The sequence below is a fragment of the Spinacia oleracea genome, chromosome 4 (genome assembly GCF_020520425.1).
Source record: "Spinacia oleracea cultivar Varoflay chromosome 4, BTI_SOV_V1, whole genome shotgun sequence".
NCBI lineage: Eukaryota > Viridiplantae > Streptophyta > Magnoliopsida > Caryophyllales > Amaranthaceae > Spinacia > Spinacia oleracea.
The window spans coordinates 50,168,519-50,240,607 of record NC_079490.1 but is presented as its reverse complement, the minus strand read 5'-3'; the positions used below and the strand labels follow the sequence as shown (position 1 = coordinate 50,240,607).

At 37.9% G+C, this 72,089-nt stretch overlaps 5 protein-coding genes and 1 long non-coding RNA gene across 7 annotated transcripts in view; all 6 read right to left on the bottom strand.

Annotated features, from left to right (window-relative positions):
- The window catches only part of LOC110797280 (fructokinase-like 2, chloroplastic), a 5,349-nt gene extending 5,256 nt beyond the window's left edge, over positions 1 to 93 (bottom strand). Inside the window, exon 1 of one of the 2 annotated variants that reach the window (XM_022002376.2) lies at positions 1 to 93. This exon is cut by the window's left edge and continues 109 nt beyond it. The gene's annotated coding sequence lies outside the window, so the exon portion shown is untranslated. The other variant, XM_022002377.2, reaches the window with a different exon arrangement.
- Positions 94 to 12,416: 12,323 nt separating this feature from the next.
- Positions 12,417 to 15,003, bottom strand: LOC130471521 (replication protein A 70 kDa DNA-binding subunit E-like). The gene is made up of 8 exons (XM_056841704.1): positions 14,877 to 15,003; positions 14,704 to 14,761; positions 14,482 to 14,612; positions 14,317 to 14,404; positions 13,061 to 13,190; positions 12,822 to 12,979; positions 12,595 to 12,721; positions 12,417 to 12,497 (listed from the first exon to the last, which is right to left on the bottom strand). Exons 1-8 carry the CDS (start codon positions 15,001 to 15,003, stop codon positions 12,417 to 12,419), a joined length of 900 nt encoding a protein of 299 aa, XP_056697682.1.
- Positions 15,004 to 16,174: 1,171 nt separating this feature from the next.
- LOC110797277 (peroxidase 57-like) lies at positions 16,175 to 17,997 on the bottom strand. Its single transcript, XM_022002372.2, has 3 exons — positions 17,457 to 17,997; positions 17,079 to 17,258; positions 16,175 to 16,944 (listed from the first exon to the last, which is right to left on the bottom strand). Exons 1-3 carry the CDS (start codon positions 17,907 to 17,909, stop codon positions 16,375 to 16,377), a joined length of 1,203 nt encoding a protein of 400 aa, XP_021858064.1. The 5' UTR covers positions 17,910 to 17,997; the 3' UTR covers positions 16,175 to 16,374.
- Positions 17,998 to 37,598: 19,601 nt separating this feature from the next.
- LOC110797276 (peroxidase 44-like) lies at positions 37,599 to 39,198 on the bottom strand. The gene is made up of 3 exons (XM_022002371.2): positions 38,763 to 39,198; positions 38,456 to 38,644; positions 37,599 to 38,343 (listed from the first exon to the last, which is right to left on the bottom strand). Exons 2-3 carry the CDS (start codon positions 38,612 to 38,614, stop codon positions 37,774 to 37,776), a joined length of 729 nt encoding a protein of 242 aa, XP_021858063.1. The 5' UTR covers positions 38,615 to 38,644; positions 38,763 to 39,198; the 3' UTR covers positions 37,599 to 37,773.
- Positions 38,893 to 49,306, bottom strand: LOC130471520 (uncharacterized). The gene is made up of 3 exons (XM_056841703.1): positions 48,875 to 49,306; positions 48,654 to 48,785; positions 38,893 to 39,192 (listed from the first exon to the last, which is right to left on the bottom strand). The coding sequence occupies exons 1-3, from the start codon at positions 49,259 to 49,261 to the stop codon at positions 38,893 to 38,895; spliced, it is 819 nt and encodes a 272-aa protein (XP_056697681.1). The 5' UTR covers positions 49,262 to 49,306.
- Positions 49,307 to 60,782: 11,476 nt separating this feature from the next.
- On the bottom strand, positions 60,783 to 64,488 carry LOC130459643 (uncharacterized). The gene is made up of 6 exons (XR_008919170.1): positions 64,420 to 64,488; positions 63,238 to 63,320; positions 62,778 to 63,028; positions 62,389 to 62,688; positions 61,846 to 62,149; positions 60,783 to 60,874 (listed from the first exon to the last, which is right to left on the bottom strand). It is a non-coding gene; the product is annotated as an uncharacterized lncRNA (long non-coding RNA).
- Positions 64,489 to 72,089: the final 7,601 nt, after the last annotated feature.

Genomic DNA, 72,089 nt, shown 5'->3' with positions numbered 1-72,089 from the left:
AGTAGAGACTAGAGACAGAGAGAGAGAGAGAGAGAGAGAGAGAGGTGGAAGGGTTTTAGCACGAAAAACAGCGGTTAGCGCCTTAGCGGAAGTGGATGAGGTTTATACTTTTAAGGGCGTGTTTGGAACCATGACCACGGGGTGTTTGGAACGTGGAAATGGAAAATCATCGCTTACCTTTTTTTTTTTTTTTTTTTACGGTAAAAGAACAATTTCATTAAGGAAAAATTACTTTAAATAATCCAATTTTTCAACGATTTTTCGATAATAATCTAATTTTTTCATCCCGTTAACTTTCAATGAACCCAAATAACCGACAACTTATCAAGAAGGTCAACTTAAAAATAAAATAAAAATTATTTTTACTTCCTCCCGTTCTACCCCCTCCTCCTTCCTACTTCTCTCTCCCCCTTTCACCCTTCTCTGATCTCTCCTCTCAACCCCCCCTGAATGTGAAAAGCCACCACACCACCAGGGATGGCAATGGGTAGGGTCTGGGTAGGGTCTAGTAATACCCGGACCCGGACCCTAACTTTTTGACATATACCCATACCCTACCCGTACCCTATAGGGTCTAAAATTATAAGACCCTTACCTGGATCCTATGGGTCCGACAGGGTATGGGTAGGGTCTAGGGTCTTATGCGGGTCCGCGTAAAACTATAACTTTTATTTCCTTTTTTGTATGCAATTATATTATATGCAGTACAAAGGTTGTTTGGCTGCTGGTTATGGCTTGTTCTAGTTTAGGTGGAAGTTGGTTAGTTATCTTAATATCAGTTGCAACGCTGCCAGGATAAGTGTCTTTAAAGACAAGCTGACTTTCCTACAAGAACCTGATGTTATATCTGTTAATTTTTACGGGTGAATATTCCTTGTCACTAACTAAAATTCTTTACCTGTATGTGATATGATTTTATTTTTCTTCTTTTGGGAAGCCCTAGCTATAACATAACTATGACTCAGATTCTAATAGTATCATCCCTCATGGACATTGAATTTACTGCTCTCTTTTTTAATCTATGATATCTTTTAAATATCTGTGTGATGCTGGCTTATCTGATTTGTGGTTTTGTTATAGTTGATGAAAGTTTCAGAATTGGCACTCTAAAGAGGGAATGGTTTATGAAGAACAGGCCATGCCAACACATGAGGCACTTCGAAGGTCAACATATATATGAAATGGTATTGTCTTTAAAAGGGTGAGTAAGGGTCATGCTACGCACTAGTGGAAAAAACCCCTGTTGTAGCCCCCTTGTTGAGGGGGGCATATATAAGTGAGCCTCAATAACCCCTTAGTCAACGCGGGTCAAAACTTTAAGCATGTGGTTGGGGCGGGCTTTTGTTATGTTCGCTTCTACAGAACCTGTTGAAGGGGGCTTTAAGTTGCCCGCCTCAATAGGTAGTATTCTAAAGGGGCGGGCTTCCCGTTGTTCGCTTCAATAGATATTCACAAAATTTTAAATCAACTGAAACACACCGCCAAAGAGATAACACACAATCCCCAAATCTGTATTCGAAGCAAGAACCTTCCACCGCTCCTCACCGCGCGCTCCTCACCGCTCCTCACCTCCTCTTCACCGCGCGGCTCCACCACCACCACCACCTTCCTCGCCTCCTCTTCCATAACAGTCGCCGCCGACCGTCGTCTTGCCTATCTCGGTTGACTCTGTTTAACACAGTGACGCAATGTATCAAGGTTAGTTTATAATTGATTCTTGTTTTGCTTGGTCTTAAAATTCAGTTTCTCTTCAATTAGTTGAGCATAATGAGTTGATTATGCAGAGAATTTAGGCTAATGTTCTAATATTGGATGAATTTACAAATTAGGGTTTGATATTTATGGTTTGGATGTTTTGGATGTTTTCCCCCACCAGATGTGTGAGGATTTGATTTTTAAATTGGTTGGTGATGAGCTTGAAGATATATCTATACTCGATATTAAGCCTTGGGTAATGCATGCTGAAGTTGCTGAGAAGTTTTTGTCCTTTGAAAACCAAGTTTTTCTAGCTGGTGATGCCGCTCATCGTTTTCCTCCAGCCGGTGGATTTGGTATGAGCAAATCTACTAATTTACTAGTTTCTTGAGTTGAGATGTGAGGCACATTTATGTATCGCAACTGTGCCTTGTAGTAATGTACTACTTTTTCATGCTATGTGTAGGCATGAATACTGGGATTCAGGATGCTCAAAATCTTGCTTGGAAGCTGGCTGCAGTTGTTAACGGTATTGCTCCAACCACACTTCTCATCACATATGAAACATAACGGAGGCCGGTATTGGCATATTTTCTTTGGTTTGCTGTCTTATTTTTATTACTTCCTGAGTTTCTCGTACCTCAGTTTCCCATTGCTTAACCATTTTTCCGGTAATTGTCATATTGCTATGTTTAACACTGTCTCTTATTCCTCAGTTTTTCATTTCTTAACCATTTTCCGGTAATTGTCAGATTGCCATATTTAACACTGCACTCAGTGTTCAGAACTTCAGAGCAGCCATGGAAGTCCCTGCTGCCCTTGGACTTGACCCTACAGTTGCAAATTCAGGTGCTCAAACTTCAATTGACTCGACATTCCCAACCAACTACTTTTAACTTCCTTATTCGTCATTTTTCTATTGTTGTTAGTCACATCTCATCAGTTGTTCAATCTTTTTTCTACCTGATGGTCTTGTGTTCAGCTTGTTTTTTTTCCTTTTGTCTTGCTATGTACCTTGCAGTTGCCCAGATGTCGTTGTCTCATGTTTTCTGTACTCAGCTCTAGTTTTGCATTGTTATGATTAACATAGAGTAATTATATCACAGTTTGTTGTGTGAACTCCGTTAAGGTTAGTTTCAACAACAGCTGCCCTCGTTCTATTTTTCCTAAGATGCTTGCTTGTTGAATTTTTTTTAACATTTTCAGACACAAGTCCTGATTTCCAGTTCCCACCTTTTTATATATGAGTTTTGCATTTGGCTTGGGAGCTATTTGAATCAAAAGCACAAAGCAACCAAAGTGTAGGATCTTTAAGACAGATGGTTTTATTTTGCAGCTATATATCCAAGTCCTGCAGCATCTAAAGCTGAGTTATATAAAGTCATGATCAGTATGGTTTATTTCAGGATCACAACCATGCTCAATGTGGAATTACAGAGGTATTCTACTAATTGTTTAATTTCAGAAAATAGGTTGATGCATTTTTTTGCTTGTATATACATATACTGCTTTCCAATTTCCATCACGTGTCTTGTATTCCTGGCTGTCATCTCATGGCTTTCTGAATTAATGTTCTTTTATAATGTTATGTCTGTAAACAAATGGAATGACGACAGTGTAGTAAACTGAAGGCCTTATTGAGTTGTTGACCGGCAGGCTGGATCATGTCCTTGATGCTTGTTACCATGGATTTAAGGTTAATGATGTCCAGTCAACACCTTTTATACCCTAAATTTCTGTCAGATCTATTTTATACCAAGCCCACAGATATTGTTCAGCCTAAAATCTGATGTATATCTCAGCTGATTTGTTTTAAGTTGGGAAAATGTCGGTGGTATGCCACTACTTTGGAAGCAAATCATAGCTCCATGTAATCATATTCTCATAGGTTAAGGTCTTCACTGACATTTATAGATTTGAACTCATCAAGTCTAGAAAAATGATGAAAGATAAGTTAGGATTGGAGTCCAATCAGCCAATTTTCCTCTTTGACATGATGAATCTAGTGATTTTTCTTGTTTTCTTTGCTCACATTTAAGCTCGAACCGATCTCATGGAGTGATTGAGTACAAAGGGACATGTGCAGTAGCCTTGAAGGTTCTAGGAAATTCTGCCTTTTAATTTTCATATTAGCAACTCATTTGACTCTTATTACATGATTAATATGCATATTTTTAACTTTCTAAAACTCATTCCAATCTACGTATGCACATTTTAAGGCTCATTGAGTCGTTATAGGTCATATTTAGAGCTAAAATAACATTTCCGCTCCCAACTTTGAACTAAAGAACCTAAGGACTCATTTGATTCTTATTACATGATTAATATGCATAGTTTTAACTTTCTAAAACTCATTCCAATCTACGTATGCACATTTAAGGCTCATTGGGTCGTTATAGGTCATATTTAGAGCTAAAATGACATTTCTGCTCCCAACTTTGAACTAAAGAACCTAAGGACTCATTTGATTCTTATTACATGACTAATATACATATTTTAAACTTTCTAAAACTCATTCGAATCTATTTATGCACATTTAAGGATCATTAGGTCGTTATAGGTCATGTTTAGAGCTAAAATGACATTTCCACTCCCAACTTTGAACTAAAGAACCTAAGGACTCATTTGATTCTTATTACATGACTAATATACATAGTTTTAACTTTCTAAAACTCATTCGAATATATTTATGCACATTTAAGGCTCATTAGGTCGTTATAGGTCATGTTTAGAGCTAAAATGACATTTCCGCTCCCAACTTTGAACTAAAGAACCTAAGGACTCATTTGATTCTTATTACATGATTAATATGCATAGTTATAACTTTCTAAAACTCATTCCAATCTACGTGCACATTTAAGGCTCATTGAGTCGTAATAGGTCATATTTAAAGCTAAAATGACATTTCCGCTCCCAACTTTGAACTAAAGAACCTAAGGACTCATTTGATTCTTATTACAGACTAATATACATAGTTATAACTTAATTTCTAAAACTCATTCGAATCTATTTATGCACATTTAAGGCTCATTAGGTCGTTATAGGTCATGTTTAGAGCTAAAATGACATTTCCGCTCCCAACTTTGAACTAAAGAACCTAAGGATTCATTTGATTCTTATTACATGATTAATATGCATAGTTTTAACTTTCTAAAACTCATTCCAATCTACGTATGCACATTCAAGGCTCATTGGGTCGTTATAGGTCATATTTAGAGCTAAAATGACATTTCCGCTCCCAACTTTGAACTAAAGAACCTAAGGACTCATTTGATTCTTATTACAGACTAATATACATAGTTATAACTTTCTAAAACTCATTCGAATCTATTTATGCACATTTAAGGCTCATTAGGTCGTTATAGGTCATGTTTAGAGCTAAAATGACATTTCCACTCCCAACTTTGAACTAAAGAACCTAAGGACTCATTTGATTCTTATTACATGATTTATATGCATAGTTTTAACTTTCTAAAACTCATTCCATTCTACGTATGCACATTTAAGGCTCATTGGGTCGTTATAGGTCATATTTAGAGCTAAAATGACATTTCCGTTCCCAACTTTGAACTAAAGAACCTATGGACTCATTTGATTCTTATTACAGACTAATATACATAGTTATAACTTTCTAAAACTCATTCGAATCTATTTATGCACATTTAAGGGTCATTAGGTCGTTATAGGTCATGTTTAGAGCTAAAATGACATTTCTGCTCCCAACTTTGAACTAAAGAACCTAAGGACTCATTTCATTCTTATTACATGATTAATATGCATAGTTTTAACTTTCTAAAACTCATTCCAATCTACGTATGCACATTTAAGGCTCATTGGGTCGTTATAGGTCATATTTAGAGCTAAAATGACATTTCCGCTCCCAACTTTGAACTAAAGAACCTAAGGACTCATTTGATTCTTATTACATGACTAATATACATAGTTTTAACTTTCTAAAACTCATTCGAATCTATTTATGCACATTTAAGGCTCATTAGGTCGTTATAGGTCATGTTTAGAGCTAAAATGACATTTCCGCTCCCAACTTTGAACTAAAGAACCTAAGGACTCATTTGACATTTATTACATGATTAATATGCATAGTTTTAACTTTCTAAAACTCATTCGTGAGTGTATGACTATATCTTTTTATGCTTCAATGGAATGTAAAGATAATATCGTGAGTGTGAACTTTGGTACTCTATAGCTCATATATTTTCCTTCCATCTTGCAGGGATCGAGTCGATTGGAATTAGAAAGTCAACACGGCCTTAATTAAGGTTTGTAATGCATGATCTAAAGGGAGCTAAGTGGCCGGATTAGAGAAATTTGTTAGACTAGCTCTCTAGCCTTTTGTCTTTATTTGTTAATATTAGTTTTAATTTGTTAGAATAGCTAGCTACGTGTTTAAAAATTGTAAACGTACGTACTATACGCTTTTCTCTATTGGGTTAATATAAATTAAGTTAATTTAATAATTTATTAATAAAAAATAAGCAGATTCATACCTTTGCTATTCTGGTGTTGATTGGTGCGTGTACATGTTTCAATACTCAATGGTGTATATATATAGATTTGGTTATTGCCATCTATTTTATATTTTAAAAGAATTTGGGAAAAAAAAAATAATGTTGTTGAAGGGGGCTTTTAATGTACGCCTCGACAACATATGAATTTATGGCGCCAATGTACAGGTATTGGCGCAAAAATACAGGTCTATTGAGGGGGGCATTTAAGAAGTGAGCCTCAACAGAGGTGTCTGTTGAGGCGGGCATTTGTAAAGCCCCCCACAACAGGTCCTTATTTTTCGCTTTGGTTTTGGGCTGTTGAGGCGGGCTTTTGAAAGCCCCCCACAACAGACCCCCTGTTGAGGCGAACAAAGCCCGCCTCAACAGCTATGTGAGCTGTTGAAGCCACGTCTGTCGAAGCGGGCCTTGTTCGCCTCAATAAGCCCAAAATGCCCCCCTCAACAGGTATTTTTTCCACTAGTGTACAAACACGGGTGGCCAATATGGCTATGTGCCAGATTCAGATAATTCAGAAGCTATTAGTTCTCAGAACCCTTTTAGAACTTTACCTTCATTATCATATCAATATGACAAGGTAAAAAATTTCTGTTCTTTGATCTCTGTCTCTTTGAATTTATGTTTTTTTGTCAATTGGTGATTTGGTGTAGGCAGAAAATCCCTGATCAAGTTTCGAATTTGTTGCAGATTTCCAATGACCTACAGTTGATAAGCTTAATGATCTTAATGCATTTAAAGAAGTGTTTCTACAACGCTTTTCAAGAGATGGCACTCTAAGAGAGAACACTTCAACTGGTTATATTTTATTTTGTTCTTTTAGATTGAAGAATTACTTATATTTTAGTTTTTAAGAATTAAAGGACGAGGGGATGTGATTTTTTGTTTCACATAACTTGAAATTCTATTGTCAAACATATTTTGAGTAATGAAATTTTCATTTGTTTATGATTGATTTATAGTTATCAATATTGTTTCACAGGGAAAATATAGGTGCTTTTAAGGACGCAAATAATAATGTTATGAGTGCAATATTAATGACATAATAGTTGATCATTATTGCAAAAATTTCAAACTTTTTGACAGTTACGGAAGGACATTTTACAAAGGATTTGTTGGTCGTTATTGTTTAATTAATAATCGTGAATAAGTATCTAACGACGGATTACCGTTTCGTCGTTAATAATTAACGACGGATTATTGTTTTGTCGTTAACTTTTAACGATGAAATTGTAACTCCGTCGTTAATAAATAACGACGAATTATGATTTCGTCGTTAAAAGTTAACGACGAAACGATAATCTGTCGTTAATGCTTAACGACGAAACGGTAATTCGTCGTTAATAAACATTAATTATTAACGACGAATATCGTCGTTAAAGCCAATAACGACGGAACCTGTTACAACGAACATCATGACCGTCGTTAAAGGTTTTAACGACGAAAAGTAAGGCTTTTAACGACGAAATTGTTCGTCGTTAAATGTCATTTTTCTAGTAGTGTATGTAATATGCAAAAATAATACAAGAACAACGATTAATAAGGCATTTTAAAACAAATAAATAGCTAGTCTTCAAAAATTATCCTTGTCTTTCCTTAAACACAATACATTTTAAAGTACGAAGCTCATAAATTACAAAATCCCACATTCTTAACTACACAACATTAATGTTAATAAATAGGCATTCATTCAGTACTTTAGTAGTAGTTATCGTCCATATCATCATCTACTTCATCATCAAGATCCTACAAAAAAAGTGAAGTACATAAAAATAACAAAATTTAAGTGGGTCTAAATATAGGGTATGGGTAGGGTATGGGTCTTAAGGGTCCGCGGGTAGGGTATGGGTAGGGTACGGGTCTGAAAAATTAAGACCCTTACCCTACCCTAAAAAAACAGCATATGCCCATACCCTACCCTTACCCTATAGGGTCTAAAAAATAAAGATCCATATCCTAATTTTAGGGTAGGGTCTGACAGGGTCCGGGTAGGATCCTGGACCCGCTGCCATCCCTACACACCACCATCAAATTCAGCCCTAACAACTTCACCACTACTACAAAAATACCTTTATAAGTCGCCCTTTTAGTTTCGCCTCAAATTAATGTGTGACACGGCACCAAAACATTTAGAGTCTCATTTTATAAAGTAGGCGACGCATAAAGTTGCTAGCAGATAATTCAAAGAGACTAGCGTGTCGTCTTTGTTATAAAATGGGACACTAAAAGTTTTGGTGTCGCACATTAGTAACAGGCGACAACTATTTCTTCTATATATATTTTTTCAATATTTTTTTAAAAATCAAATAAATACTTCTAGTGTCGTCTTTGTTAAAAAATGAGAATTTAAAAGTTTTGGTGTGGCACATTGATAACAGGCGACACCTATTCTTTTTAAAAAAAATCAAATGAAATACTTTTATTGTCGGCTGTGATATAAAATGGAACTCTAAGCATTGGTGTGGGACATAAAAACCGACGACACCTATCCCTCCTTAATTTAATTTAATTTTTTTTCTTAAAAATCAAACGAAATAGTTTTACCGTCGCATATTAATTATTTTACGATAGAATAAGCGACACTATATTAGAATCACTAGCATACATTATATCGAAAAAAAGACAATTAAAAAATAAAATTACGGGACTAAAACCCGAAAAACTAATTAAAGGGTTGTTCGGTAACTTATGTTGTTTCGGATTTTTTGATTATTTAATAAAAAAAAAGTGGAAACATAGCGGTTCGGCTACAATGTTTAATTAAACAAATAACTGAGCTTTTTGGGTCAAACCTAAACACACAAAGTATTTTCGTAGTTTTCGTTTTAATTTTACATGCGCCTCTCTATCTCCATCTCCATCTCTACATCTCCATCTCCATCTCCGACTCGCTCGATCATCAACGGTATAGGAAAGGAAGTTTATTCATCTTTAGTATTTACCTTGAAATCACCCCTTTCTTCTGGGATTTTATGTAATATTTTTTATTGAACTGAAAATTTGGTTGATAAATTAGGTTAGTTATGTATTCAATTTACCTGTCGAAATTTTCAATTGCCTATCCGTCTCTGTTGATAAATTTGGGTTAGTTTTTTTTTCAATTGTCTATTCATCTCTGTTGTATGAAATTTTGTCATAAATTATGATTCTTCAAATTTGAGAAAATGTAAGTTTGGGTTTTATAATTTTCCCCCAATTATCTGTTCGTAGGGATAGGTGCATTATTTTTTCACTCCTGTTCTTAATTTCTTTTAATTTCTAATTAAATCAACTGACGAATAATGCTACACAAAATACAATGCTATAGAAAATACTGACATTGCTGAGATAGGTAGCAAAAATAGCAATAAGATTCTAGAGTACCCCAAAAGGGGAGCAAGGAGGGTGAAAAACATTACTGTGGAACCTGAATTTCTACTTTCGATTTTTATTTTACCTTGTACTCCAACTTGTGTGCATTGTTATTTGTTGGATATTGTGCCCAACCGTATGCAGGCTATCAAAAAAAAGACCATGAACATAGAATATGAGATGGCCATGAACATAGAACAGAATAGCAATTTTGAAGTTGATGAACATAATAGCAAGTAGTGAACTCGATAGAATCCTTAGAAAGGTTTATGATGCTACTTGTACTTCTAATGTAGAAGAAGAGTCTACTACAAATTCTGAAGATTCAGATGGTTTGCTAGAAAAAATGGTGAAGTTTCTAGTTTGCTGGAGGAATATATAGACATAAGCGGACCTGTGGAAATTAACAAAGAGGAATCTGACAAGACACTAATATTAGGTTATGACAAATATAAATCATATATTTCATGCAGAAAAACCATAAAGCCAGGAATTTTGGAAATGTGTTTGAGCTTGAATTGGAGTCCGAGGTTAGGATTTGGGCCCAAGGTTTGTATCTTTGAATTGGAAGTTCGGAGTAGAAATTAAACTTGGGATTTGAATTTGTATGGCTTTGAATTATGAATTGGAATTGGATTTTGGGAATTAGCATATGTTTAGATTGGAATTGTGTTTGCTTTGGGATTTGTACTTGAAACTTGAACGAAAGTTCGGAATTGAATTGAATTATGTCCTTTGCAACTGGTAGCTTACACTTAGAAATTAACTATCCAAATCTATTGGCGTTATCGTCATTGGACTCTAGGGGAAACACAAATTAGGTATCTACACTAAGAAACCTTAGCTCGCCAATGTGCACGGCTCAATAGGCGCAAGCCCCATGGGCGCTGGACTGGCCCCTACGCGCACGTGTGCGCTGGCCTGCTTGCCTGGGGGCTAGCGTTGCGTTGCTTGCGATGGGTGTTGCCTTGTGCACTAGCTTCGTGGCGTTGGCCCATGGGCTATGGCACTCACGCGCTGCACCATGGGCGTTGGCCTAGCGCTGGCGATGGGATGGCTTGTGCCGGCCCATGTGTTGGCTCTTGGCTGACCTTCCTGTTCCCGATCCGATTTTCGATTCCGGTAATATTTCTGATTTGGAAAATGTTTCTGTTGCTATATTTCCGATTCCGACAATATTTCCATTTTCGGCAATATATCCGATTCGAACAGTATTTCCGTTTCTGGCAATATTTTCGATTCCGAAAATATTTCCCTTTCTGATAATATTTCCATTTTTGAAAAATATTTCCGATTATGGTAATATTTCAAATTTCGATAATATTTTCGTTTCGAACCATATTTCGGCTTTCGGCAATATCTTCGTTTCAGACAAACATTCTCGTTTTTGCCTTTTGGTGGTTTGTTTAGCTCCCAATGAAACCAACATTCATCATTTTCGATTATCCATTATTTTAGTATTTACTTAATATTATATTCACCTAAATACTTGATCCGTTCACGCACTATTTGTGTGACTCTATGGGTTGAGTCAAGAGTAAGTTGTAACAATAATATTATTAATTCCACTTGTAATGAAGCGGCCTCTAGCTAGCATTCAGATCACTTGATCTCACTGAATAATAAACTTGTTTAATTAATACTGAACCGCATTTATTAGACTTCGCATTAAATGCATTAAATGCAAACTTGGACCAAGGGCATATTTCCTTCATCTACTACATTTTTTTTAATCATATATATGTTATTATTAAAACACTGACGCAACGGAAATTCTATCATTATCATCAATCATAATGCATGAAATTGTTAAAAAAAGAAAAAAAAAACATGTACTCCGTAGTACTAAATTGTTTATGACTTATTACTACATGAAAGACCTTTCAAAATATATTGACAGTCTTTTTTGATAGTGTCAATCTATCATCTATAAAACCAAAGAAATATATGACCAAAGAAATTACGCTTTTCATTAAAAAATTAATTAATTGTTTTTTAAACCAAAATCGTGATGAATTAACATGTATAACTTTTATTTGACAACAAAAATCGCGTACAAACTGGATTGTATAGATATTTTTATCAATTTTCTTAACTTCTCGACCATGCATTTGTGATGAAATCTTCCAATAGGTATTAAATCATTGGTTAAAATAATTTCTGAAGAAAAATAAAGAGGTAGTCATTCTATGATAATAAATATTGATTTATTAATGTCGGTTTACATGCATTCTAAAATCCACATAAAATACTAGTGATAACAAACAAAAGAGGGGGAACAAATTAGGTACTCAAATAGTCAAATGTGAGTAAGGGTAAAGTATGTATTTAATTAGTTAGTATGTGAACACACCAAAAGCATGTGAAAACATACCATAAAAAAAATAGTGTAATAATATGCAACTTGCATAAAAGGAAAATGATACAAGTAATAAAAAAAACAGAGGAAGTGTCAAATATTGGAATACTAGTTTTGAAGCCCGTGCGATGCACGGGTTTGTTTTATTTTTTCTTTTTAGTAAAGGTTTTGTATTTATGTTATGAGGTTGCGTTACGGTGAATGGATGGTGTCGTTTTGTGGTTTTTTCTTAAGACAATTAATAACTATTAACAACTACAGAGTAATAATTATGTTAATATGTAAATATTGCATTAGAGTTCGTGCAAATAGTAACTCTAAAGATCTTCTTGAAACGGAGGTAGTTTATAAATATAGCAGTTGATATATATGAGTTTTATTTTAACTCAATAATTTAATAGAATCCGTGAATCGCATGGGGCTAAAAATAGAAAACTTTGTCGCGCTGTTTTACGGTTAAAAGCAGTGATTTTAACTTTAAAAACGAATTATCTCCCTATGATATTTTCAATCAGTTTTGGTATTTGTGTATCATCCTCATTGTCGCTATCATCATTTTTTTCATTAGCCTGCAAAGATTAGTTGAAGATTAGTTGATAATAAGGGGAAAATTTTAAAATAATGTTTTAAAACAAAATTTTATCTAATTAAGAATAGGAGAATAACCTTTTCATAGATATGAGCCTCAAAAAGAGCACTTGCGTCTTGTCCAATTAAATTCTTAGCTACTTCATCAAATAAAACAAATATTGTTGATCCAGTGTGATCATCAACTCCAAGTTCTATACGGTACCTGGTATTTTTTGGGTTTTTTAAACAAAATTTATTGAATAAAAAATAACAGTTAAATAAAAAAAAAAGATAAAAAAATGTATAGAGTATAGAATATAAACCTTGGTATTGGCCTTTCAATAGATTTCTCGCAAGTGATGCAATAAAAGTCTTTTAATCTTGGAGTGATGCGTTTTTTACAACCCGGGTATGAGATATAATACCAGCTATTTTCACCCATGATTTTAGTAACTTTAGTCTTACAATAGAAGATTAAATCCTATAAATATTCACAAATAATAAAGTTAAGTTAGATCGGGTTTAACATAAAAACATGGTTAATGTACAAAATATTAAATACCTTTTCAACAGTTTTTTGGATATGATCGATGAGAGTAGAGATATCAATTGTTTTAGAGATAATTTCTTCTGGTGTCACACCAGTACGCTGTACTTCAAGTTGTCCAATAGTTGTAGTTTCTAATTTTTCACTATAACAACAATAATCTAATATATATATATAAAGGAGGCATATTTGCTGAAATATTAGAGCGCCACATAGGATTACTATTGGTTTCGACCAATGAAAAATAAGATTTCTAATTTATTTTTGAATTAAAAAAATCGATTGCCACATAATAATTAATTAGGTGCCACGTAGATATTTTAATTAAATAATTACTAATATATAAAACTCCATCTAAAATCAAACACTCTAATAATATAATTAAAAAATAAATCTAAAATAAAATTCATCCAAAATCAAATACTAATCTAAAATAAAATAAATAAAATTCAATTTAAAATCAAACATTAATCCAATATTAGAGCGCCACGTGGGAAATCTAATGGTTTCGGCCAATGAAAAATAAGATTTCACACTTAACTTTGAATTAAAAAAGTCGAGTGCCATATAGATAAATAATTAAGTGCCGCGTAGATATTTTTATTAATTAATTATTAATATTACACATATACAATTTCATCCAAAACAGAAACACTCTCATAATTATAAATAAAAAATATATAATGAAATTCAGTGCAAAATAAAAAAATAATCTAATCTAATATGTTAAAGTGGTATATAACTATATACATAGAATTTTTATTTAAACATAATAATTTAATAGAATCCGTGCATCGCACGGGCTAAAATCAAGTATATAATATAAGAAAACATATTATTAAGATATAAACATTAGATTATACGATTCCTTTCTAATATTCTACTAATTAGCATCTCTAATGTCGGTTTTTTGATTTTATTTGATGGTTTTGATTTGTGCTGCATACTCGTGCGTGATTGTGTCCTTGGAAAAACTAATGACCCTAATCTGAAAAATTAACGATGGCTGCTAGCTCAGTGGGTCAAATTCTGGAAAGTTGAGAAGGAGACTTAGGTAGGACAAAAACCTCATTGGTGGCAGGGTTGTATACATGATAAGTATGAGTATCGAGGACGCTAAGCATCAAGCCACGGTGCATGTTCCATAACTGGTACTTTTTGGCATTTGAGATCCAGCCGCCAAATTTTATGGTTAAGTTACCCCCGAATAAATACGTTTAATTTTGAAATTCATTATCTTATTAAGTGTATCAAATATATATGAACTATACCTCCATATGTCTTTCAATTTACGAACCTCCGGAACATCAAGATTTATATATATCTTGGTTGATGGTGAAGTGATTAGATTAATTTTACCTGTATAAAATAAAATAAAAAATATAAATAGTTCATAAAATAATTTTTAAGAAATAATGTGTGATACCAATACTTACCTAAAAATTCTTTTACCATGGTAGACGTAACAACTATAGCAAAAGGCTTAGTAGAATCACCAAGTTGGGTTTTTTGTTGGAAATATTCAGCAAAACAGTTGCTCCAAATTTTAAATTGGGCTCGTTGCCCCCTGCAATGATGTAGATAAGAAAACTAAATAAATAATAACATCATAAATAATATATTTAATTAACTCTACAGAAGAAGAAAAAAAAAAGTACCATTGGTCTTCTATTTCGATAGAATCTCCAACATCATTCACAACCATACCAACGACATCTAAAAAGAGAAAAAAAAAAAAAACAAAGGAAAAAAAGACAAAGTATTTAGCAAAATTGTTTCACAATAACTGAAATAAACTTTAGTACGGAATAAATAACAAAATCATACATACCAGGAAGTGAGTAGTTTTTAACAAACTTATTCAAGTGTTGTAACTGTACACAATCAAATCGATGCATTGGGATCTTATCTATATTCCCAACAGCCCTAACAACGGTATTTTGAAAAAATTGTATCATTATTTTATTGTCGCCAACAATACGATATTGTTCCTTATTAGGTTGGACCGAAAAATATTTGATTGTATAGATTTTTCCCTCAGTTAATTTTGGACGAAAGTGTTGGACAAAATTTGATTTGATTGAGGCATGCACATAAATGATAAATAATAAATAATACACCTTTTGTTCTTGGTTATTAGTCCTGCTTGAAAACTTGACACTATTCATAATTGAAAAGAATATTCTAATTTCTTTTCTATACATATTTCAAAACATATTCATGTTAGATCTTGTTTTATTCGTCTATTGTATAGATTTTTCCCTCAGTTAATTTTGGACGAAAGTGTTAGACAAAATTTGATTTGATTGAGGCATGCACATAATCACCCTGCAGTTAAATGATAACATTATAAGTTAATTTAGGAAGTTTATTTTAAAATCATAAAGTAAATATTAGAAGAATTATATACCTCTTCGTCGATGAGCACCATGTCCAAACTAATTAAACTATTTTGTTTGCGGTAATTTACCACATCAATCAAGCGCGAAACACGAACTTTTATTTTCCAGTCGTTCCTACTCGAATTTAAATCATGGATCAAAGAAGTAGCGGCCATTGATAACCAAACTTAAAAGTGAAAGATGTGATTGTGTATGAGTTATGAATTGAACAATACGACTAATTTATAGGATTTGAATATGATTAGAACTTCCAATTTATATCTTAAAGAATTGTAGTGTATTAGTGTTAATAGGTAACTTGGATTCGTGAATTGATACATAGAACCGTATGGATTCATCAATTGATACATAGAGCCGTATGGATTCATCTATATCATCTAGGACACCTATCATCTATAGGATAGTTTTTTTTTATTGGTAAGTATCATATAGGACAACACTCCGTATTATGATAACACATTACGTTACTAACAAAGGTTCACCAAATTAATTTCTTTTTTTTTAATTAAAACTTAGATATATATATCCACGTGGCATCTACTTAATTATCTACGTGGCAAACGATTTTTTTTATTCAAAAATAAATTAAGAATCTTATTTTTCATTGGCCGAAACCATTAGTAATCCTATGTGGCGCTCTAATAATTCAGCAAACATGCCTCCTTTATATATGTATATTAGATTTAATATCCTTATAATATAAAATTACAACATTTATATGGGCGAACCGTATGCACTTCAAATATGATTGTTTTAGTTTGAAGATATTAGCATACTTTGAGAGGGATTCAAACCTGAGACGTTTTCACTGTACACAAGTCTTCAATCTTAACAACTACGGGCATGACCTCGTACTCAATTTGTAAATATAATAACAGTTATACATAAAATAAAAGAAATGCATGCGTACAAAAAATGAAGATCAAATTAATTGATTCTACTACAAGTCTTTCTAATCTGTCCTTGGTTTCCAGTCAACACATCAAGTGCTTGTAACTTGACCATGGCACTAGCCAATTTATTGTTAAACAAGGTTGCGCTTCGGGCAAACTGTTGTACAAAAGCAATCGTTTGAGGATGACGAGCCAAAGCTTGATCGATTGGTAGAATACCTCTTTGGTTGAGAATTTGAACAAAGAAAGAATTATCAAGCTTATTCGAGCTCTGTGGATTTTGATCAAGAAAGGTGGAATTATTGTTTGATGTTGTTCCTTTTGGGCATGTTGGTTGAAGTTGTTTTCGTAGAATTGGATCCATTTTGGGGTCGAATTGGGTATTACCTTGATAAAGTCTATCTTGGAAGAATGTACATTGTGAAATTCCAACTGTATGACAACCTAACAGAATTACCATTTCCTCTGTTGTAAACCTTTTTGCATCAAATGCTGAGATGCTTTCACTAACTGTCAAGAATGGGCTTGGTAGATTCACATCTTGGGCTCTTGAAACCAATCCATCATTTCGGCCTGTTTGTACTGAATAATCCGGTCCACCTCCCTATATACAGAAATAAGTCATAACATACGATATTTAATTAATTTGTTAGATATGGAGAAATTAAATATATATACGTAGTACTTGATATTAATTTATGTTTTAAAAAATAGATAAAGTTTATATTTTGTGTTTACCATCTTGATAACTTGTTTAGTAGCAATAGCAATGATGTCTGCACAAGATACAACTCCTGGGCATTGTTCTTCTGCAATATCCTTTAATGCATCAATAAGTGCATATCCTCTTACACTAAGGTTAGGACCTGCTGTTTTCTCGGTAGAAGGTCCATTTATAAGGATTGACGCATCACATCCCTATGCAAAACAAAACATACATTACAATTAAGCATTAGATGAATGAGATAGGATGTTAGAATTGATACTCTATGTATTTGACAATGAACGTAACATAAATGTAAATTTATAATGTCATCTCAGGACTCAGGTATAATGCATGCTAATTTAATTAAGGGTAAAAAAAAGTAACATGAAAGTGTACGACGTAGTGCTTACATGAACAAAACAATCGTGAAATTGCATGCGAAGGAGGGCAGGAAGAATAGTTGGATCCTGTCGAAATTGTTGTTGGACTTTGGTTATGAGGGTTGACTCAATATCCACCAGTCTGTTAGGGCATAGACCTTTATAAAACCCAACTTGCAGACCAGAGGGTCTAGAAGGGCTGGAAGTATACTTATTTGGGGGAAGGTTAGGAGGACTTGAAGTATTTATTGGAGGGACAAAACTAGGGGGCTTGTTACTTCCATGGCCTACACGTCGACCTTTGAAATGACGGGATTTACCATGATAACCCTTTGGTGCATGACCAGATTCATGGGATTTACGATTGTGGCTAGCTTTGGATAGCCCTAGTCTTAAACCAAAACCAGCATTAGACTTACCCACACTACTTAGTACCAAGACGAGCCAAAGAGTTATCGCTTTCAGTAAAATACCAAACCCCATTTTGATGCTCTCTTTATAACTTAAAAGCCAAATTAATTAATTAGACCAATTGTTTCTTACAATTATAGATCGATGATATAGTTAATTAGTGTATGTTTGAAGATTTGAGTGATTTGTTTAGCAAGTACGATGCCTTTATATAGCAAGGAAAATGTCCAATGATAGAGTTGGTTAGTTAATAAATTATTAGTTAATTTGATAGTTACAAATTAATTATACAACATGATTAAGGTATAATACGGTGATGCATGGAATGCAGATCCTTAATTGATTTCGTGGACTCGCCATGCAGAGAATGTACGTAATAATTATTATTATTCCAGACAACTTTTTTTTTTTGGTAGGTGAATGTCGCCAAGGAAATCATATGGAAGTAACGCATAGTAAAAATGCGTTGACATATTGCCAAACCATTGTTCCAAGAATTTGTAGATACAACAATCAAACATAAGGAGGACTAAGTAACGATTTAAATCTTTTTTTTGGGCTAACACCTCCATTTTTTAAAAGATGTAACATGTTTACTTTTGATAATATTCATATATGGAGTGTAATTAACTTTAATCATTGAAGAAAAATGAAACAGAATGAAAAGTATTGATTGAGAGAAGAAGAAGAAAGCAGAATCTTATTTCTGTTTTCTGTATTAGATGATCAAATAATTATTACAGCAATGAAGTATATATAGTACAGCTTAGGGATCTAGATTGTTCTAAAGTTTGTTATAACAAACTTATAACTAACTTGCTGACTGTGTGCTGACAAAGCAGCATCAGCAGTAAAACAACAGCATTAGGAAAGCAGCAACACTAAACTATTAGTATGCATAGAATGATGATGCTATAATCAACATCCCCCCTCAAGATGGAGCATCACAAGCTCCAATCTTGGAAAGAAGTGTCTGAAATTGTGTAGAACACAATGGCTTAGTGAAGATATCTGCTAATTGTTGCTGAGTAGGCAAGTAATTTAGATGCAGTAGCCCTTCCAAAACCTTATCTCTGGTGAAGTGACAGTCAATCTCTATGTGTTTAGTGCGTTCATGAAACACCGGATTTTTAGCAATGTGGAGAGCTGACTGATTATCACAGTGTAATGTGATTGGCTTCAAATGATGAACTCCCAAATCCTCTAACAGGTTGACAATCCAAGTAACTTCTGAGGCAGCTGCTGCCATTGCTCTATATTCAGCTTCTGCAGAAGATTTGGAAACTGTCCCTTGCTTCTTAGACTTCCATGAGACTGGTGATCCACCAAGCAACAAAATGTACCCTGTGATTGATCTTCTAGTATCAGGACAAGATGCCCAATCTGAGTTAGAAAATGCTTGTAAACTAACAGCATCTGATGCTTTCAGCAATATCCCTTGACCTTCAGTGTGTGCTAGATATCTTAGAGTGTGGTGCAGAGCTGCCACATGGTGTTCTCTAGGATTCTGAAGAAATTGACTGAGAGTTTGGACAGCATAGGAAAGATCAGGTCTTGTGTGGGTTAGGAAATTGAGTTTTCCTACTAAAGACCTATATTTCTCAGTATCAGAATAGAACTCTCCTTCTTTGTTAGATAATTTAACAGTCATAGGCAAAGGAGTGATTGCTCTCTTAGTGGTATCAAAACCACAAGATTCAATAAGTTCTCTAGTGAACTTCTTCTGACTCAGAATAATCCCATCTGTAGTATAGCCCACCTCCATACCAAGGAAATAGTTTAACCTCCCTAGATCCTTAATACTGAATTCTTGATGAAGATATGCTTTTAATGCTTTCAGTGTATCAACATCTGTTCCTGTCAAAATGATGTCATCTACATAAACTGCTGCAATGTTGATGTGACCATTTTGTTTGTTGATGAACAAACTGTAGTCATACTTGGATTGTATGAAACCTTGTGTCTCTAAAGCAGTCAACAACTTCTCATGCCATTGTCTTGATGCTTGTTTTAAGCCATAAATGGATTTAACCAATTTGCAAACTTTGTTGGTTGGATTGTCTACCCCTTCAGGCATCTGCATATACACTTCTTCTTTGAGATCCCCATGTAGGAAAGCATTATTGACATCTAGCTGAAGAAGAGGCCATTTTCTACTAGCTGCAACTGCTAGCAAGCATCTTATAGTACTCATCTTCACAACAGGGCTAAAAGTTTCCTCATAATCAATACCATACTTCTGGTTGTACCCTTTAGCCACTAATCTTGCTTTGCACCTTTCTAGTGCACCTGTGGATCTCAATTTCACTTTGAACACCCACTTGCACCCTATAGCCTTTTTCCCTTTTGGTAATTCCACCAATTCCCAAGTGTAGTTTCTATCCAAGGCCTCCAGTTCTTTCTTCATGGCTTCAAGCCATAATGGATGTTTAGCAGTTTGACTATAGGACACTGGTTCTGTGATAGTACAAACTTGAGACAAAAAAGCTTGAAATTCATCTGGAAATGTGACATATGAAACTAAATTACACCAATGCTTGGTGACAACAGGGGTGTCTGTGTTGGTGGATGATACTGCAAAACACTCATAAGCATCTAAGTAACCTGGTGGTTTATGTATTCTTGCAGATTGTCTGATAATAGGATAAGGGAGAGGTGAATTGGAGGAATTGGAAGTGGAATCTGTGGAATGAGTGGTGTTTGTGTGGGGTTCAGAAGAAGAGTTAGAGTTATTAGGAGTTTGAGTGGTGTTTGAGGGAGTTGGTGTTGTTGGAGATGGAACAACTGTGTATGCACAGAATCTGTAGATGTGGCTGATTCTGTGGGTGGTGGTGAATGTATAGGTAAAGAGTGAGGTGGAAAAATTGTTAGGTTATGATACATATGACAATTCATAAATCATGCGGAAAAACCATAAAGCCAGGAAAGCATATTATTTACACATAATCATTTAGCATAGTTTAGATGCATACACTTTGTTGCGTGCCTTCCCTAGCTGCGCCCGAACCGAACAAGAACAAGTCTTTAGGACTCCAAGTGTCGTCCCTCCGTAGATAGTCCACAGCACGTCCGGATCCGCCTTAAGCTTGACCAACTAGGATCGCCCTTAAGGTACTTAGAATTTTCGGCTAGTATAGGCAATTGTATGACTGAATTTTTGCTCTCAAAAATCACTTTGAATACTTGAATACTCTATACAAAATAATGACCCTAGGCCTTTATTTATAAAGGTATGGAAAGGGAATCGTAATCCTATTAGGATACGAATTAATTAAACTAGAATCCTAATAGAATTCTTATTTAATTAATTCATCCTTTTAGGTTTAGGAATTTAATCATTAGTCGAAACCTGATAGCTTTAGGATTCGTATAGCACACCAATACACACACGCACGCACAGCAGCCCACGAGGGGCGCCATGCGCGCGCGCGCAGCCCGCGAGCTCGCAGCCCCATTGCCACGAGGCCCACACGCTGCCGCAGCGTTGGCGCGCGCTGGGCCTGCCTTGCGGTGGGCCTGGCGCAACCTTGGCTGGTGCGTTGTGGCGTGCTGGCTTGCTGGGCGATGGCCCGGCTTCGTGCTGGGCCTTCGTCTGGCAGGCCTCGTCCGACGCTAATTCGTACGATACGCTTCCGATTAATTTTCCGATTCCGGAATTCATTTCCGATACGAACAATATTTAATATTTCCGATTCCGGAATTAATTTCCGTTTCGAACAAATATTTAATATTTCCGTTTCCGGAATTATTTTCCGATTCCGATAATATTTCCGATTCTGACAATATTTCCGTTTCCGGCAATATTTCCGATTCCGGCAATATTTCCATTTCCGATAATATTTTCCGATACGTACCATGTTTCCGTTTCCGGCAACATCTACGACTTGGATAATATTTATATTTCCGATACGATCCATATTTCCGTTTCCGGCAATATCATCGTTTCCGGAGCATTCATTTCTTGCCCGTGACGATCTCAGCTCCCACTGAAACCAAGATCCGTCGATTCCGAATATCCATAGATGGAGTATTTAATGCCATTAAATACTTGATCCGTTTACGTACTATTTGTGTGACCCTACGGGTTCAGTCAAGAGTAAGCTGTGGATTAATATCATTAATTCCACTTGAACTGAAGCGGCCTCTAGGTAGGCATTCAACTCACTTGATCTCACTGAATTATTAACTTGTTAATTAATACTGAACCGCATTTATTAGACTTAACATAGAATGCATACTTGGACCAAGGGCATTATTTCCTTCAGTCTCCCACTTGTCCTTAGGGACAAGTGTGCATTTCCTAATTCCTTTGTCGCTCGATGCTTGCTCTTGAACATAAGGTAAGAGTTGTCATCCTTATTATGTCCAGAGGTGTTCCTCGGTTTCAGAGTTCAACTGATCAAATAAACAGATAATCATAGCCTATGATTCATCCGAGCACGGCCATGCATTTCACAGTTTCTAGCTCTCCGAGTGGCCTTTGTACAACTTTTAAGCATCTCATCCCGATTTATGGGAGGACAATCCCAATCTTGCGATCTTGAGATTAGACTTCGTTTGATAGGTGATTACCTGAGCGTTGCCTTTATAGCCTCCTTTTACGGTGCGACGGTTGGTTAACGTCAAAGCAACCAGTTCTCAAACAAGTAATCTCAAATCACTCAGGTATTGAGGATTTAGTGTCTAATAATTTTAATGAAATTTACTTATGACAGATTTTCATCTCTTACAGTAAAGTTTCATAGGTCTTGTCCGATACTAGTCTTCCCAAAGTAAGTATCTATGCAAATGATTATGACATTGCCATGTCCACATAGTTCAAGAAACAGAACTACTAGTCATCTTGCATTCTAATCGTCTAACGTTTTCTATGCGTCCAATTTTATAGAAAACTCCGACCAGGGACCATTCTCAACTTTTGACATTCAAGTTCACTTGATAGACATTTCTTAGTCACAGGACTGGTCCTGACAGTCTATCTTGAATATTTCGTCAAATTGAAGGGAATCATCATTTAATACTAAACCAAGATTAAATGGAATATGAAAATACATTTCATATATGATAAATGTTCAACCCCAATGTTTTACAACCATGGGCCTCAAACCCATCTTCTAAAACAGTTCATGGAATTCAAAGCTATGCTTGATTTCCAGTGCTACAATGTGAGTGTTGCTTCTCACTTGTTGCATAAGTTTAGTTATCATGCTTTGCCAATCTTAATATCCTTTTCATCGAATGTCTCTTCGAGATAGGATGATAAGATCTTTTGAGTGTGTTTAGTTTGTGATCTATTCTTTCTAGCTACAAGAGTGGTTCTACGCATTTTGCAATGAAGAACCATCAAGTCAGCAGACATGTGATCTACCCAAGTTCAATGAAGAACTCTTTAACACAAACAATCCTGTTTAATTGCTTCTTAGGCAATAAGTACTTTTACTTCAACTGTATAGGTTGCTAGTGATGCTTTGTTTGGATTTACTTATCCAAGCAGTTCACAGATATGTGGAAGACTTTCCAGCTGTATCTTAGAACATAGAAATTAATATTTTAATTTTCCCACGCAACAACTCATGGTCTCCAATCCATGTTGCCATTTCAAAACACGATGCTCTATAGCTCGTCCTTGTCAATGGTTAACTCCAAATGAATCTTTCTTGATCTTTTGCTAGTGTTTATGCGTGCAGCATCAATATTTAGAATATCTTTATTTCCTTGAATCAAGAACTATTCCTATGTACCTTTTCAAGTACCATAAGTATTCTTGATCTCAATCTAGTTGATCTTCACTTAGATCAATAGAGATTGGTATATTTTCGTCATGCCTAAAGTCATACGATACGTTTTTGGCGATCCTCATATTATATCATACATGATAAATTCTTTTGCAGAATAATTCCCAATTGAATTCTAGTCATGTAACTTTAGCTCATCTAGTTTCAATAGATACTAAATCCAGCTAAATTCTTTGACATATAATATAGGTTAAGAATCTTACTTAGATTCTTTGATGTTTAACTTAGTAAATGCCTATACATAGTTCAAAACATTCATTACTTAGATTTATTCATATGGATCGAATATCTCCAATGGAGTCTTTCGTGTTTGATTTAGTAAATGCCATTACTAAACAATATCATAAGATTTAGTAAATGCCATTACTAGTGGGGTATGTACTAAGTTTCGCCTTGGTCCATCATTGATGAATAATTTCAAACCTAAGTCATTAGCATTTGAATGTTATTTCACAATAGAGAGATATGTGTGATACACATAGGACCAAATAAGTTTTACGTACTCCCACTAAACTTCTTATATATCTATAAGAATCATGTATATTTTATGAAACTAAAATGCTTATTAGCTTCACTAAAATACAGTTCCAATTCCCAATTGCTTGCTTAAATCTGTACTTAGATTTCATAAGTTAGCATTCCTTTTCAAGCATTTATTTGGATCCACTAATCCTATGACATACCATGTACATAGTTTCTTCCAACATTTGACCGAGGAAGATGTTTTGTCATCCAATTGCCATATGCAATCATTGCTTGAATTATAGACTTAAGCATTACGATTATGCATGAGGTTTCAACACAATCCATGTCATGAATTTGCTTGTAACCTTTAGCAACTAATCTAGCTTTGTGTGTGAACACAATTCCATGTTTGATGATTTTTATCCTTAAAACAAACTTGCAACCAATAGGTGTGAAATTATTCTTGCAAATCAACAAAATTTCAATTTTGTCATCAAAACATTGAGTATGTTTTATGGCCTCTAACCATTTAAAACATTTGAGTCTATATATGGCCTCTAACCATTTTAGGGAATCTGGGTTTCGTCATAGCTTTTTTACAGGTCACAAACTCATTAACCTACATGATAATAGTTTGACTGCAAGTTGTAGGTTTCTTCACTATCTAATAGAAGAATCGCATAGATTCAGTGACCTGAACTCTATGCCTACTTGGGTATAGAACATCAAACAATAGAATACCAATAGCCACTTGAAAGTCCTTTGAATATTCTGTTCTCCTTGAAGCACTTGTAAAGTCTTCTAAGAGATGTCTATTCTTTAAAGCCTACTTCTAAAGTCCTTAAAGAATCCGTCTATGTTTGTTGTTCGCCTCGAAGACTTTCGAGGTCTATTTTCTCCCACTTGTTATTTTGGAAACGAATCTCCAAAAGGACATCATTTCGAGCAAACAAACATTATGTTCTCAAAAATTTGTGGTAGAAACAATACCCTTGTGTCTCATTTGAATAAATCACAATGAAACATATATCTATACTTGGGCCTTAGTTTGTTGAATAACAAACACTAAGCTCCCACTGAGTTTAGCAACTCTCTAGATATATATTATCGAAAAGATATTCTGAAATTACTTTTCTATAGCTTTGACGAATTTAGTTTAGTTTGGTGGTAGTTGAGCATTTTGTTTTAGAAATTAAAGGAAAAGTCTTTATGATCCATCATTGACCGAATCAAGTACTAATCGACTTCGATCATTCCAACTTAGATATGCCACATCTTATGGAGCTAGATTGTGAATTTCACTACACAATCATTGATGATCATTCTTGATTTAAGTATCATCAACATGATCTAACCTAGATCTTTATGATTTCTTACCAAGTGGGATTTATACTTCTGAATCTTTGAACTAGCCAAACATATTCAGACTTATATCACATTGAGTAAATAAACCTATATTCACTCAAATCTGTGTGAAATAATAAAGTCATAAAACCTTCCTTTAGCTTTGAACTCTATTTTCTAGGCGTTCTAACAATAGTTCATATCTTTTGTTACATTCAACAAGTAAGACTAGTTGTCTTAAATTGATTTAGAAATCAAAGAACTTTCAAAAGTCCATAAAAAATAGAGCTTTTGAATGTTAACTTGTTGATATGGTCTAAGCAACAATGCTAAAGGTTAGTGGAACTCAAATCAAGAGATTGATTTGAACCTAGTAAAGTTTCATTGTTAAAGATTTGTTTGTTTTAATCAAGCATATTGACTCAACCCGTAAATGACCATTTCATTCAAACAAACAAACATTGTTTTTGTTCTTCTGAATGTGAGTCTTTCTGTGTTTGAAAACAGAAATTTAGGTATGCTGATTATGGAACAAAATAGCCATTAAGTTCCAGCCTTTGAAAGGACTTAAAACAAACTAGATGACCCTACAACTAATGTAGCATTGCCATGCTTCATTTCCCACTTGTAGGTCATTAGTGTAGCCTAGCTTCCATTGTTTGAGTTATTACCGAAGTAAGAACCTCAAGGGGTATATGATACCAAGGAAGTTTGATTGCTAGGGACCTTCTCTTTAAACATAAACTTATAGGTAGAACTGGAATCGTAAATTCCTTTCATTTGTTCCTTTGTTTTCCTATTTCTTGTACCCTTTCTTATAGTCTTAAGAATTGAATTCTCTAGTGTTGACTTTTATACTTTGTTAGACATGTCCAATGTCACCAACAAGGTTCTTTACCATTTTAATTTATGTTGAATATTTTGTTTCAACTAGATGATCTTACTAGAAGCTTCTAAAGTTCTCTAAGCATCGATCTATTCGAATGTCTAGGAACTAGACTCATTCGAGAAATAAATGGAAAAAGGATTTTAGGTTGTTAACCATTGGTAAAGCTGAGCGTTTAAACTCAATGCTTTATGATCTCAAAACTACATTGTATTTTGAATTCACAAGCACCAATCGGTTTGCCATTCGACTTTGATACTCGAAAACAACCATAAAAGTCGATATAAGAAACGTACATTTTAAATTGCTCACTTTCTCTCATTTCCGTGAATCGTTCTTGGATTCACTACCAATCGAGGAAATTCACTGTTACCTTTCTAAAAGGATTTATTGCAGTGCAAGATATTCAATTATAAACAATAATTAAAACATACATTGAAGCATGCAAAGTCTAAACATTTATCATGAATAATAACTTGAAAATTAAAGCAATCATGCAATTCAAACAAGTTATTAGCATTTTATTCGAATTTAATGTTCCGGCAGGTGTGAATAAAATGATTCCAAGATCCTAAAACCATTGAAGAATTAAGCACAGTTTGTCGACTCAATTCTAAAACATTTTAGGTAAGCAAAAGCCTTTTGCTAATAGTCTAGAAACTATTCTTGGTTGATAGGTACGTCTAAGAACTTATTAGGTAAACCTATCGATTTTGCCACGACATAAAAGGACTCCTTACTTATATCGTTGAGTTTCACCAAAACTAACATGTACTCACAATTATTTGTGTACCTTGCCCCTTTAGGACCAATAAGTAACACCTCGCTGAGCGAAAACTATTACTAGATTGATGTAAAGGATATCCAAGCAAGTGTATATTTTGGCATGGCACCTTTTAACTCAATTTTTAAGTTTGGAACTTAAGGCTCTTACTATGTTGGTTAGATTTTAAGTGAACTAAAATCCTTAATCATGCAACATAATCAAGCTTTGATCTCATGCATTTTAAGACATATTTAAAAGCAATAAATAACTTAAAACATGCATAAGATAAATGTGATCTAGTATGAACAGACTTCATCTTGAAGCTTTAACTTCAAAGTCCGTCTTGAAAATCTCCGTGGGAGGCACCATTTTCTTCAAATAGAATAAGCTATAATTAAAACTAATTACAACTATTTGATGGCACACAGACCATATTTGAATTGAAAAACAACTTTGGTACTTTAGACCAATTACATTCAAATTAATGGTACGCAGACCATATTTTCTATCCTATTTGGGCCATACTAGTCACTTCATAACCTGCAAAACAGTACATATACAATATATACCATTCACCCATTCATTATCATGAATGGCCCACATAGCTGGTTAGTAAAACACATTATGCATCACATAAACATTTGCAGTAATTAATCAAGGGCACCAATAATCTACCAATTATCCAGTCCTTATTAATTCTAATCAAGTTCTTTTAACCTTAAGGATTTGTAGACCTAATCAAGAGTTTATGACTAAAAGGGGCTCCCACTTAAACCAATAAATTCATATGCTTTACTAATTTTAAACATAAAAATGTATTTCTAGTCTAACCGGAAACATACAAATTTAATTAAAATTTAAAGCTCATATAAATTTATAATTGAATCCAAATTAAAGTTTAATTTAATTTCAGTCGTATTTAAATTAATTCATGATTTTAATTTTAGTAAAATAATTAGAATAAATAAAATTTATTATAATTACAATATTCAAAATTAAAATCCAAGAAAATAATTTAAATTATCAATTTTAAAATTAATTAAAATTACGTAAACTGAAAATTTCAAATTAAAAATTTCAAAACGATCTAATCGCAACGCAACAATCCCACGCATCGCACGTCCATGGGCCACACGCACACAGCCATCGCTGGCCATGTGCGCGCAGCCCTTGCGCTGCGTCGCATCGCTGCTGCTCACCATCGCAAGGCATCACGCAAGCTGGTGCTCGCTGCGCGCGCCAGCGCTCGACGCACGAGCATGCTGCCGCAGCCCATCGCTGGGCGCAGCGCTCGTCGCATGTCGCAACAAGCAAGCTGCTTGCCATCGCTGGGCGCAGCGCTCGTCGCACGTCGCAACAAGCACGCTGCACGCCATCGCTGGGCGCAGCGCTTGTCGCACGTCGCAACAAGCAAGCTGATTGCCATCGCTGGACGCAGCGCTCGTCGCACGTCGCAACAAGCACGCTGCACGCCATCGCTGGGCGCAGCGCTTGTCGCACGCACAATAGCGCTCGCTGCGCGCGAGCGATCAATGCTGGGGCGTAGCACTCGTGGCACGCGAGCTTGCGCTCGCTGCGCGCGAGGCTCCGCACGCTTGCGCGAGGCAGTGCGCGCTGTGGCGCAGCTCGCTTGCTGCCCACACGCGACTGCTCGTGCCTTGCTCTCGCCCTCGCCCATTCGCCCATCGCACACAGCCCACGACACAAGGCAGGGCTGCTGCCTTGTGCTCGTGCACCATGGCCTTGCTCATTGCATTCGTACCGCATGGGCGACGAGCTCCCTTGCTCGTCGTCACATGCCCGCACTATACAACACCCCTTAAGGGTAACACGTAGCGTCCATTGCTTTGTGCGTGCAAGTTATATGAGCGAATAGCATAAAAGTTTTAAATTTATATTCAAAATTAATGACAAAATAATAAATAATATTAATTTCATAATTTTAGGGCGAAAAATCGAAAATTTATTATTTAATTGATTTCCGATTAAATGGATTCAAGTCTAGGTCATAAAAATTTAAAATTTAACATAAATTTACAATTTTTATGGTGGTTTTTAATCATAGGTATCTAATTAAATTATAACTAATTATGAAAATCAAATTAATTCTAAATTATTCCAATTTTCAACAAATTAATCATAATTACAAATTAGATTGCATAATTAACAAGGCTAGGCATTCAAACTTGTTAAAAATATACAGTAGGTCAATCAAAAATTCAAGATTTATCAACAAGAATCGCAAATATTTAATTTAACATCTTAAATTTACGAAATTTTGCATTCGAAAAACTAAAACCTTCGAAAAGTCATAGTTAGGCTTCGAATTTGAGAATTCTGGGTTCGGCCGAAAAATACTACTTTTGTCAAAATTTTAGAATGCCTTTTACATGCGGAATTGACACAAAAATCACTCGATTTGGATGAGTAACGAAGAAACTGCCGAAAAACTGCGTACGTATAATTAAATAAACGCAATTTGCAATTAATTAACAATTACGAAAATTAATCACCCCTTTTAATTCTTGCAAATTTGTAATATTTAACCATGTTCATGCAATTTAGATTATGAAAATAATAAGAGGCTCGTGATACCACTGTTAGGTTATGATACATATGACAATTCATAAATCATGCGGAAAAACCATAAAGCCAGGAAAGCATATTATTTACACATAATCATTTAGCATAGTTTAGATGCATACACTTTGTTGCGTGCCTTCCCTAGCTGCGCCCGAACCGAACAAGAACAAGTCTTTAGGACTCCAAGTGTCGTCCCTCCGTAGATAGTCCACAGCACGTCCGGATCCGCCTTAAGCTTGACCAACTAGGATCGCCCTTAAGGTACTTAGAATTTTCGGCTAGTATAGGCAATTGTATGACTGAATTTTTGCTCTCAAAAATCACTTTGAATACTTGAATACTCTATACAAAATAATGACCCTAGGCCTTTATTTATAGAGGTATGGAAAGGGAATCGTAATCCTATTAGGATACGAATTAATTAAACTAGAATCCTAATAGAATTCTTATTTAATTAATTCATCCTTTTAGGTTTAGGAATTTAATCATTAGTCGAAACCTGATAGCTTTAGGATTCGTATAGCACACCAACACACACACGCACGCACAGCAGCCCACGAGGGGCGTCATGCGCGCGCGCGCAGCCCGCGAGCTCGCAGCCCCATTGCCACGAGGCCCACACGCTGCCGCAGCGTTGGCGCGCGCTGGGCCTGCCTTGCGGTGGGCCTGGCGCAGCCTTGGCTGGTGCGTTGTGGCGTACTGGCTTGCTGGGCGATGGCCCGGCTTCGTGCTGGGCCTTCGTCTGGCAGGCCTCGTCCGACGCTAATTCGTACGATACGCTTCTGATTAATTTCCCGATTCCGGAATTCATTTCCGATACGAACAATATTTAATATTTTCGATTCCGGAATTAATTTCCGTTTCGAACAAATATTTAATATTTCCGTTTCCGGAATTATTTTCCAATTCCTATAATATTTCCGATTCTGACAATATTTCCGTTTCCGGCAATATTTCCGATTCCGGCAATATTTCCATTTCCGATAATATTTTCCGATACGTACCATGTTTCCGTTTCCGGCAACATCTACGACTTGGATAATATTTATATTTCCGATACGATCCATATTTCCGTTTCCGGCAATATCATCGTTTCCGGAGCATTCATTTCTTGCCCGTGACGATCTCAGCTCCCACTGAAACCAAGATCCGTCGATTCCGAATATCCATAGATGGAGTATTTAATGCCATATAATACTTGATCCGTTTACGTACTATTTGTGTGACCCTACGGGTTCAGTCAAGAGTAAGCTGTGGATTAATATCATTAATTCCACTTGAACTGAAGCGGCCTCTAGTTAGGCATTCAGCTCACTTGATCTCACTGAATTATTAACTTGTTAATTAATACTGAACCGCATTTATTAGACTTAACATAGAATGCATACTTGGACCAAGGGCATTATTTCCTTCAAAAATGTTTGCAGAAGAAGTGAAATCAGGTGGATCAAAAATGGTAGGTGACATGAAGCTAGGTAAGTAGATGGCATTAGTATAGGGAGAAGGTGAAAGGCTGTGTTTTAGATAGAGATGAAAAGGAAAATGTTTCTCATGAAAATGGATATCTCTGGTTACAAAGAATCTATTTGTGTCTATCTCCAGTTCTTTGTATCCCTTCTGAGTAGTAGAGTATCCCATGAACACACAAGGAGTTGCTCTAGGATTCATCTTGTTTCTCCCAACCTTAGATGTGGATACATAACAAAGACAACCAAAGGTTCTTAAATGTGAGAGGTTTGGAGTTTGTTTTAACAATCTGTAGTAAGGTGTTTCAAGATCTAAGGATTGTAGAGGCATCCTGTTGATCAGATAAGCAGCACAAAGGACACATTCTCCCCAATACCTCTCTGGCACCTTAGATTGAATGTACAATGCTCTTGCTGTTTCTAGTAAATGCTTGTGTTTCCTTTCTACAACACCATTCTGTTGTGGAGTATGACTACAGCTAGTTTGAGTCAAAATACCAAGAGTCTGATATAATATTTTCATGTCACCTTCACAAAGCTCTTTAGCATTGTCTGATCTGATGCATTTCACTGTCATTCCAAACTGTGTTTTCACCATGTTTAAGAAATTGCTCACGATAGTAACACAATCACTTTTCTGTTTCAGAAAATGTAACCAAGTAAATCTGGTATAATCATCCACAATTGTCAGAAATTGATTACATCCAGTAGGAGTTTTTACAGAATGAGGGCCCCAAATATCTATGTGTATAAGATCAAAAGGACTAGTTGACTTAATGCTACTAGAAGGAAAGCTAAGTCTAGTCTGTTTGGCAGGAGGACATACTTGACAGATAGTATCCTGTAAACAAGGTGTGATCACACAGCTAGGGTTTATTAGTTTCAACCTATTGAAAGGTAAATGACCAAGTCTTAAGTGCCACAACTTGGCATTGTCTACAGTAAAAAGACAAGCTACACTACATGTGTGTGTCTGCACAGAATTAGCTTCTCCCAACTTCTTTTCTGCCAAATTGTATAAGCCTGACTTCACATCACTAAGAGGAATCAACTTCCCTTGCTGACAGCAAACAAAACACTTGTCATGAGTAAAGTGGATCTCACAATCCAAATCTTGACACAATTTGTGCACAGATATTAAGTTGTACTTAAAATCTGGTACACACAGCACATTATTTAGGGTTATGTCATCATTAAGAGTTACTGAACCAATATGAGTGACAGCTATTTTACTCCCATCATGTATAGTTATGTAGGTGTTTTGTTTCTTAACAGCTTCATAACTAGTAAATTGTGTCAGGTCATAGCAATAATGGTCTGAAGCACCACTGTCTAAAAGCCACTTAGAGTTTGTATGAGACAGTAAACAGATATTACCTGCCATCATAGCTGAGTTTGTTCCAGTCCCTGCACTCTGCTGTTGTTTAGCCAACATATCCATGAGCTGTTGATATTGTTCCATAGTAATCACTGGATTAGTTTCAGATTGTGGCACTGTTGTTTCTCCTTCATTAGAATCACCTCCAAAAGAAACAGCAGCTGTTTTGTTGTCCCTAGTCTTAAAACCAGGTGGATAACCATGGATCTTGAAGCATCTCTCCACACTGTGACCCTGGATTTGGCAATGAGTGCAATAATAGTTGGATCCTGGTTTACCATATCTTGTGTTAGTTCCAGTTTTCTGAAAACCAGATTGAAATCCTGTCTGCTGAGTCTTGTAGCTCTTGTTGTTATTGTTCCAGTGATCTCCATTGAATCTTCTCTTTTCAGCTGCAAATGCCAATGTTTCCACTTGATTACTAGCCTGAGACACCTCTTTGTGTCTTTCTTCTTGAGCAAACAACCTGTAGGCTTCAGAAACTTTTGGCAAAGTAGGCACCATAAGTACATTGCCTCTAATTGTAGCAAACTGATCATTGAGCTTCATCATGAACTGCATGACCATTTTTTCCTGCTGTCTTTGGAAAAATTTCTTCGTCACATTGCAAGTACAATTGTTGTAGGTGCAATAAGGCAAGGGATGAGCCTCTTCAATTGCATCCCATATAGACTTGATTTCAGTAAAAAATTCAGACACAGACTTGTTTCCCTGTGCTATCTCAGCTAATTTTTGTTCGAGTGAATAAATTTGAGCCAAAGAAGCAAATCCAAACCTATCCTCTAAGTCAAGCCAAACATCTCTTGCAGATTTAAGAAACATAACACTCTTAGCAATTACCTCATTCAGATTGCCTAGGATCAGAGAGCATACCAAATCATTGCACCTTTCCCAAGCTTTGCATTCTACTGTTCCAGCATCTGGCTTCATGTAGCTTCCATCAACAAATCCAATTTTGTTCTTTGCTGATAAAGCTAATAGCATCGATCTTTTCCAGCTAGTGAATCCTTCTTCACCATTGAACTTGAATGAAACCAGTTGTACTGAATTAGCATCAGATGGATGTATGTAATATATGCTAGTTGGATCTTGATTTGGTGGAAGATCCTTGTGTGAATTGGTGTTAACATTCTCATCACCAGCAGCCATTTTCAGCAGTTTTGTTCAAATATCAGCAGTTTTGATCAAGATGATCAAGACAAATTCAGAAACCAATGGAAACACAAATCCAGAATCAGAAAGAATACCACAAGTTCCAGTGAACAAACACCAGAATCGATTGATCAATTTGACAACAAACAAATACTGAACTGATAACAGTTTTGCGGAATTTTCCAGAAAAAATGAGCCAAGGATCCTTGATCCTGCTCTGATACCATGAAGAAAAACGAAACAGAATGAAAAGTATTGATTGAGAGAAGAAGAAGAAAGCAGAATCTTATTTCTGTTTTCTGTATTAGATGATCAAATAATTATTACAGCAATGAAGTATATATAGTACAGCTTAGGGATCTAGATTGTTCTAAAGTTTGTTATAACAAACTTATAACTAACTTGCTGACTGTGTGCTGACAAAGCAGCATCAGCAGTAAAACAACAGCATTAGGAAAGCAGCAACACTAAACTATTAGTATGCATAGAATGATGATGCTATAATCAACAATCATCTTTTGCTACTTTATTCCAAGTACATAAGGAAACGTGTACAAAATCTTATTATTATTAGACTCATTTTAATATATACATACATATGGAGTATTTTTATTGTGTAACTTTTTTAATTAGTAGCTTAATTATACATAATGATAGATTAATTATGTAAATTATTCGGTGGTAATTAAATTTGAGAATGCAAATTGATACTTCGTAAATCTAATGAGATAGTTAATAGAGGAAGCAGGAAACTAGTAGTTTTGTAGAGGGGGAAGTTTTATGGACTTAATTAACAATAAATTATCTATTGTGGAGTGAATTGGCAAATAGATTAGGAGTGCTAGAGTTATCACCTATTAATATATATAACTAGTTAGCACCTATGCGATGCACAGTTCCATTAAAAAAATATTAGTGGCAATGAGTAATTTTAAAGTGGACATTAGTTAATAATTTTGATATTAGTAACTAATCATTTAAGGTGACTGAAATGTGTTTTCAAAGAGAGGCTTGGTGTATTACATGATATTAGAAAATTCTGCGACAATTAGACATCCCTTGACCATTTAATTAGCGGCAAGTAGCTTAATCAAGACCACCAATTCTTAAATGGACTTGGTCCACACTAAATTTATTGTGGACCACGCCTAAAAATAAAGTCAATAACTTGTTCCTAATTTATTTTGGATTTTATTAGGATTATTATGAAAAAAATTATCAAATTACTGTCGTTGATACATGTTGTGGCTGAATAATGTGATTTTAAGTCACAATTCGCTTTTAAAAACATTGGGTTACTATGCTTCAAAAAATGGTTACTATGTTTAAGAATTATGGTGTTTAATTTATTATAGTTACTATATGAACAATAAAGGTCACCATGAGTGTAAAAAAGGTGCTAGAGAAAACTATTGATTTTGGGTTGACATTTATATTATTGTGGACCAGGTCCACGCAAGAATAATCCAATCAAGACAATTGTTAGTTGTGAGAAGCGAAGAATTGAACGTGTCAATTTTTTTTAATCTTAATAGTTAATGATTAACTCGTCCGACAAATGAATTGGATTAGCATACTCTAATTCATTTAATTCAAACCTGATCTTGCCGGATTTGGCGATGGGTATATTTGGCACGCTGACTTTTATTTAAGGGGAATGAGATAATCCCAGGTAATGAAAGTGATTTGGAAGCACATGCTGAAGATATTACTCAACTAGATTAGGTTCCGTGCATGCACAGATATTCAAAACTTATTATTCGACCATCTTTTTTTATTAAATATATTTAACTGGATTATTTATCGCTTAAAGTTAATGCATAGTTAATAAATCATTAACAAATCCATTTAATAATATAATATGCAATTTCCTCACTTCTACGTTACGTAATATTTTAAAAATTATTTTGAAACTATCCTATTACGTATTATATATTTTGTATGTTTAATATGATAATTTGACCAAAATATTTGATAGTCTTAATACGTTAATTTTACTTACGGAGTATTTTGAATAAATATATTTTCTATTATTGATATGACTATTTGACTAAAAATATTACCAAAATTTTCTAATACTGACATATACAATAATCCTATATTTTTTTCCTCATACATAAAGAGTCTATACAAAGGGAAAGAAAATAAATTAGATATATTTTTTTAGGAAAGTGACTTTTGGCGGGAAGAAATTGCACCAGGAAGTGACATGTGTCATTCCTGGTGTCTGTTTTAGTATAATGTAATAAATTCTTATTCTCTTGTGATATACGGAGTAGTATTTCAGATAAATCTATAATATATCTATAACTATAATAAAAGAGAGGTCTCCTAAAATCAAAACTGACACTTGTCTACTTGTGGTTATTGTTGACATTTCAAGGCTTTTATTGTGGGATTTATAAAGGTATAGTATCGTCTTCTGTATTAGCTTATTGATTTGAGCTGAATTTATCTAATAATTAGTTGTCCATTTTATATATATATGGAACCTATATTTGTTTAACAAAAACCAAAGTCATTTGAGTAGCTCATTCACAAAAGCGTGACGCCAATGATACTAATATTTTTTTTTGAAAATAGTTATTTGCGTTGCTCATTAGCTTAAACTGCGACGCAAATGACTTTTTAGCATGGTGTCAAAAAAGTCATTTGCGTCGCAGTTTAAGCTAATTTGCTACGCAGATGACTGTTATTTGCGTCGCACAAAAGTGCGAGCAAATAACTTTAGTCATTTGCGTCGCAGCCAGTCGCGTCGCATCAATGTGCGACTCAAATGGACTTAAATGAGTTACGCAAATGAACACTTTTTCACTAGTGATTATTCCCAAATTACTCAAAATTTGGATTGTTTTTAAAAGACTAGCCAAAGGTTGGATTATTTTTTACAAATTTTCCTAATTAATAATATTAAAATATTCATTGTGGGTTACGAAGTGACCATATTCTTTAATTCTTATTGTGTTTATTGCATTTAAATGAAAGTCATTTTATATTTGCAATGGAAATCAAAATTTTGTAGGCTGCTTTCGGTATTGTTTTTTGTATCGGGTTTTATGTTTTTTTAAGAAAACTACAAAACATAATTTTCAATTTTTTATGTCAGTTTTCAAAATCAACATGATTTTAAAAAACTTTAATGAAATCTTGCGTTGCACGAGAGCTAACTAGTTACTTATTAGAGTATGCCTTGAATCAATCAAGCCCATTACTTTACAGTATTTGTTATTCTGGACTAGGGTTATCGGTATTGGACCTATTTTCTAGGCTTTTCGCATCTATCTAGAGAGTAATATATAAACTCTCTTGGTCATAACCTATTTATATTATGTAATACTACCTCCGTTTTAGAAAGTTCTTTACGCTTTGGAAAATGTGTTCAAAGTATAAAAACTTTGACCGTAAATTCTCACCATTATATACATCAAAACGTTACATGTAAGGTCTTGTTAGATTGGTCTCGGGATGTATTTCCAGAATATTAAATTTTTATAATTTTTTCACATACGAAAATTGGATATATTAGTAGTTAAATATTGCATTGGAGTCTGTGCTAATAGTAACTGTAAAGATCTTTTTGAAACCGAGGTAGTATGTATTTCTCAAGACCCACTCGCTTTCTCTTACTTTATTCATTCTTTTTCTTATACCCAACCACATTTTTACACATTTCTCTTATTTTAGCCATATTATATTATATTCAACCAACGTTTTTCATTTTTATCTTAATATTTGTGTAAATAGTAACCGTAAAATTTTTTATGAAACTGAGGTAATACGTTATTTATAGTCTTTCTTGCCTTCGTTATAACATTACTCGAGCCTATATATATTTTACTTGTATCCAAGTGCTCCGTAATAAAGATAAAAAAATAATTTAGTATAAACCGAAAAATAAACATTAGAAGTAAAAAAAGAAAGAGGAATACAAGCTTATTACATCAAATACATGAAATAATAAAGATAAAAGAATACTACGTATAATTTAGGTTAAAAGTAGAACAATGGATCGACTCTCACACTTGACAGTTGACATTCCATATATATGGAGTAATAGAAAAGCGATCCTAAAGGGCAGCCGCTGTTTGGATATATGGTTGATTAGTTGAACCTACTGCATGTTCTCCTAACCTGTCCTTGGTTACCGGTTAGGACATCAAGAGCCTGTAGTTTGAGCATAGCACTAGCCAACTTGGTGTTGAATAATGAACCACTTTGAGCAAACTGTTGAACGAATCCAATCGTTTGAGGATCACGAGCCAATGCTTGGTCAATTGGAAGAATACCTCTTTGGTTAAGGATTTGAACAAAGAAAGAGTTGTCAAGTATATTTGAGCTTTTTGGATTTTGATGAAGAAATGCTATATTGTTAGAATTTGAATCTTTAGGGCATGTTGGTTGAAGTTGTTTCCTAAGAATTGGATCCATCATTGGGTCAAATTGGGTATTACCTTGGTAGAGTGTATCTTGAAAGAATTCACAATGTGAGATACCAACTGTATGGCCGCAACCTAAAAGAAGAACCATTTCTTCTGGTGTAAACTTTTTAGCGCTGAATGCTGCAATGCTTTCACTTACTGTCAGAAACGGACTTGGAAGATTCACATCTTCTGCTCTCGACACCAATCCATCGTTTCTCCCTGTTTGTACTGGATAATCCGGCCCACCTCCCTTTGAGAATTAAACAAAAGTATATATATTAATTAAATATATATATGCAATGCATGGGAACTCAGCTCAAATTTGGAAAACATTAAGCCAACTTAATTGTGTATATATTTACCATCTTAATAACTTGTTTAGTAGCAATTGCGATAATGTCAGCACATGAAACAACACCCGGGCATTGTGCTTCTGCAATATCTTTCAAGGTATCGATAACTTGATATCCTCTTACGCTAATTAAGGTTGGGACCTGCTGTTTTCTCGGTAGAAAGTCCATTTATAAGGATTGACGCGTCACATCCGATCCCTATAAAAAATAATTAAGCATTGTTAGATGAAATCATTGTAAGTATATATAATGGGTTTAAGAAAATGAGTAGATTATATTATATATATGGTAATATTAAGCAAGCAAGCAAGCTTACATGAACAAAACAATCGTGAAATTGCATGCGAAGGAGGGCAGGAAGAATAGTTGAATCCTGTCGGAATAGTTGTTGGACTTTGGTGGTGAGGATAGCCTCAATATCCACTAGTCTGTTAGGGCATAGACCTTTATAGAAACCGACCAGAAGGTCTAGTAGGGGTAGAGGGGGTAGGAGGATGGTTAGGTGGACTATATCTAGGGGGCTTTAGCTTGTTACTTCCACCACGACCCACATGGCGACCCTTGTAACCATGACCAGAACCATAGGATTTGTGACCGTGACCGTGACCGTGACCACGCCCTGATCTAGATCGGGCTTGTTTCCAACCAGAAGCATGACACTGACTCAAATGGCTTAGTGCTAATATGAGCATTAGAGCTAGGGCTCGGACTAAAATACTAGAAACCGGTAACTTCATTTTGAGCTTCTAAAATAAAATGTAATTACCAAATTGGTTTGTTTAACTCAAATGCACAAATGCCTATTTATTTATATTATTAATTAATATTGTAAGGGAAGACATGCAGGAGTGTACTCCATTCTTCCTTCCTATACTTGGCTGTTATTAATTTATTATGAACCAAAACGTGCGCAGCAGATACTATTGTCGATTATCGCTATCGAATGTACGTAGGTGTTTACGTACTAATCTCCAGATTATTCCATACCATGGCTTATAATATGCTAGCTGGTTAGTGGTTGGTGAATCCCCCCCCCCCACCCCCTTACCCAATACAACTAGTCGTAACTCCTTTCAAACTATCAAACATTCATTTAACTGTTAGACCACACCACTTACGTACATAGGACTATTGCATATAGCATAAAAGTTAACTAACAGATTAATAACAAATCATCCTTAATAAAAGTTTGTAATAAAAGTTTGGGATAGAGAAGACGTGTTGGCATACAAACTGGAACTGGTCTAAGAATTTCGAATCCTTTTGGAAATCATCTTTATATTCATTTTGAACTTGAATGATGGGAAACAAGTTGACTCCTATCATACTATCAAGTTCTAATTTAATAATATATACGCTATAAGAAATTGTACTATTAACGACGGAAAATCCCGTCGCGAAAGGCCAATAATCGTTGATTAACAACGGGATTTCCTGTCGCGAACCCGTCGTAAAAGGGGGCCGTCGTTAATAGAAAATCCCGTCATTAACCTGTCGTAAAAGACATTTTGCGACGGTTATTCCCGTCATTGTTTTGGTTGTTAGCCCCATCACAAAAGGCTTTTGCGACGGGATTTTTAACCCGTCGTAATTAGGTTGTCGTTATATATGTCTGCTTCTATTTCGTTATTCATATGGTAGTCTAAAGTATATTGAGATAATTGAAGATTTATAATTTAATGGAGGACGTACTTTTCAATAACCACGACGGAGTAATATAATGTAGTCACTTTATACTTTTAAGTCCTGTCCGTTTATCCATATTAATTACTACCATAAAGACCAAATTATCCATATTACGGAGTACTACGTACTTTATCCGATCCTTTTTACCCCGCTTGTTGCGTGTGGGAGCTAGAAACTATCTATATCACTACAAGAATTTGTATCTTTAACGACAATCTAATTATGACGGGTTAAAACTCTCGTCGCAAAAGTCTTTTGTGACGGGACTAACAACCAAACAAAGACGGGAATAACCGTTGCAAATGTCTTTTACGACGGGTTAACGACGGGATTTTCCATTAACGAGAGCCCCTTTTATGACGGGTTCGCGACAGAAAATACCGTCATTAATCAATGATTAATGGCCTTTAACGACGGGATTTCTCATTGTTAATGATATAATTTTTTGTAGTGATATATTACTGGAGTACTTTTTTCAACAACCTATGCAATTGCAAGGATAATATTGCATACATTCAACCCCTTTACCCTACTTTCCTAAACAGCATCTACAATTACAAGGGTAAGATTGCATACCATAATGACTACTACGTATTGTTTGGGCTCCCAATTGATTCTCACTTGGGCCACTAAGTCCAAAGCCCAATGGCTCTAAACAAACAGCATCAAACCCACCAATGGCTAGTCAGCCATCCATCAAGGCCCAAGGCCCAAAAGCAATAAATGACCTATGGGCATTTATTATGCAAACACTATAAATAGGCCGCCAAGGCTCACACCTCAAGGTACGTCCAATTGACCGCCTTAAGACTACTCTTCTAGAGAACTTCTCTCTAGAATCCGAGCATCATTCTTACTTAGGCATCGGAGGGGCTTTCCTCGGAAACACCCCCGAGGCTAGTGACTTTGCTCTTGTGCAGGTGAATTCGGACTCCACTCATTCAAACAAGCAAGATCTTCAACACATACAAAAGGGCCTTCATTCGAAGCCCATTGTTTCCATCTTTACAACACCGGAACAATTTGGCGCCGTCTGTGGGGAAGAACACTTCAAAGCCTTTGAAAGACATCAATCACCTCTTTCCGCGAAAATGGTGAACGATGTTGTTAACAACAATGACGACGATATGATGGTGCGGTCAGATTCAGAATCTGACCAAGAGGGGCACCCTCAATCGATGGCGAGGTCACAGCCAAGCAGAGCTACGACCGCCACAAATGCAGGACCTCCGATTCCAACTAGGGAAGAGCTCACTGCGGCCATGACCATCATGCAAAACTTCCTCTTCAATGAGAAGCAGCAAGGACTGGCAAATGACCGCAGAGAAGAGAGGAGGACCAGGCGAAGGTTGAACGAGCCACCCAGTGTGGAAGTGTCCAGACCCGAACGAGAACTCCTTCCCTTGACAGGTACACACTTGACGTCGAGGTGGATGGAAAGCACGTGGGACACCCAAAAAAGGGCACAACAGCAACCAGATTGGTTTGCGAGACCATCGCCTACTCCAACAGCTCTCCAAAGCGAATCAACTACTCGTAATCCTCGGATCCGAAGCTCGGTACTCAGCAGGTTGAGGCCCTCGGTCCACTCAAGGTTAAGACCTTCGATCCATACGAGACTCGGGGTAGGTGAGTCGAGCAGATCTGGCGAGCGACCCGAGGTCAGTAGCCGAGAAAGAAGAAGAGACGGGAGGCATGATCGAACCCCTAGCCCCCATCGTACGCCCGAACGTTCTAATCACAGAGCCTCGGCAAACGAAGGCATCAGGGCTAGACTCGGGAAAAGAATCATGACTCCTACGTCATCCCCTTTCTCGGACGAGCTGATCATGGAAGAAATACCGAAGGTAAGACTGCCAGCTCACCTAACCTACAGCGGAATCACAGATCCGAGGGATCATGTCATCTCCTACGAGCAGCAGATGTTCTTGAGTCCCTACTCCGAAGCATGCTGGTGTAAATATTTCCCAACCACGCTAACCGGAGTGGCTGGAGAGTGGTTTAGATCGCTGCCGAAGGGATCGATCAAGAGTTGGAAAAAGCTGAAAAAGAGATTCTGCACACAGTTCGTGAGCAACAATCGCCCCGAGCGAACCACAGCAGAACTGACCTCAATCCAACAAGAAAGAGACGAAAGTCTGAGAGAATTCATGGCCAGATTCATGAAGGAATCAACAAACATACCAAACTTGCAGCCAGACGTGGCCATCTTCGCCTTGAAGCACGCGCTCCAGGAAGGGAAGTTCCGTGACGAACTCTCAATGAAGAACCCCTCCAGAATAGCTGACGTGCTCCAAATGGCTGATGCGTTCATCAGAACCGAAGAGTTCAACAAGGCCGCTGCAAGACTGAAAGGATCGTCGGATCCGAGAGACACAAAGAATACTCAGAGCAAGCCCGAGGGCGGCTCAAGGAAGGGGAAAGAGAAAGTAGGAGCTAGAGAGATGAGCCCGAAGAAAGACGAGAGAAGGGGTGAACTTCAACCCAAGTACACCAACTACACTCCACTAGCTCTGCCCCGAAAGGAGATATTCAGCCTCAATAGAAATGACGAAAAGTGGAAACTACCTGGGAAGCTCAAGTCCAACCCAGCTCGGAGAAACAAGAACAAATGGTGCGAGTTCCATGATGACTTCGGTCACCATACCGAAGAATGCAACTCGCTGAAAGACAACATTGAGGACCTCGTTCGCCGAGGCTACCTGAAACAATACTTGTTAGACCGAAGGGAGGAAAAAGAAAAGGCCGCAAGCGGCAAACAACACGAGCAACCCCAGAAAAGGGTCTACGAAGCAACAGGGCACAAGAAAAATGACATCCTAGTGGTGTTCGGGGGACAGAAGTCTGGCCAGGCCAGCAAAAAACACCTAAGAGCCCTCTCCCATCGGGTCAACTTCAGCGCGGTTGGAGACAACCAACCACACCCCCCGAACATGACCTTCACTGCTGATGATTGCTTCGGAGTCCAGTACAAACATGACGATCCTCTGGTCATTTCCATGGACCTCAACAACCACAACGTACATCGAGTGTTAGTCGACGGAGGAAGTGCCGTCAACATCATCTTCAGAAACTGCTTCGAGCAGCTGATCCTCGAAGAACCAGAGGAAGCACTGACGAAAGTCAGTTATCCTCTGATCGGATTCAACGGATCCGCAGCTATCCCTCGAGGAAAGATCACCCTGCCAGTCACAGTGGGCGAAGGCCAGGCAGCAAAAACCCTTCGGGACGAATTTTTGGTGATGGACTGCGACTCCGTATACAACGTAATCATGGGGAGAACCATGATTCACAAGATGCAAGCAGTCCCCTCCACATACCACCAGCTGATGATATACGTCTCGGATGCAGGATTCGCCGAACGAATCAGAGGTGATCAAGAAGTGGCGAGAAGAACCTGCCACACTGCTGTCCGAAAACCCAAATTGGAGGACGGCCCCGAGGAAGGAAAGGGAGCTAAGGGAGAGGAAAGCGAGGCAAAAAGGAGAAGAGCAAGCACGAGAAGCTTGTCTCCCGCAGAAGTTGATGCCCGCCCCGAAACCCTATCTCCCGAACCAGATCAAGAAATGGAGGATATCTTCCTCGAAGATAATTCAGACAGGAGCGTCCGAATAGGCAAGGGCCTAAGCTCGGGGCTCCGAATCGATTTGATCCGACTACTCAGGGATCACAAAGACATCTTTGCATGGTCAGCAGCAGATATGCCAGGGATAAATCCGAAGCTGATTTGTCACAAGCTGGATGTCAACGCTGAAGCTCGGCCAATCAAGCAAAAAAAGAGAAATTACTCCTCGGAGAAAAACAAAGCCATCGCCGAGGAAGTTAAAAAGTTGCAAGAGGCCGGATTCATCGAACCATGCATGTATCCGAAGTGGCTGGCCAACGTGGTGATGGTCAAGAAAGCGAACGGCTCATGGCGAATGTGCGTAGATTTCACAGATCTGAACCGAGCCTGCCCCAAAGACTGCTATCCCCTGCCAAGGATAGATCAACTGGTTGACTCCACCAGCGGCCATGCACTGCTCAGCTTCATGGATGCCTTTTCAGGCTACCACCAAGTATTCATGCACCCCGATGACAGGGCAAAGACAGCGTTCATCACAAGCGCAGGAGTGTTCAACTACAAAATGATGCCTTTCGGCTTGAAAAATGCCGGAGCCACCTACCAGAGGTTAGTTGACCACGTCTTCGCCGACCAGAAAGGGAGGAATGTGGAGGTCTACGTGGATGACTCCATCGTAAAAAGCATCAAGGAGGAAGACCATGTCAAAGACTTGGCAGAGACCTTCGGAAATCTGAGGAAATACAGCATGAAGCTGAACCCAAAAAAATGCGTCTTCGGGGTGAAGTCAGGGAAGTTCCTCGGATTCATGGTGAGCGAAAGAGGAATTGATGCGAACCCAGACAAAGTCCAAGCGGCATTGGATTTACCCGAGCCGAAGACCAAGAGAGATGTGCAGAGGCTAACCGGCAGGTTAGCCGCACTAACAAGGTTCATATCAAAAGCCTCGGACAAGGGAGCCCCCTTCTTCAAGGCACTGAAACCAAAGAACCTCCCCGGAGGAGAAGCAGAACCAGTCAAGAAAAAGGGGGTCCCGAGGAAAGTGGATCCCGAACTGATATGGGAACAGGAGCAAAAAGAAGCTTTTCAGCAACTCAGAGCCCACCTAGCTCAACTGCCGACACTGGCCAGACCAAAGGAGGGGGAAACCCTGTACCTATATGTCGCAGTTAGCCCTGGAACCGTCAGCGCAATGCTTCTTCGGGAAGAAGAAAAGAAGCAACAGCCAATCTACTTCACCAGCCGAACACTCACAGGAGCCGAAACCCGGTACCCACTCATCGAGAAAGTCGCATATGCAGTAGTGGTAGCTGCACGAAAACTGAGGCCATACTTCGACTCCCACCAGATCACAGTGCTAACTGACCAACCGCTCGAAAAAGTACTCGACAAAATAGAGAGGTCAGGAAGATTGGCTGCCTGGGCCTTCGAACTATCAGAGTTCGGCATCAAATATCAGCCGAGGACAGCAATCAAAGCACAAGCATTGGCAGACTTCTTGGCCGAGTGCTCATACCAGGAAATGTTGGATGATACGAAAAGCACTTGGGAGGTCTTCACTGACGGATCTTCCACAGTAAACGGCTCAGGGGCAGGAGTTGTACTAATCCCCCCGACGGGGAAAAGCATAGAGTATGCATTGAAGTTCGGCTTCAAAGCAACCAACAACGAGGCCGAATACGAGGCCGCAATCGCAGGGATAGAGCTTTGTTTATCCCTGGAGGCCGAACATGTTCGCCTCAAAACTGATTCCCAGCTTGTAGCCAACCAGATCCGAGGGGAGTATGAGGCCAAATGGCCCAGCATGACAGCCTATTTAGCAAAAATTAAATCCTTAACATCAAAGTTAAGATCCTTTGAAGTCATCCTCATTCCCCGAGGACAGAACACGCAAGCAGACGCACTGTCAAAACTCGCAAGCTCAACACTCATCGACCTAAACAGGTCGGTCCACGTGGAAGTTCACCAAGAGAGAAGCATCGACTTGCTACCCACCACAGTATGCAGCTTACGTTCCGAACCTAGCTGGATGGACGCAGTAGTTGCATACAAAGAAAGGGGAGAACTTCCCGAAGATAAGCTGCAAGCGAGAAAACTGAAAAGATTCAACAGATGGTTCATCATCAGCGCCGAAGGAGAGCTCATGAGGAAGTCATTCTCTGCTCCGCTGCTAAAATGCGTGGGTCCAACAGACGCTGACTACATCCTAAGGGAAATCCACCTCGGGATATGCGGAAACCACATCGGAGGTAGGACATTAGCACATAAAGCCCTTCGGGCTGGGTACTGGTGGCCCACTATGGTTTCCGAGGCAAAGCAGATGGCAAGGAAATGCGAGAAATGCCAAAAGTTCGCACCAGCCATCCATCAACCAGCTCAAACCCTACAATCAACACTGTATCCCTTACCATTCGCACAGTGGGGGTTAGACATCATTGGTCCCTTCCCCTCAGCGACGAACCAGAAGAAGTGGTTGATTGTAGGAGTCGACTATTTTAGCAAATGGATCGAAGCCGAAGCTGTCTCCTCCATCACCGAACCTCAGGTCCGCAAGTTCATATGGCAGAACATCATCACTAGGTTCGGCATACCAAGACTGATGGTCTTCGACCACGGGAAACAGTTCGACAACACCCCGTTGCAAAAGTGGTGCAAACAGTTCGGCATACACCTAGCGTACTCGGCAGTCTGTCACCCACAAAGCAACGGGCAAGCCGAAGCTGCTAACAAACTCATCCTCAACGCACTCAAGAAAAGAGTCGAGGATGACAAAAACAAATGGTTAGAAGAGCTACCCGGAACGCTATGGTCCCTTCGGACCACTGAAAAAGAAGCTACCGGACAAACACCGTTCCACCTTGTATACGGATCCGAAGCTGTAATTCCTGTGGAAATCGGAACAGAAAGCCTGAGGATCCAGGCATACAACAGGTATGATGGGCTCCAAGGAGAAAGCAACAATCAACTTCTATCCGAAGCTCTCGATCTACTGGACGAAGCTCGGAACGATGCAAGGACACTCAACGCAGCCTATTTGCAGAGGGTCAACAAGCATTACAACCGAAGAGTCAACGCCAGACCCCTAAAAGTCGGTGATCTAGTACTCAGAAACGCCGCCTCGGTTCAGAAAGGACGGATCCATGGCAAACTCTCAGCCACTTGGGAAGGACCATACATCATCCATTCCGAAAAAAGGCCAGGCACGTATATGCTGAAACAGTTAGATGGAACAATTCTGAAGAACCATTGGAATACCGATGTTCTCAAGAAATATTTTGTATGATCTCTGTCTGTAAACCAAGTAAGTTGTTTAATGAGAAGAGGAAAGCCATTGGCACCATGTGTTTCATTAAACTTATCTCTATAATTATTGTCCCTTTATATATATATGCAGCCTCGGATCTGATCAATCCGAGACTAAAAACAGGCTGACTTTGCCCATTCCTTGATAAAATGCAAGAAATAACCAAATCATACACTTCAGGGAATCGTCCAGAATCCTCGGATTCGCGGTACCCTAATAAAATTTGTTCGCAACAAACAGTCGCTCGAATCAAGTTATAAAACTCCGGCTCAGATCCACGGATCGCCGAAGGCATAACTAAAGAGGCAGACTAGCGATCTCTTGCCCAGGTTTCCGAACCACAAGAGATCGGAAGAACAATCCAAACCTCTGAGCAGATCGACGGATTTGAAGAGTCTGGAAACTAAAGAGTCTCTTAGCAGATCTACGGATTTGAAGAACTCGCAAAACTAAAGAGTCTCTTAGCAGATCTACGGATTTGAAGAACTCGCAAAACTAAAGAGTCTCTTAGCAGATCTACGGATTTGAAGAACTCGCAAAACTAAAGAGTCTCTTAGCAGATCTACGGATTTGAAGAACTCGCAAAAGTTAAAAAGTCTCTTAACCGATCTACGGATTTAAAGAGCTCGCAAGATCAAAAGGTTTTCAGCAAGTCTACAGAAAGAGGAGCTCGAGAAATCTACGGATTTAAAGACCTAAAATTGCGAAAGAACAAGTTGAAAAGAAGCAGCCAAGTAACAAACATTCATTTTTTATTCAATATTTGGGGGAAGTACAAATACATTGAAAACCTCAAAAATTGAAAACAAAATGAAACAGTTAAAATCGGCAGCCATCAACAGACAATACCGGCCTACCGAAGTACTAAGAAAGCAAAAAGAAATGAGTACAACGCAGCGCCGAGGCAAAAGGGGGAAAGGCAAGCACATGTTCGGAAGTCCTCAACTGGAACCGACCGACTCTGAAGAAGACGACTGCCCGAATCCCTAACTCTTGGGAGTCTCAGGAGCATCCCCCAGGGGAGCATCCTTCGAAAAACCCCCAGCAGTAGTATCACCTTCGGAAGTCGCCTTCTGGGCCCGAGCCTCTGCAAGAGCAGCTTGGCGTTCAGCTTCAGCTTCGTCCCGATCGGCCTGGCACTCCACCAAGTGATCCTGGGCCCTCATCCAGAGCGGAACCTTCTCATTCCAAGGGAAATGAGGCATATGCTTCGCGAACATCCGCCGAGCGCCCAGGATGCCATTCCAGTATTGCTCCCTACACTGATCAGCAGTGTAGAGGTCAACTCTCTCTTGCTCCAGTTTCCGAATGGCAGCATCCTTCTCTCGGATCTTCAGCTGGAGAACGGGCACCTTGTCAGCTTGGTTCTGAACAATCTTCCGATTCTTAACAAACTGAACAAGCCTCGCCTCCGCTTCCTGGCTCTGCTTAATGGCCGCCTCAAATTTAGACGTCATCTCCTTGAGAAGACTGTCTTTTTCTTCAAGTTCGCTCGCAAACTTGGCAGCCATTTCTTTCCTCTCCTTGTCGAAGGAAGCTATCTTTTCAGCATCCTCCTCGACTCGGAAAGTAAGCTTCCCAACTTCGGCCCCGATCTTCTCAGCCGATTCCCTAGCCTCACGACTGTACTGAAGGTACAGTAGCTTGAGGTCCACCATCTCGGCCATGAGCTGCCCAGCCTTCTGGTCCAAGACAGGGATATCACGAGCATAAGCCTCCTGATACCTCCTCAACTGCCTCTCCTCAACCGAGCTACACTCGGAAGCGAACGAGGACCAGAAAACAGCCTGGGAAAGAAGAAAAGACAAGAAAAGATGAGGAAAGAAGAAAACAACAAACCAAAAACGGAACTCAAAACAAAATTTCCAACACTTACCTCATTCAGATAATACTGAGCCATCATAGCTGGGTTCCTCTCCTCAGCTCCAGGAACCCTCCACTGCGGGTTGGCCCGAAGAAGATTCTCCCGTGCAGCTTCGGGACCCACCAAAGATCCCACGTGAGCCATGGGGTTCTCCCCCAAAACCGGAGCCCTAGCATAGCGAGCCATCGCCTCCCTTACCTCCTCGGGGATCCGTTTCAGCGGAACATCCGAGCAAGGGTCAGCGTGGATCAGTCTATCCAGGGCCGAGGTCGAAGTAGAGCCCAAGGTCGAGTGGCGCCTCTTCCTCGTCAGACCCTGCTCGGGTTGCTCCTTCTCAGCAGAAGGGACCTCCTTCTCAGCTTCGGGAACCTCCATGTGAGCCTCGGTGAGATCCACCATCTCCTTATCTGGACTTCTCTCCCTTGCGAGAGAAACGTCAGCAGATTCTTCCTTCAACTCGGCCACAGTAGGGACATCCGAGCCAGGAACAAGGTCGGCTTCAATTGCCTCCATCACCTTGGTTATATCCTGGATCTCGATCCCCAAAGCAGCAGACGGCTTCAGCGGAGAGGGGATGGTATCTTCCTCGGCCAACGGTTGGTCCACGGGCGGCGGTTCCGCAACCACCACACTCTTCAACTTCTGCCCTGGCAAGGGCATGAAGTGAAGGAGATTTTTTGGAGGAGGCATGACTTCCGAAACTTCTTCCTACAGGGCAAACGCTCAAAGGTCAGTTTCAGAAAAAGAGAGAACGGATCACAAAGGCTCCAAGTCAGAACAAATACCTTCTCCGAAGACTGAGAAGCTTTCGCTTTCTTCGGATGCGCAGAAGGCCTCAAAAGAGTGCTGCCCTTCCTTTTGCGCTGATCCTAAACAGAGGAGACCAAGGGTCAATAAATGTAAAAGAAGACAAAGGAAGGAATAAAGAAAAAAAACGCGAAGTACCCGGTTCCTAGATAAAGAGATATCTATCCGAGCCGGAGATGAAACCGAAGGAACGGCACGCGGCACAGCGTCAGTCCCAGGACCCTAAAAAGATGGTCCAGGACCAAGACGTTAGCCGACGGCCAACCAGAAAGAAAGACAAACAAAAGACTTCGAGAATATAGAAACACTCACCGGATCCGAGGTTGTCCTCAAATCAGGGAGCACGACTTTCACCGGAACAGCTTCGGGAGAAGAGGCAGAATCCCACGGATCAGCTCGAACTTCAGATATCCGAGCGACACCCGACGGAGACAGCACGTAATCCTTCAAACGAGGATTACGAGGATTTTCCTTCCCGAACTTGTAATCAGGGGCCGAGTCGTGAATGGTCTTCAGATCCAAAGAAATACCCAAGACCACAGGATCAACGCAGCTAAAGCCGTACTCTGCAGAAACAAAGCACAAAGCAAAGTCAATAAAACGAAACAAAAAGGAGGAGGACAAACTTACTAAAGCACGGTCCCAGCCGAAAGACACCTACCCCTGTCAAAAATCCTACTGAGACCGGCAACAGCAAGAATGTCCTCCCGCAAGATATAGTTGAGGTTCGGGAGCCAGTTGGACGGCAGTTTGTAGTTGTCCTCCCGAGCCAAAAACCACTGGAGGAGATCCACGTAGTGGTGATGGTTCCGATCCGGAGCAGCCACGCTTCGCATATCAGGATCAGGAGTCACAAACCACTTCGGAGGGCGGTAAAAATGTGGATGCTTCGGATCTGTCGGCACACGAACAAACAACCACTCCGTCTTCCAATTATGATCAGAGCTGAGGTAAGGGTAGGCCGTAATGTAGTTCGGCTCCCCCTTCCTTCGGGATCTTTTGTTGATGATGGTCCACCAACCATACCCATCTCCCTTGGAGGCATGGTTGAAAGACAGATCGTGCAGATCCCGAAACACGGCAACAGAGCACGGAAAGTTAATAAAATCGCACACCCATCTAAACCCGATGAAGTGCCTCATAGATTTGGGGGTAAGCTGGGCCAAACTGATGTTGTACGACACCAGGAGCTCGGAAACGAAGGGATCCAAAGGAAAGCGGAGACCGTTCTCCAAATGATGAGTATACACAGAGATGAACCCCCTCGGCGGATGAGTCACCCGAGGACGCTCCTGGTCGGGAAGCTCGCACCAGTACCCCAAGGCGTGCTGGATTCCGTATAACTCTTCGGCTCTCCGATGGTAGTTCCCCAGCTTCGCCTCCACCAACCAGTCACCACTGACCGATTTTTCCAAGGGACCATCGATCTTAGTGGTCTCATGCAGAATCGGGGCATACTTGCCCTGCGGATCAGCTTCAGTCCAATGAACTGGAAACTCAGGGTAAGAGCGGCGCACACCCGAAGAGCCAGCTTTCTTACCAGAAGTTGCGCGTTCAGACACGCTAGACCCGCCAACAACGTCATCTTTTGAAGCATCCCAACCAGTCGAACGCCTCTCCACCGGCCTCTCCGAAGGCCGACCCCTCGAAGTTTTCGGTAACCTTCCCGAAGGCACGTTCTCCCTCTCACTAGAGGAATCAACGACGAACTTGCTCTTGCCCCTATTCTTTGCCATGGCCGCGAATTCTCGGTCTAGGGTTGAGATTGAGGGGTAGAAGGAAAAACGAAGAAAAAAAAGGAGAATTCAGAAACAAATTACCTTTTTCCGAAGCGGAATTCGCCGATAAAACGAACAACACAAGTTCCCGAAGTCTAAAGTTGGCCGAATTTCGTAGATCTGAAGAAGCAAATTGCACTGCGATCGCCGGAATTTAGAGAGAGAATGGGTTTGAAAGAAGGAATAAAAAGTTCAAAGAGAGCAAAGCACCCAGTATTTATAGAAAAGAAAAGGGCGCATCAAGTTCCTCAACCCACGATCTCCACGACACGATACAACTCCCAACACTTGTCATCAATGCAAATCATCTCTTTTCAAAAAAGAGAGGGAACTTTCGGACTTCTGACAGCTGGAAACCCACCCATTTAATTCTAAATGGACCGGGTCTGGGGGGCATGTTGTTTGGGCTCCCAATTGATTCTCACTTGGGCCACTAAGTCCAAAGCCCAATGGCTCTAAACAAACAGCATCAAACCCACCAATGGCTAGTCAGCCATCCATCAAGGCCCAAGGCCCAAAAGCAATAAATGACCTATGGGCATTTATTATGCAAACACTATAAATAGGCCGCCAAGGCTCACACCTCAAGGTACGTCCAATTGACCGCCTTAAGACTACTCTTCTAGAGAACTTCTCTCTAGAATCCGAGCATCATTCTTACTTAGGCATCGGAGGGGCTTTCCTCGGAAACACCCCCGAGGCTAGTGACTTTGCTCTTGTGCAGGTGAATTCGGACTCCACTCATTCAAACAAGCAAGATCTTCAACACATACAAAAGGGCCTTCATTCGAAGCCCATTGTTTCCATCTTTACAACACCGGAACACGTATTTTTCTCAACAACATGAAGGAGGAGTACAGAAATAGTGTTACAGAACCTTTTAGATGGTAAAAAGGTACATGCTTGAATTCTAGACTTTTATTTGATCAACTTCCTAATTGGAAAAAATAAAATGCTGAAAATTTCTGTGGAGGATGATGACAAACTGTATGAGGCGAGGATAATGCCATTTTTGTATTCTACCAACCGTTTAACCAGAAACAGGATATCTAGGATATTATATTTTTTTTGAAGGAAGGATTTGGAAAGTTTGGTTCGTTTGATTTGAAGCTCAATTTGATAATTTGTTGACTTTTTAAGGGGAGGAATGAACCCGGGTTATTTGAACATGCAATGAGTCTACAGTAAATGGCGTGTACCGATATGTACCACAACTGCTATGTATCGCTATGTATTATAAATATAAATAATATTCTATAAAATTAGCAAATTAATTATGTAAAATATACTCTCCATCTCCCTACCTCTCGCATATTTTCTGCTTTTTGATTGCATCTCCCTGATTCTCCCAGCTACACTAAGCAAATCAAATTTATTTTTCATCCTATTAAAGCCAAAATTATTTGCTCAGGTAATTGAACATTCAAATTCCCAAAAAATGATACTACATAAATGCAGCAAATTTGGGATAAAGAAGCTGACTAAACAGATACTCGTATTTGATTCTTTTGTAAGCAGCCTTGATTAATGAAAAACAATGTAATTGCACTACAAAAAATTGTACCATTAACGACGGGATATCCCGTCGCCAAAGGCCAATAATCATTGATTAATGACGGGATTTCCTGTCGTGAACCCGTCATAAAAGGGGGCCGTCGTTAATGGAAAATCCCGTCGTTAACCCGTCGTAAAAGACATCTGCGACGGTTACGTTGTTCCCGTCTTTGTTTGATTGTTAGCCCGTCGCAAAAGGGCTTTTGTGACGGGATTTTTGACCCGTCGTAATTAGGTTGTCGTTAAAGATACAAATTCTTGTAGTGTTGATTGGAATTTTTTTGGTGCAATGTTTTTTTGTAACTGTGTTAAATTAGTTTAGTAGCTTTAATAATTTCTTGACTATTTGATTCAATTTTGATAAATTATTATATTGTGTAGTAAAAATTGGATGAGATGAGATGACATTGATATATAATTTCCACTTAGTATGAATTAATTAGAGGTGAGGTGTTTTTAGGAAGAAAAATGAGAAATTTTTGGAAAAAATAAGTGAAAGAGCAAATTAGCGTTTGAAATCAATTATACGAGTTTCTATAATTTCAATTTTTAATTTTCATCGGTAGGAAATTAGGAATGTATATGACCTTCCTACTAATAAAAGTATTCCAAAAAAAAAACATGAAAAAACAAACACGAAGTATAACAAAAAAATGGATCAGACTTTATAAAAATGGATGTTTGAGAAAATATTGATCTTAAAGATCTCAAACAAATTTTATAAAGTTTCGACCAACTTCGCCGACCTCTAAGATTAATTTAAAAGGCTGCACAAATGAATTCTATAATTAATTGATATTATTAGTAGTACATTACGATACACGTCGTTTATTGAATTAGTGGTACAAAGCAATGCACGTCATTTACTATAGAATTTTCGTTGAACATGTCGAGTTTTTTTTTTGTTTTTTTTTGGAGGGGTGACCATGTCGAGTTCATTCTATTATTTTCTTGACTACCAAAGTTTTTTGAAATATTATTTAGTCGGTAGGTAAAAACACATTAATCAATTAAATTTGGATGAACATAGACACATTAATCACTTTTGAATAACACTAATAATTTTTTATAGTATACTCAGTCATAAGTCTTAAGAATAGAGTTGTGCTGACATGAGATATGACTCACCTAGTCTTAAAATTAGACAAAGGAATTTGAAGCATTGAAGTAGATATGTCTTGACAAAGTCTTAAATTGAGTCTTGAAAAACTAAGACTCCTTTTGTGAGTTGAATAATATAATAAAACAATATATGGTGCATAAATATACAAGCGTAAAATAAGTTTGAAGGGTGAAGTGCTAAATTTGATGGAATCTTAAGGAGTCTTAACATTAATTTAATTATTTAAATAATAGTGAAATGATGACATGGCATATGAAGAAAATCTTAAGAAAAGACCCATTTGATCTCCCTCTAATAATTTTTTAGTCTCAATGTGTAGTTTCACGACCTCAAATTTTATAATTTTTGAACATACGCATTTGGATATATTTACGTTTAAATATTGAGTTGAAATGGGAAAAAATGTCAAAAAAGACTAACATGTAATTAAGAATGGAGGGGGTAATTAAATTATACTCCTACGGATTAACTAGTTTTAAATTCATATTATGCACGTGAAATTGTTACTTCTTTTAAGTTTTTTTTTTAAATTGTTTTTATTTTTAATTTTTTTGACAAAGGATTCAATTAACGAAATAACGATTACAACCTAAACAACTATAAAAAGGTACAACATCCCGCAAACTAAATTACAAGCTTTGGTTATACCACTACAAAGGAGAGCATGCCACTACCATCCTTTATTATATGAACTAGAACCTGTGATACAAACCCTGTTAGACCTTACCTGCTTGTTATCAACAATAACGATGACAACACCAACTAGCAAATGCGACCACCCTTTGGAGAACGGAAGAAACCGAGAAAGCCGGGAAAACTGAAGCCGGACGCAGCGAAGGAACATAACCAATAAGCCAGAAGACCCTAACAATGGATAACGATGCGAGCTAGAGATGCCTTCAACCCCAAATTGCCATGACTCACTAGGCGAGAACTGACATTCGTCTATGACAATAACCCAAGTCCCTAAGGAACAAACATCTTGGGACCTATGATTGTGAGTTACTTTTCCTAGTAACTCAACACACGACATCCCCCGATTACGAGAATGCCTCACCGAGGAGAAACTTGCTTCCCTCAACTTATTCAATTGAGGAGCCTCCTTCAAGATTTCATTAACAACGATGGTTGGACTGGCCATCACCAGACACAAAGATGAGGGGATCCTTGAACACCCCCAATCAATCTTGGCAACCTGAACTGAAGAACATACACCCACAACTAAGACAACCAGCATACTTAATTAAGAAACTGCCTTGAACATCCACTAGCGGCACAAACCAGCCAAGGAACCAAAATACATGATTTGGAACCTGAAACCTACCCTCCACATCCAACCCTTGAACCCCCAAAACCTTAACCTCTTTAATCTCTTCTCTCACATGGAGCAGCCAATTAAAACAAACTACCCCCAACTGAGGGAACACCCATAGCAGGATCAAACCAACAAGGTTATAGAAAAACAAGCAATCAAAACTTTGACACCCTCCCAAACCCTCCATACACCAAAGCAAACTAAACAAATCCCAGACACAAACACTAATTAAGAACAAGAAAAAGGAAACCATTACAAGAACTAACCCATCGGCACCAAAGAAACGGTCAGAAAAACCTCATGAGAAGCTGCGAAGACGGAGCAATCCGACAAGAAGGGCGGTGGAGGCGGTGGAAAAGCGATACGGCCCAAGCAACCCAGCCACCACCGAACCAGGCGGTGTAAGAATCCCTGGACCCGACTGAGTCCACAGCGCCACCGACGAGAACACCCAACCACCTTCAGAACCGACCGGGACGACGATAACCCAATAAACCACCAACAAACCAAGGTGAGGGCCGATTGACCCAAAAACATTGAGAAGTAGCAAGACCACCGTCGATGATACAAGGCCTGATGCTAGCCACCACGCCATACCTACAACCAAATCTAAACCAAGCTCGCCGACAACCCGAGGTGAGACCAGGGCATGAAAACCTTATGAGAGCACCATCTGGCTGACGAGATCAAAATTAAGAGACAAAAACTACCTAAAAGACAAGCCTCGCCGACGATGGCGATCTAAAATCACCGATCGCCGGCGAGAATTTTTGAAGAAATTAGGCGGTGTATGAGGCGGTGGTTGAAGAGAGAAGGGAGAGAAATTTTTTTAGAGAGAGAAAAGAGTCTTGTTTATTTAAATTAGTTAAAACTAATAACATGATTACTTCTTTTAAGTTCAATTTATTTGCTATTTTTTTATGGGGAGTTTAGTTTATCAATTTGAAAATAGTTTTTTTAAGGGAAAAATTTGAAAATAGTTTAAATGAATGTCAGTTATGTCACATAAATCTAAAGACGCTTATAAAAGCGTGAATATGTAAAACGTCAAGAAAAATAAATGCTTACTAAAAAGGACATACTGGAATTATATAGGTATGTTTGAAAACAAAATTAAACTATCTACTTTTCTACTTATTAAAATTATTTAGAGAAGTGTGGGAGTGAAACTTTTTGTTTTTCTTGACATACAGGAAAAGTCTGGTAAAAAAGAAAGCATATAAAATCTAATATAGCTCAATTGCAAAATCTGTCAACCAAGCATCACTACAAGAATTTGTATTTTTAACGACAACATAATTACGACGGGTTAAAAATTCCGTCGCAAAAACTTTTTGCGACAAAGCTAACCAAACAGATACGGGAACAACCGTCGCAAATGTCTTTCACGACGGGTTATCGACGACCCCCTTTTATGACGGGTTCGCGACCGGAAATCCCGTTATTAATCAACGATTATTGGCCTTTAGCGACGGGATTTCCCTTCGTTAATGGTACAATTTCTTGTAGTGCATAAGTAGTCCCTCTATTAACCGCAGCTTGAGCCATATTGTTCGTTTATCTTATCTCGTCCCGATCAACCTTACTCATATCACAAAAAGTGATCCCGTTTTAGGATATTCGTCAACATCCAGTTCATTTGTACATCCGATCCATTCCGGCCCTTCTTAATATTAGTGACAAGGTTTGCGGAGACTGTGTACATTATTATACTTGCAAGTGAAGAAACGAGAACCCATTCCACCCCTTTTAATCAGGCAGGATCTTTTGCTTGAATGGATGAATGAGCCATTCCTAAATCACATCCACCTATAATTATCCCAGTAAGGAAAACATGTTTATTCCAAAATCCAAACCATCCCTGCTATATTAGAATGTTTCTTCCATGCCTCGTCTACTTAATACCACTTCGCTTCATTTCCATGAATTAGAAGATGGTTGTCCCGTCGCTTTTGGGTCAATTGGAAACAACCTCTCTGCAATTGTAGGGGTAAGGTTACGTATGTCCGACCCCTCCTGTAACACCCAGACAATTTGTTGGAATTTAAAGATGCGCTCAAAACGTGCCTGCCAGGTTTTTTAAAACCGGCAGGTTTATCAAAACTTGCCTGCCATGTTTTCCAAAACCGGCAGGTTTCGAGCGCGAGTTGAAAAACGGATTTAAAAGGCATTTCTTGAAGTGCACCGAAAACCGGCAGGTTTTGAGATCAGTTCTTTGTGTTATCCGATTTATTTATCTTAATTGGTGGTTCTATACTATTGGACTCCTTTGAGTCCTTTGATATCTTTGGTTGTTTGATATCCTCCTCTAATCCTATATATATACTCTTCATTTTCTGAGTTTATGATATACATATATTGATCTCTTCCTCTCCTCCTCCTTTTCTCTTTGTTTGGATCGAAGAATACTGGTTCATGATTAAGTCATGATTATTCGTATCTCTTCAAACCTTTTCCTTCTTATTCTTTTGGTCATAAGTTTGTGTGGCTCCATCTCATCACCCAAAAGTGTTTTTGTGTGTTGAGAGTTGTGTAAATCTTAGGGAACGAATCGGTGAATACAATTGTGCACCCCGGTTGCACCGAATCTCGTTTTCAAGGAGGTGGTTTGGTTACCACGGCGCAACGATTTCCTAAACCCGTTCTTATTCTTATTCTAGTGTTTGCCTTGAAAACCCAATTATTACAACAATTTGAAAACGAGATATATTTCAATGGCTAAATACTTCTTTATGATTTGTGAGGAAATTTCGTGAGTGTGAGTGAAAGATATATGAAATTTAGAGGGCTTTCAAAGACATTTTTCATTCACATATTTCTGGGAGCAGTCTCAAAGACTGACCCCGATCGAAGGTCATTCGTGGTCCAATTGTCCTGAAATTTTGACATTGTGTCAAGGACATATTGGGCTTGATTTTCAACTGTCGGATTGTTAATTGCTGATCTTGATCGTCAACTACAACTTCAACAACGAACCTGATTTTTCTGGATAAGAAAAGTCAAAAGTAATGTCTTGGAAAAGATGATTGGTGATTTGGTGAATGGTGGTCATGATATGGTGATGGAGGATTGATTGAAGATTCTGAAATGTCATACAATACACATCCTTGATTTGATATCAAGGGAGGTTCATTCTAAACTACTTCTTTCAATAAGTTATTATACTAACATGTTCAATTCTAGTATCCATTTCAACAAACTCTATTGTGTGGAAGTTGACAATATTAATATTGATTTCTATATTGTCAAATTATGTTTGTTGGAATAATTACTAGAAAGTAGAAGACTTGGATTATTTATGATGTATGAACATGTTATTGCATTCTCTAGTTTACTTTGGTTTCATGCATGTTTAATTTCATGAGTAGACCTTAGTTTTATTAGAGGTATGTTTTTAGTCTTTTAAAAGACTAATGTGAATTATTTGTGCATTGTCATATTTTCCTTGTCGGAGAAATTTTGGGCTTGTGACTTTGTGTACTTGCTTTTAAAAGGGTATTTAGTAAGTACTTCTAATGGTGATTACATTATTTGTAGGGGAATACAGTTAAACATAATAACATGTGCTGAAACAATCCCCAAAGCCAGGAAGCATGTATAAAGCACAAATTAAGCATACTTACATTTGAAGCGTGTTTTCCACAATAATCTGTCAACGAACACGAACTAGAACTCCACTTGTCGTTCCTCTACTTGGTTCACCGACACGATCATATCCGTCTTGATTATCGTAGCTTAGACAATCGATCAAGATAGTTTGCTTTTGGGAAGAACTCACTTTGGAGGCACAGAGAGAACTAGGGTTCTCTTTGTCTCTAGGGTTTTGAGTATGACTGAGTTGTGTTGTTGGAAAATTGGGTTAGAAGGTTATTAACATAACCTTGCTAACCGGCCAAGCCACAAGGGGCAAGACCGGCCTGCAAGCCCGCGCAAACATACACGAGCACACAGCGTGCTGGGTCGTGGGCCGCGCGCAGCTGTGTCGTTGCTTTGGCCCACGCGCACACACGCGCAGTTGCTCGGCCATGGGCCACCGCTGCCGTGTGGTTTGCCCTGCTTGCGTGCCGAGCGTCCATGGGCCTCGAGTGCCTCGCGCACTCGGCTCGTGGGCCGCTCTTCGTATTCGCGACTTAATATCGTTCCGGATATTATTTATCGTTTCGTATACGACGAATCACCGCCGTACGACACGATTTATTCGTTTCGCCTAGCTTACGAATATTCGCGATACGATATACGATTTCGATGCAAGGTCGTATCGTATAATACGTTTTCCAACTAATTCCCGAAAAGCTATTAAATGAATTTCCGATTCATTTAATCCGGTGATCTGTTACGTGTCATTGGTGTGACCTTGTAGGTTCAATCAAGAGTAAGCTATGAGTTTAATATTCATTAGAACTCACTCACTACTACAAAAATGGGCAAAGAGACCCGTCCAAAATGGCCTAAGAGACCCCATTTAAGGGGGTCTCTAGATGGGGGGGTCTCTTTTATAAAGAGACCCCCCATCTAGAGGGGGTCTCTTTGTTAAAACGAGAGACCCTTTATTTAAGAAAAGGGGTCTGTTATGTTAACCATACAAAAAATAATATATAAGGGGAAGAGACCCGTTATTAGAGAAATGGGGTATGCTTGTAAAAAAATTCAGATCCCATATTTAACATATGGGGTCTCTTCGATTTTCTTAATATTACTTTATCCAACAAACTGAGACCCCATATGTAAGATAGGAGGTCTCTTTGAATTTTTTTAATATTTTTATATTTAACAATTCAGACCCCATAAGTAGGATAAAGGGTCTCTTTGAATATTCTACTATTTTTTATTATTGAACTCGAGAGACCCCATTTTATACCTAACGGGTCTCTTTCATTAATTTTTATTAAAAAAAAAACAGCATAAATAAACCATTTTTCGGCCTAAAAAAATCAGCATTTAACCATTTAATAAATTCCAAAATAATTCTTACAATTACCAAAAAAAAATTATTTTCTACTTTACATCAATTATAATCTCCAAAATATAATAAAGCTCAAAAGTCTACATAATTGTGACAATATTAAACAAATTGACAATAATCATCATTAGCAATGCGAGCACAAGCATATCACCTCCAACTCCATTTATTCCTAGTCCACCACCTATTCTTTGAGGTCGCCAGTTATGAAAAGTTCTTCCACGCTCCACCATCCATCAGAACCCTCCTTAGTTCCCTCAAATTTACTTCCATCAATTTGTTTAAACGCATCAAAAGTTACAAAAGATATGTCACATAAGTCATATAAGTCACATAAGAAAAGTTAAAGGAACTTATAACAAATATATTCCACATAATAACAAGCTAGCAACAAACCTTTCATGTCCCTTGTATGCGAAATTATATTAAATCGTAGAATCTTGGTTTGTTTCTCTCCTGTCATAGACCATTTTATCTGAAAGACACAATGGAGAAAGATCTATAAGGACAAGAAATTAACAGACAAAAGAAGCATGCTAGAAGAATTTAAGAACATTTGATTATCATCTACAACAGTGAATTCCTTAACGGCAGGACATCAAGGTGCTATGCCGCACACCTTTAATCAATAAAGCTACACATGTGAGAGGACCGCCATTACAAAAGTTGTAGAAATACTGACGTAAGTGCCAATTTACCAGCCCTTGAACCAACTAAGGAAAATTTATAGATAAAACTGACCCACTTACCAGGGAACCTTTCAATATAGTGTATAAAATTAACTGGGAAGTTTTGAGTAACCGAGAGTCTTTTGGAGGAACAAATGAGCTTAGTAAAGAATTGCATGTGGTGATATATTTTTCAAAACAAAGGGAGAAATTGTACTCCCGATTTTTCTTTTACAGAGTGCAGCTAAAGTGTGGAATTTCATATAAACTGATTATTGTACGGAATTCAGTTACACGCGTACATATTATCCATAATCACCAATATGAAAATCATACGACAAGACGATTGGTAGTTTTAGAACATGTGAAGGTAATGCAGTACTAGGAAGAAGAATGCAGTAGGATCATAACCAGTTCTAGGAAGAAGAAAGTTGTGGCATACTAATATTGCAAAGATCACAGGTACATATCTCTATATTCTGTATCAATTCAGAAATATGCATATAAACAATTAATGCAAAAAATGATATCAGAAGCTAAGGAAAATGAAAGAACTCCGGTTTAAAACATACTCTATACTCTCTATATCATTTCAGAAAATCGGAATTTAAACAAGTAATGCAAAAATTGATGTCAAAAGCTAAGGAAAATGAAAAAACTCCAGTTTAATACATACTCATTGATGACCATTTTGGTGAACTAGGGGATCTCCTTTCCTTCTCCAACTTGATCTAACCAATAAAAATATCAGTAAGTTAGAGTTAGCTAATTTATTTACCTTCATCTATGATTCTGCCTTTGCAGTTTTTTCAGTCACTGCTAGTTTGTCCTTTAAACGCTTCATCTCTGCTTGAAAATTGGCATACATGTGTCATTTGTTTGACTGAGATTATATGGTCGATAAGAGGAATTCCATGTACAGGGAGTTGTATACTTGCAAAACCCTATGTTCTTCAACCCATTGCTTCACTGGAATTACCTTATCAACCCCGTCTTTCCATTCATTAGCCAACTACAGTTGCCACTCTGTTTGCTGACACCTTAGCTCGTGCAAGCTCCCCCTCACGAATTATCTTCTCCTCCTAAATATCACCAAAGATAATTTATGATCAGACATTAGAAAAACTACTCTATCTTGAGACATTGAACTAGTTTATTATTCTTTACAGTAAAGAGTATAAAAGAGAAATTAAATCGTAACACACTCACCACCAATAAATATTCCAGCAAATCATATATTATGAAAATTGAGAACATCAAACAAAAGTGAGAAACTGGATGCAATTTATAACCTTCTGTTAGTCAAAGTATTATATCTTACATTGAGCTCAGAGATTTTGCGTTTCTATAACAACATTAGCAGTAGCCCCCACCAGCCAAAACGACCTCCTCAAGTTCCTGAATCGCCTGGCTAAGCTTTTCAACCTCTATGACTTTCTGATGGTTGGTCTTTTCGAGTATTTTGTTCTCTTCCAGGTAGATTTCGATCTGTCTCCTTAACTCGAGGTTTTGGTTTTATATATCCTCAACTCCTCAAGATTTTCCTTGTCTCAAGGACAACTGCTTCTTTTGACTTTGTATGACGTTCCATAGCTTTCTTATCCTCTAGCAAAGTTGCAATCTGCCAAAGAAGACAGATCTTAGAATTCAATATAAGTATCTAGCAGGCCATCAGTTGATACTAAAATTATTTCTACTTGTAGTAAGTACCTCATTCTTGTAAATTTTGATGTCAGCTTCAAGAGGATCGATGATCGAATCAATTGGTAGAAGATCCTCCTCCTTGTTGTTTGTGTGTAGCCTCCTAAGGGCTGCTTCAGCTACAAACTGTGCAGCCAAAGCATCCTTCTTCTCGTCAGCTACTTTCTTCATTTCTAGATTATGCATTTTGATCAGTTCCCAAACACAACCACTGTCACTTTCTTTGGTTCCTTTTACTTGCATGAAACCTTAGTTAACATCTGAAAATCGGCATAAAAATACCTTAGTTACAGGAAGTTTTCAGTGACTGTAAGTTTCTCATCTAACTTTTCGTAGTTCATTTTGAGTTGTACAAGGGGGGAGAATACATAAAGTAATACACAATGCATATAGACTTAGCTGAAGATCATGGAAAAGTAACAAATGAGGTTAAATAAAAAAATATGACAAAGTATCTCAGAATATATACCTCATCTAAAGCTTTTCCTTCAGCACTTGAGTTGCTCGTAAGGCCTCAATCTCATTCGTGCACCACCTATCTCATTATCTTCTCTGAAGCCATGTTTAAAACCCAAAATAAATTGTTGGAAATCAGACATAGCATACCAAATCCATTGTCTTAAAGGAAGGATAGAATAAGTTCTTAATTATATGATTTGTCGAGAGCTAAATTTTAAACAATGCTAAAGTTGTGGAACTCTAAGCTACTACACTCAGTTTAAGGACATATGATGAGGCATATAACCAAACATCTATGGCTTAATTCATATTATTTGACTGCCTTAGGGTTCAGAACATTTAATGTTTCAGCTCTCAGTCATGTGGTACGGTTACTACACTATAAATTATGAGGCGCAGCAAGTAACCTGATGTTTCCAAACCAGAAAAACTATACTGAATCTTAATTATGTTCATGAAAGAAGCCAGGTTGGGCATCACACACCACAAGAAAAATTAATCCCTCTAAACAAATTTAGCATGACACCAACACCATTAAGCATGACATCCACACCATTTAGAAACTACAAGTCATCAGACGAAATCTGATTTTCCTACTAACTTTTTTGTGGTAGAGTCGACATAAAGATTAGAATTCTGGCATGAATACTTCAAATGAATCTAAAACATCCAATTGACAGTTGACAAGCATGAAGAATTCAAATTCGACTAAAGCCACAATTTCACACAGTCAATTAGAAATTTGTAGAAACTCATAAAAGAAAAAACCTAACTTTGTAGTTGAAATTGAATTTGAAAAATTCAGAAAGAAAGAAAAACCTAACTTTGTAACAACAATTACAAATTAAAATCGAAAATCCCACATGAAAATAACAATTACTAATTTCGCAGAACACACAACCTTAGCCGCAATTCTTCATTTTCCGATTATTACCTAGATTGCCTTTACACCCACGAAGCTTTTAACCAATCTGAAATCCTAATTCCCCTCAAATCCTCCCGAAGAACGATCCCTAAAAACCCTAATCTCACAAAACATAACCGTGCAAGTAAAAAAACCTTAAATTCCGTGAAATCCAGAACAAATAAGAAAAAAATGCAACACAATAGCAACTAAATCAACATGAACTTAATTCAAATGAAATCAACAAAACATCACAAAATCGGATATTGAAACTAAAAAATTACAGACCTGGAAAAGGTTCTTCCGGTTTGGATCTGCGAGAGTGTAGCTTGCTGAACTCTGGATGCTCGCTTCCAGGTTTTTCAAGTAATGAGGCGCCATTATCGCAGATTATTTTCTCAATCGGGTTTCCAGATCTAGAGGGGAAGTGCAGAGGAAGAGATGGAAGGAAAAGCTCTGGGTTTCATTTTTTTCTAATGTTTTCTAATGGAACAAGGTTGTTGGAAGATGCGAAAGAAGGAAACGAAAGAGACCCGGCATCAAATAAGGGCTCTCATGATTTTCTCGTAAATTGGCTTTGTGGGCCCAGGGTACACAGGAGACCTTTTATCTAAACTAACGGGTCTCACATTTCCCCCTTTTGATTTTCTGTCCAAAAAATGTGGGCCCTTTGATAAATTAGAGACCTGTTATTTAAAATAAGGGGTCTCTCGTTTTTTCCATCTTATTTTTCGCAGATAAATTGTGGGTAATTTCTGTAATTAGAGACCCGTTATCTCTAATATTGGGTTTCTTATATTAAAGAGACCCGTTATCTCAACCAATGGCTCTTTTCTTAAGGGTCTCTTTGGCCATTTTTGTAGTAGTGACTGATCGAAAGCTTTGCTCCAACTAGCTGTTCCGATCACTTGATCTCACTGAATTAATTGTTCGCAATTAATCTGAACCTTGGTATTAAACTTAATACACCTTGGGTGAAGGACATATTTCCTTCAGTCTCCCACTTGTCATTCAGACAAGTGTGCATTCACATTCCTTTGTCACTTAGTGTTACTTACTGAACATAAGGTAAGATCCAAGCCATCCTTATTAGTTCCAGAAGTGTTTCTCGGATTACAGAGCTCAACTGTTAAACTTTTGCAGAAGGTTAAGACTTAACCATTCTGAGGACGGCCATGCATTTTACAGTATCTAACTCTCCGAGAGGCCTTGTTACACAACAACACCATATCCTATCAGAGATAGGAGGACAATCCATTCTTGCAATCTATGAACACTTACTTTGATTCATAGTACGCCCAATAACTGCTTTTATAGCCTCCGTTTACGGTGCGACATTTAGCTAGCATCAAAGCGAACTAATTCTCAAACGAGCAGACATAATCGCTCATGTTCTGAGGAACAGTTTCTAATCACAATTAATGAGAACTACCTATGACATGACTTTAATCTTTTAAAGTGTTCTCATGGTCAATCCAATACAAGATCCAATAAGTATCTATGCAAAAGATTCTGACATCCAGTCACTCTAGTTCAAGAAACAGACCTAAGTAATCTACTTGCAATCTAATCTTCATTAGTCATTGGTCGTCCACCTTTCAATGACCTGGATTAGGGATCCTTTGTGACTCCAATATTCAAGTTCACTTATGGGTGTTTCTTTGTCGAAGAATCTATCTTGACATTCCATTTGAATGATTTGAATCACATGGACTTATCATTTAATACTAAACCAAAATTAAATGAATATGAAATAATAAATTTCATAAATATGAAATGGTTAAACCGATTATTTTAAACATAGATCTAACAGATGTTCTAAAACAATACTCAGAAAATCAAAGCCATTCTCCAACATGCTTGATTCCCATGGTTGCTACATGTGCGTTGTGTTTCACTTGTGGCAACGGTTTAGTCAATGGATCCGCGACGTTGTCGTCAGTTCCAACCTTGCAAATCTCGATTTCTTTTCTTTCAACGATCTCTCGAAGTATATGAAATCGCCGCAGTACGTGTTTGGACTTCTGGTGGCTCCTAGGCTCCTTTGCCTGGGCAATGGCTCCGCTATTGTCGCAATACAAAGCCTCTCGTCCTTTAATGGAGAGGACAACCCCAAGTTCTTCGATGAACTTCCGAATCCAAATAGCTTCCTTTGCCGCTTCTGAGGCAGCAATGTACTCGGCTTCAGTTGTAGAATCTGGAATAGTGCTTTGCTTAGCATTTTTCCAGCTTACTGCTCCGCCGTTGAGGCAGAACACAAACCCAGACTGTGATCTGAAATCATCTCTGTCGGTTTGAAAGCTTGCGTCCGTATAGCCCTTAACAATCAACTCATCTGTACCACCATAAACCAGAAACTGATCCTTAGTCCTTTTCAGGTACTTTAGGATGTTCTTGGCAGCAGTCCAATGTGCCTCACTTGGTTCTGACTGGTACATGCTCGTTGCACTGAGTGCGAACGAAACATCCGGCCTTGTACAAATCATAGCATACATGATGGATCCAATAACCGAAGCGTATGGAATTCCACTCATCTTTCTACGCTCATCAGATGTTCTAGGACACTGATTCTCTTTCTTATATATGTGCCATGTGACATGGGTAGATGGCCTCTCTTGGCTTCCATCATATTGAACCTAGCTAGCACTTTGTCAATGTAAGTTATTTGGCTTAGTCCAATCATCCTCTTAGATCTATCCCTATAGATCTTGATGCCCAATATGTACTGTGCCTCTCCTAAGTCCTTCATTGAGAAACACTTTCCAAGCCAAGTCTTTACAGACTCCAACATAGGAATGTCGTTTCCAATAAGCAGTTTGTCATCAACATACAAGACTAGGAATGCAATTTTACTCCCACTAACCTTCTTGTATACACAAGATTCGTCCTGATTCTTGATGAAGCTAAACTTATTGACTGCTTCATCAAATCGTTTATTCCAACTCCTTGATGCCTGCTTTAGTCCGTAGATGGACTTCTTAAGCTTGCATACCTTTCCTTGGTTCTTTTGATCGACAAAACCCTCTGGTTGCGTCATAAACACATTCTCTTCAAGAACACCATTCAAGAAGGCAGTTTTGACATCCATTTGCCATATTTCATAGTCATGAAAAGCGGCAATTGCAAGGATTATCCGAATAGACTTAAGCATCGCGACTGGAGAAAAGGTTTCATCGTAGTCAACGCCGTGAACTTGCCTGTAACCTTTTGCTACCAATCTAGCCTTGTATATTTATACAATTCCATCTTTGTCTTTCTTCAACTTGAATCTCATTTGCATCCGATAGGTGTAAACCCATCCGGCAAATCAACCAAATCCCAGACTTGATTTTCAGACATGGAGTCTATTTCAGATTTCATGGCCTCTCACCATTTAGTGGAGCTTGGGCTCGTCATAGCTTGCTTGTAAGTCATAGGTTCATCAATATCCAATATGAGAACCTCTAAGTTTTCAGTCAAGAGGACGGTTGTCCATCTGTCCGGCTGAAAAATAGTTCTACTTGACTTACGAGGGGAAACAATGTTTTGAGGAACTACTCCCACTGGCTCTTCTAAAGACCTTGGAGGTTCATCAACCTGAACTGCTTCTAAAGAGTTATGAGTTCGTTGTTCGTCTCGAATCTCTTCGAGGTCTATTATTCTCCCACTTGTCAATTTGGAAATATGATTTCTTTCCAAAAAGACACCGTCACGAGCAACGAAAACCTTGTTGTCTGACTTGTTGTAGAAATAATACCCCTTTGTTTCTTTTGGATACCCAACGAAGAAGAATTTGTCAGATTTTGGTTCGAGCTTGTCTGAAATTAATCGCTTGACATATGCTTCGCAACCCCAAATCTTCAGAAAAGACAACTTTGGAAGTTTCCCAATCCATAATTCGTATGGAGTCTTTTCAACAGCTTTTGACGGAGCACGATTCAGTGTGAGTGCTGCAGTTTGCAACGCATGTCCCCAGAACTGTAAAGGAAGTTCAGCTTGACCCATCGTTGACCTGACCATATCGAGTAAGGTCCTGTTTCTCCGTTCCAACACTCCATTCCATTGAGGTGTCCCCGGAGCAGTCAATTCAGAAAGAATACCGCATTCTTTTAGATGTTCATCAAACTCGTGGCTAAGATATTCACCTCCTCGATCCGATCTTAGAGCTTTGATTTTCTTTCCATGTTGATTCTCTACTTCATTTTGAAATTCTCGGAATTTCTCAAACGATTCAGGCTTGTGTTTCATTAAGTAAATATAGCCATATCTACTGAAATCGTCCGTAAACTTTATGAAATAGCTGAACTCACCTCTAGATTTCATACTCATAGGCCCACATACGTCCGTATGTGTTAGCCCTAGTAGTTCTCTTGCTCTTTCTCCCACCTTTGAGAAAGGTTTCTTTGTCATTTTGCCAAGTAAACAAGATTTGCATTGATCAATATTTCTAAGTCGAATGATTCTAGAATTCCTTACCGTTGAAGTAATTCCATGCGCTTTGGGTTTATATGGCCTAATCGACAATGCCACATAAATCTGAGATTTGAATCACTAGTTTTAGCCTTTTTGGTATTTATGTTATAAATGTGTTTGCTCGTATCTAGCACATATAGACCGTTTTCTTGTTGTGCTGAACCATAAAACATTCCATTCAAAGCAAAATAATAAATATTGTCCTTAAATTGAAAACTAAAACCTTTAGATTCCAAACTTGAAACGGAAATAATGTTTCTGGTGATACTAGGAACATAGTAACAGTTTTCTAGTTCCAGAACAAAACCACTAGGCAAAGAAATAAAATAAGATCCTATTGCTAATGCAGCAATCCGTGCTCCATTTCCTACGCGTAGATCCATCTCGCCTTTATCAAGCTTTCTACTTCTCCTTAGTCCCTGCGAATTGGAACATAAGTGTGAGCCACAATCAGTATCTAATACCCAAGAACTAGAATTTGCAAGATTACAATGTATAACATATATACCTGAATTAGAAGAAACATTCCCGTTCTTCTCATCTTCCTTTCTCTTCAAGCAATCCCTCTTCCAATGCCCCTTCTTCTTGCAGTAGAAGCATTCAAAGTCGGCAGGAGAACGAGTCACCCTCTTCTGTTTACCAGAACTGGTGCCGTTGGACTTGGATGAGGGCACAACCTTGCCCTTACCTTTCTTGCCCTTATTCTTGCCTGATTTCTTGAATTTCTTGCCCTTACGCACCATAAGCACATTGTGCTTATTCTCTTGCTTGAGCGTCTTTTCAGCGGTTTTCAGCATACCGTGAAGCTCCGTACGAGTTTTCTCCATGCTGTTCATGTTGTAATTCAACTTGAACTGATCAAAATCCACTATGAAGCGAATGGAGAATGATGTCAATAGCCATTTCATTTGAGACGTCAGAATCTAGAGCTCTCATGTTCTCAAAGAGTCCAATCATTTTAAGAACATGTGGGCTCACTAGTTCTCCTTTCTTGAGCTTTGTCTCAAGGATCAACCTCTGGGTCTCGAATCTTTCGATTCTGGCTTGGTCCTGAAACATGTTCTTCAACTCCGAGATGATTTGGTAAGCATCCGAGTTAATGAACGTTTTCTGAAGTTCAGGACTCATGGATGCAAGCATCACACATTTGACATCCCTGTTGGCCTGAATCCAACGATTAAGGGCAGCTTGAGTTACCTCCGGCCCAGCCTCTTCCAGTAACTCTTCCTCAAGGACATATTCCTTTTCCTCATGCATAAGAATTATTTGCAAGTTCCTTTGCCAGTCGAGGAAATTATTGCCATTCAACTTCTCTTTGTCGAGAATTGAACGGAGGTTGAAAGTGTTATTGTTTGCGACCATTTGATTAGTACAATCGAAAAGAATTTGCAATAAATAACCATTCATAAACTTTAATAACTTTGAAATAAAAGCTAGCATGCAATCATTAAAGCTATTAAACATTTCATTCATGCAAAAAGCAGAACATGGTCCAAAAAGAATGAAATGATTCCAAGACCCCAAAAGTCCTAAATCCTTAAGCAACGTTGGCTTGTCTTAAGTAGTTTAAGATTCTAGGTAAGCAAAACCTATTTCTAGTAATCTCCAAATTACTCTTGGTTAATAAATTAATACCATAATTTATCCCATTGCCACAACATAATGCCATTGTTGTTTGAGTTGAAACCACAATCAACTTGCTCCTTTGGGATGCCTTACTACCTAAGTCAACTAAAATAGCACCTCGCTTTGGCGTAAACCTACTACCTTAGATCCTTAGATTTTTGTAAGTGCTTGATTTGGAAGGCAATTTTTAAACTCAATATTACTTTGGACCTAGTTGTTTCTATGTTGGTTCGATTATTTAGTGCACTTAATCTAATCGAGTCATATGAAACAACCTATTCATGCAAACCATTCATACATTCATACATTCATGCATAATATATATATATATATATATATATATATATATATATATATATATATATATATATATATATATATATATATATATATATATATATATATATATATATATATATATCAAAAGTGCATAAATAAATGGTGATCTAGTATGGCCCAAAACATCTTGTCTTGAAGCATCCAATCTTCATCACCTCCTTGTTAGCTTGGCATCGTCTTGAATCTTCGTTCAAATGCTAACTTAAAGTTCTAAACTTAGAAATACTTGAAAATAATTAAAATTACATCAAAATTTCCAAGGTACGCAGACCATATTTAAAACTTTACATTCAAATATAGAACGGTTCGCAGACCGTATTTAACTATCCTAAATGGCCATACTAGTCACTTGGAGTACCTGCATTACATAAAATATATATTCTATGCATTCACCCATTCGTGTGCTAAAACGAATGGCCCATATAATTATGCAAGTATTTACGTGAATTAATTAAAATTCACGTTCACATAAACGCGTCCTAAAAGATTAATCAATTTCCAAATTATTAATCCTTAGACTTTATTCTAATTAAATTGAAGTTAATTAAAATAATGCGACCTACAAAAACAATTAAAATTAATTATTTCATTTTAATTTCATTTAGCGGCTCCCACTCAAACCACTAATAATCCCGTTAGCCCAAATTAATGAAAATATGCAAAGCCCAACGAAATAAACAATTTTCAACGAAAAAGTCCAAGTGCATGGTTGGGCTAGGCTTGAGCCCAGCCCATTTCCCCTTGTGTGTGGCCTACGAGGCATACGAGCAATGCTCGCACACCCCGCAGCCGAGCATGCGTGCCCACAGCGCTAGCTGCCCCTGCGCACTCATCGTCGTGCCCATCGCAGCGCTGCACGTCGCAGGCCTTGTGCCTTGCTTCGTCGCAGCACTCGCAAGCCAAGGCACTGCCTTGCTTGCCCTTTCCTCGCCCAGCGCGCATGAGGCACGCATCTCGCTTGCTGCTGCCCGTGTCGCTGCGGCTCGGCAGTCGCATAGTAGCCCGCATGGCTCGTCGATCCACACGTCCACCACACATCGTGTTCGTGCCTTTGGTTCGTGCTACGGACCAACTTAATTAAAATAAATTTTAATTTCACGAACTTTGCATTAATGTTATTTTTCATAAAAAAAAGTTACGATTTTTATTTTCGAAAAACAACGATTTTTAACGATTTAATAAACTTTAACGACAATCCAATTTCGTAAAATATTAAATCAAGGCTAACATTATTCAAATTTTTAAGAACGAACGAATCAACTTGAAAATTTTGAACTTTTTAAATAATAAAATCTAAAACTTTAAATCGTTCTTTAACATTTAAATTTCAGATTTTAATAATTAGGTTTAAGTGCGATTAAAATTATCGAAACCATTCAAAATTTTAATCCAATAATTTTTACAATTATCCACTGACCCATGAAATTATATTCCCGTCCCCAATTAACCGAATTATTAGACCAAAATTATTAAAAAAATCAATTAGGGTTCTAAATTCTACGAATTGGGGGAAATCAAAATTAGGGTTTATACTTATCGGA

Bases quoted from the DNA above. Each gene is read 5' to 3' on its own strand.
- LOC130471521 (XM_056841704.1), bottom strand. From the start codon at position 15,003: ATGATACAATTTTTTCAAAATACCGTTGTTAGGGCTGTTGGGAATATA. The intron at 14,762-14,876 runs GTATGTATGATT...TTCTCTTTTTAG, and splicing joins TAAAAACTACTCACTTCCTG to ATGTCGTTGGTATGGTTGTG. The intron at 12,980-13,060 runs GTATTTAATATT...GAATATTTATAG, and splicing joins TCCAAAAAACTGTTGAAAAG to GATTTAATCTTCTATTGTAA.
- LOC110797277 (XM_022002372.2), bottom strand. From the start codon at position 17,909: ATGGGGTTTGGTATTTTACTGAAAGCGATAACTCTTTGGCTCGTCTTG. The intron at 17,259-17,456 runs GTAAGCACTACG...TGTTTTGCATAG, and splicing joins TTCACGATTGTTTTGTTCAT to GGATGTGATGCGTCAATCCT. The intron at 16,945-17,078 runs GTAAACACAAAA...TTCTGTATATAG, and splicing joins CTAAACAAGTTATCAAGATG to GGAGGTGGACCGGATTATTC.
- LOC110797276 (XM_022002371.2), bottom strand. From the start codon at position 38,614: ATGGACTTTCTACCGAGAAAACAGCAGGTCCCAACCTTAATTAGCGTA. The intron at 38,344-38,455 runs GTAAATATATAC...TAATTCTCAAAG, and splicing joins CTAAACAAGTTATTAAGATG to GGAGGTGGGCCGGATTATCC.
- LOC130471520 (XM_056841703.1), bottom strand. From the start codon at position 49,261: ATGGTGGATCTCACCGAGGCTCACATGGAGGTTCCCGAAGCTGAGAAG. The intron at 48,786-48,874 runs GTAAGTGTTGGA...CTTCTTTCCCAG, and splicing joins CTCAGTATTATCTGAATGAG to GCTGTTTTCTGGTCCTCGTT. The intron at 39,193-48,653 runs GTGGACCTCAAG...ATTTTATTTTAG, and splicing joins GGCAGCTCATGGCCGAGATG to AAGCTCAAAATGAAGTTACC.